Source organism: Quercus suber, unplaced genomic scaffold (genome assembly GCF_002906115.3).
Source record: "Quercus suber isolate HL8 unplaced genomic scaffold, Cork oak 2.0 scaffold_20, whole genome shotgun sequence".
Lineage (NCBI taxonomy): Eukaryota > Viridiplantae > Streptophyta > Magnoliopsida > Fagales > Fagaceae > Quercus > Quercus suber.
Window position 1 is genome coordinate 121932 of NW_027069485.1, and position 65046 is coordinate 186977.

Below are 65046 nucleotides of genomic sequence, written 5' to 3' on the forward strand. Positions count from 1 at the left end.
CTTTAATATTGAAATAAATGCATCGACCTCCATTCTTTGAGTTAGAAGTTGTAAGAATTAAGGATGTATGTTATTTAATAAATACAAATTGTATGTTAATTGAAGTCACTCTTAGATGTTTGTTGTATTATTCAAATGTACAAATTAAAGCCATATGGATCAATATCTGAAAAAGAACCAACTACAAAAGCTAGAATTTACTAGTACTTGGCAAGAAGGATAGAAAACAAAAAAAAATTTCTACAAGAAATTTTGTTTAAAAAAAAAAAAAAATCCAAAACCACCATATCAGCAAAAACCTTTCTCCTAAAAGGCACAAATATTTCATTTTAAAGCCCTTCTCATGAAAGGTATACATTTCTAATACTAAAAGCCATTCTTATGGAATGCATAAACTTATCATACAAAAAACCCTTCTAATAGAAGGCACAAATATCTCATACCAAAAAACTCATGGAAGGCAATACCACTCATATCTCACAAAGAATTAAAAGAGCATTATCAATTTAAGTGTAAAAACTTAACTAGTCTCTGCATACGGCTAGATATACTCTCTCTCTCTCCCTCTAGTTGCACCCATTTTTTCCCTTAAACCTCGAAATCATTATTAAATAACTCATCGTAACATACTCCACCTCTAGACTCATTTTATCATGTTATTGGAATGTTATCAGCCCATATATGCTATAGGCTAGAGTCATAAACATACAATAAGTCTTTCTTTCTTTGTCTCTGAAATTACATTATTTAGTATGTATTAACTCATTATTACTATATCGCTGGATACAAATTGCTTTAATATTATATTACTATTTAATAAACATAATTTCACTAATATTTCACTAATGAACATATACATTAATTAATTAATTGATCCCTCATTACTAGAGATATATTATTTAAACATAAATCACAGCTAGACAAACTATTTGACATATATTATTTGGATATAAACCACTACTAGACATATATTATTTAAACATAAACCACATATATACAAAAATTATTTGACATATATTATTTGGATATAAACCACTGCTGGACATATATTATTTGGATATAAACAGTTGTTGGAAATATCTTATTATATTGAACATGAATTATATCACAGCTAGACATGGACTATTTTGAACCCATCTCATTGGTTGGACATATCTTATTATATTGAACATGAAATATGCCAAAATGGACATGAACTATTTCAGACCATCCCATTGTTGTGCAAATAATAATTTATTATTATGATCTTCAACTCACCACTTAATCAAAGCTATTACACTAAACATATTATCTACTTATTTCAATCATCATCATGATTCTTAGATTTTGAGTTTTATTATTTTGTAGGCTTAAAAATGCACTACATGTCACTGGTATTTTTGGGCCCAATGTCAAATTACAAGCTCAATTCCCTAAAACAAACTCAGGTCTAGCAAGGTCACCCCTCTAGCGGATGACATGTGACTATGTGTAAAAACAACCCTTAACATGAAGAACATGTTCTTCAAAAACAATAATAAAAAGAAAAAAATTATTTAATTTAATTTTTTTAAAATCAAAAGTTTAGAAGTTTGTCTTTATTGTTTTTTATGTGGTTTTTTTTTTTAATAAATAAAATGTTGATGTGGCATTTTTAAATGTGAAATAAATTTATTATTATTATTTTATTAGCCACGTCAGTATCTAACATGTCAACAGTGCACTCCACTTGCTGCATAAGCAATTTCCGTTATTGAGATGATGGTAGGGACTAATTAAATGGTAACAATTTTCAATTTTCAGGGACCAATATAAATAGTCCAAAAAAATAGGGACGAAAATGAGAATTGACCAAAAATGTAGAAAAATAATGCTAGAGATACAAACTATTTTACAAACTGCTGATGTGGTGAGTAATTATTGGTAAATGAAAAAGTGATATTAATAGTGAGTTTAGATGAAAACCAATAAAAGGTTAACTACATCAATATTTTGTAAAAATGTTGTAAAATTTTTGTGACTGTAGCATTACTCCCAACCTAAGGGGAGTGTTAAGGAAAGCCAAATACTTATGGAAAGTCCACTAACGATAACAGCTAGTCCATCATCTTCGCTTCGCATGACAAGCTACACCAAACGTAAAAGTAAATAAAACATATATATTTTTAGGAACATGTGTTTTATTTTATTTTATATATTTATTATGCATAAATTGACTTTATCTCTTGAAAAATATATAAAAAAAAAATATTTAATTAAAAAAAAATTTTTTTGGTAAAGAGGAATTTAATTAAACAACACTGAAATTTACAGGAGTAATATTATAATCATAAACTATTTTACAACATTTTTACAAATTATTGATGTGACAAATTTTTATTGATTCTTATTTGATCCATCACTAATATTACTTTTTTATTTATCAATAATCACTCACCACATCTGTACTTTGTATAATAATTTGTGACTTTAGCATTTTTCAAGCTACAAAGTCTTGGGCACAAAGTACCCTAAGCATCTGATAATAAATGGTACAAATTGAAAAAAGGGGAGGGTGTGAATACAAAGTAAAGTTATCACTACTAGAAAAAGGATCCTTCCTTAGCCAAAAGGTCTGCACACTGATTCCCTTTGAGGAAAGATGTGGAGTGTGTGGGTTTTCTCAAAAAGCTGGAGGAGGGACTCGCAAATTTTGACATGTTTAGCCTAGCTATAACCTACACTATGTGCGAGTACCTTCTTTTTATTTTATTGGTAAACATTTAGTTATATATTTAACTTTCATTGTAATTAATTTCTATAAAAAAAATAATAATTATGGCTATATATTGAAAAGTATAAGTAAAAGATTATCTAATTCCATCAATAAAGTTTATATATTGAATTATAATTTTTCCATTTTTTATGTAGTAACAATATAAATTGTACTTACCAAAAATATATATATATATATATATATATAAACTAGTGACAACTATTGAGTTTTCAAGAGAGGATCAATCTAAAATTTATTTTTTAGTTACTTTTATACACTCGCAAATCAAACAAAATGCACATATTATTATCTGTTATTCGTAGAATCTGAATAATAGTATGTTTGAATTGTTATATTCACTGCATAACATGAATAAATGTAATCAATTCTATATTTCTTATTAACCAATTAAAATGCTCATGATATTTAAATTTAATTTTAATTAAAGTGATGGTTAAGAATTCGTACATTTAATTGTAATTGGGCAGATCTGCCATCACAAAACTTAAGAGTAAAAACAAAAGAAAAAGAGAAACAAACTATGACATTTCTTTTGCAAAAGGATTTACGTATAGTCACTATATCAAGAAAATTGTCACTAATTTTGAAGTCACTTTATCCTTTTAAAAAAATAGATTTGAATTTAATCTATGATGGAGGATGTTGTTTATAAAATGCATAACAACAATTTGGTATATATAATTAGAGAATGTGGTATACAATTCTGAATGTCTACTGTGAAACAAGATTGGCTTGTTAAGAATGAATTGGATCCGAATAGGTTAGCCTGCCCAAACCCAAAGGAAATTTTTTTTTTTCTTATTTATTTATTGTTTTGTTAGAGCACTCACATAGTCACATCAGCTGTAGTAAAATGACATAAGGGCTAAATTTTGCTATATCAATTCCAAAATTACCCACATCAACTTTCGCATTCATTGTACAAAATGCATTTTTGCTACCGTACTTGTGCAAATATACACAAGCAGTATTGTTGTGTATTTCAATTTTTTATTATTACTTCTTTTCATTTCTGGGGATTAAAGAGTAGAGTGGCTGACAGTTGTGATGTGTCAAGAGAGAGAAACATTTAAAAAATCAAGAAAAATTAATATTTTTAATAAAATATAGTTTAAAATAAATAATCTGATGTAAATGTTTTGAAAAGTACATAGTTTGGTTTAAAAAAAAAATTTATGCTAAAATAAATGAGAATTTTTGCACGTGTGAATCATGCAATATTGTCATTGTGTTAACGTGTTTGGTTTCTTTATTTCCTTCTTAAGGGCTTGGAAAAATAAAAACTTTCTCAGTTCTCACGGCTTAGTTTCATTTAAATATTTTCTCCAAAAAAAAAAAAAAATAGTTCATTTAAATATTAAAATATTTTATATGCTTTCTTTTATTTAATATTAAACAGTTCTCACATATTTTTTTATTCCTTTGTTTTCAATTCATATTAAATATTTAATTATTTTTCCTTAACTAATATGTTATGTCAACTTGTTAGCCTTTCGTGGTGTTTTCAATGGAAACATTCTAAGTTCAAATTCTCCCACCTCACTGAAACTATCATATTATCAACAAAAAAAAAAAAAAATGTTGTTTCTTATTTAAACTTTATGTATTTATTTTCTTTGTAGGTAATTCAAATTTATTATTATTTCACATTCAGCAGGTGGACCAAAGGAGGTTGATAACTTGATATAGTTCATAGCATCTAGTATTTTATTTTATTTGTTCTTTTGTAATTTAGATTAATGAACTTTAAATTATGTAAATTTAAGAATTTTTATGTATTATTTAACTTTTGTTTTTGAATATTTTATTATTTGATCTCTTATTTGTATTAAAAGCAAGATAAATGTAATAAATATGATCACATTTTAATTATATTATTATTATTTTCATGTGTAAAACTATGGGTCAACTTGATATTGACTCAACCTTGAAAAGTCCAAGTTAGGGTCACAGGTTTTGGCGTTTTGCAAACTATTTTTTACGCGGACTTGAGCTAACCCAAACCTAGCTAGGTCAAACTCGAATTTGATTGATCCCACCCATTTGCCAGGTCTAAAATATATCTACCAATTACCAAAAAGTGATGTTAAGAATATTACAAAATTTACTACATCTATACTACTATTTAAGAGGTTTCTCCTATTTGGGATCTTCATATTTTTTGTTAAAAAATGTCCATACACCCCTATGTTTAGAGACAAAACTAAAGGACAATCTAGTAAAAATACAACTCTAACTCCTACTAAAACGTTGCCTAAAAAATAGGGTCACTTTCCTGTTAATTTTCAAATACTTTATCTATTTATAAATTAGATTCTCAAAATAAATAAAAAAATATATAAAATAAAAATAGAGGTTTTTTTTTTTTTTTTTTTTTTAAAAAAATATATAAAATAAAAATAGAGGTTTTTTTTTTTTTTTTTTTTTGGCTACAAAATAAATGTGTAATATTTGTTCATTTTTTGAAGCTAGTCTCATGAGACTTCTGGTTGTATTAGTAGTTCCAAATGCGTAATATTAATGAGAAAATGTGTAAATCTCAAATTAGAATGAATGAAAAATTATGACATTATAAAAAAAATAAAATAAAATAAAAGCCTTATCGCATACGCAAAGCGCATGTGATGAGACTAGTAACTTTTACAAACTAATGTGTTACCAATAACAAAAAAAAGTTTTTCAAACATTTATTTATGAAAATTTTTAAAACTACTAAAAATTTTACTACAACAAGTTTACAATCTGAAAATCCTAGAGCAACTACAAAAATCTTACAAACTGATTTTGCAAGTCTATGATTGGTGTCACTTAAACAATACAATAAATTGATATTTAAATTACTATTTTGAGAGTGGTAACACGTCAATTTGTAAGATTTATGTAATAAAATTTGTAGTATCTCTAGTATCACTCTTTACAAACTAATGTGGCAATTAAAATGGTCGGTGGATCTTAACAACAGAATAAATGAATTTCAATTTTTTTGTTTTTGTTTTTGTTTTTGTTTTTTGTGATTGGTAAGAATGTTAATTTTTAAAGACTATGTAGTAAAATTTGTAGTATGCTTAATATTGAGAATATTTAGTTGACCTAACAACACAACCAAACTAGTTTTTGGAAAACAATTTGGACTTCGAAAGCCCAAATTCCATCAAAAGAAAGAAGAATTATTACTCGCCTTTTGGAAGCAACAATATAGAACATGGGAAAAATTAATAGATGTACCAAGGGTTTTAGTTTAGGAAATATTTTTTGAAATTTTTTATGAAAAAGAAAAAAGTAACTGACTTTTTTAACAATTGTTTATATTGAAATTAAATTCTATAAGGACTTTCTAATAAGGACATGTCACTATAGTATCTCATCAAATACCATATTTTAGGTTTTAAGTAAAAAACTAATATTGTATTATTAGATGTGGTAGGATATATTGAGTTTTCCAAAAAACTGATATGACAATCTATTATTGAATAGTGTAAAATATGGGTTTTAGAGCATCCGTATCAGTGAATGTAAAACTTTGCAAAATACAAAAAGCAACAAATTTTACACATTTTTCCCTTAAAATTTTCCACATCAGTCTTTCTAAAACTATGTATATTTACACATTTGCTACAGTATGTATACTATTATTTTATTAATTTCACATTTCGCACTTTTTTTTTCTCTCTCTTCTCTTTGCAAAATGAACTCAGTCTTAGACTTCTCCCCTCATCTTCTTTTTCCTCAGATACGCACAAACACACCCACACACAAACGAATCAACACAAAGATACACAAACACACTCACACACCCACACGAACAAACCAACAGAGAGACAGATAGGTGCTGGTGTTGGTCACTTGTGGATTAGTGGATTAGTGCTAGTGGCACTAGATCAGAGTTCATGGTTCGACGAAAATAGGTCTGAGTGCTTGTGGATCGGTGTTGGCGGCGGAGATTAGTGCTTGTGGGTCGACAGGAATGGGTTTTGATGCTTGTGGATTAGTGCTGGCGGCGAAGATTGGTGCTTGTGGGTCGACAAAGTCCGTGCTTGTGGGTTTTGATTCTTGTGGTGCTTATGGTGGAGATTGGTGCTTGTGGTGGATAAGTGATTTGATCATGAGAGGAAAAAGAAGAAGAAGATACTTGTGAAGGGAGCTTTTTGACTGTGACCTTGAAAGGAAGAAGGAGAAGTTACCGTAGAAGGAAGAAGAAGTAGAAGAGGGACAAAAGATTGGTGTGAGAGATGAGATAAGGACAAAGAAAAAAAATATTAATACAAAAGAAAAGATAAAAAGATAGGGACAAAATAAAATTAAAAAAATATTATTATTTAAATAAACGGGATTGTAAAATAGATGATCCGATGTAAGTACTTTGAAAAAGTGACGTGTAAAATAGAAAAAGTAAGTTTTTAGTGTAAAATAGATGGAAAAATTTGGCCTGATACAATTGCTTACACCTCACTCTTACCAAATTCAAACTCTTTTACATTTAATATGAAAGTGACTATCAAAACTTTTCTAGAATAATCCAATTAACAAATGTTTTAACTACACCCATTAATAGTACCCACTACCCATAAAACACTTAAAAATGAGAAGCAGGATATGGATATTTTTAATTTTGGGACTTTTCGGCTTGGTTGTGAGATGTGAATTATGATAATATCCAGCATTTGTTTTCTTATTTTCAGGAAAACAAAGCAACACTGTACCAGTAGAAAGTTAAGACATTATTTGTTAGAAAATAATTAAGATCATATGAATGTTCTTGTTCGACTTTTCCCTCTATGCACTCTATTCATTTCTTAGTTCCTAGTTTCAAAATTATGATTTGTAACTCCAATTCCCCTCTATCTCTCTCTTAATTGTCTTAAATGTCTATTCTAAGCTGTATGCATCCTCTTATTCCTTATAGCTTTTATTCAAATTCTTCAAAACTTGGCCAAGTTTTTTTGCTATAGAGAAATGTTCCAATTTTGAACTGGGTTTAGCTGGGAAAACCCGTGTCTGTTGCTCCAAGTCCTAGCTATAAAAGTCTAAGCTTGGATATGGTAGTCGGGTCAATAGGTTCTATATCAGAAAGAAAAGAAACTTGAGAGCAGAATTGATTGCCCTGCCTTTTCTCTTTCCCGTTTCATAGAATTGCTACCCTGTCGTTTCCATATTCCTTTGTTTTTTTTAGTAGGTCATGGAACATAATTCTGAAAGTTGTAAAGCTTTTAAGGATGGTGAATTCCCAGAACTTAGTTGCTCTATACGATCACAACTGTTCCATATAATGGGATTAGAAGTATTCAAACAATAAAGGGTGTATGTGATAGCTTTAAAATGGCTGGTGGTAGAAGAAAGAAGCTTCATTTCCACAGAATCCATGCCTTCACGTATGGGGACAATTATGATAGAAAGGACAAGATATAAGCTTGCAACGTTGTTTCCTAAATCATTGTTCGACCAAGTCAGGCGTGTTTCTCATTCAAAACTGTATCAATACTAGATATATATTGCAAATTCACCAATATGTTATGTGACACGCTTTTCCTTTCATATTTTTTTTGTTCTCATGTATAAACCTTCCCGGATCATTTTTTTAGTTTCACTCGGTTTCTGCCGTGTACGATATTTGAATGACAAATAAAAGCAGACCCAGCATGTGAAAGCCAATTACAATGCGTTTTTTCTTAGTTGTTTCCACTTTCCGTGAGTTTTGGGTTCTCTTACTCCTCGGAGCTTTTGTTGACCAGACTCTTTCTTGGAGTCGTTGCCAAAATGGGAATAGTTTATAGAGTTAAAATTTCACTTTTGTTTGATTTTTCAAAGATAGTTATTTTAGTTTTTAGCTGGGGAAACCTGTATGTTTCCTCGTAGCTATAAATATCATAAGCTTGGATGGTAGTCAGGTCTACAATAAAAACTGAGATACACTACAGCTCAAGAAAAAAAACCCTTCATATAACATTCTTTTTGGATTGGTTCATTACCTTATTTCTATATTAATTTTTATATTTTGTCATTGTGTTGAGCCTAAATTTTGAGGGGCAGGACTTGTTAATAGTAATTGGGAATTGAGTTTAGAAAGTTTGTTGGTGGATAAGCTTCCTTAGAAAGGTGAATTCCCAGAAATTATTTGCTCTATAGATTCACTATTGTTCTATGGTGTGGGAATAGAAGTATTTTAACAATTAGGGGTGGAGGTGATAGCTTAGAAAATGGCTGGTGGTATAAGAAAGAAGCTGCATTTACACAGATTCCGTCCCTTCAGACCTGGAAAAGAATCAATTCAACCTGAACACTCACTGATTGGAGGACCTGGCTTCTCAAGGGTAGTATATTGCAACAATACAGAAAGTCAAAAGGTCCTAACTTATGGCAACAATTATGTCAGAAGTACAAAATATACACTTGCATCGTTCTTCCCCAAATCATTGTTTGAGCAGTTCAGGCGGGCTTCCAACGTATATTTCCTTATTACCGCAATTTTGACTTTCACGCCATTGTCTCCTTCTTCACCAGTAAGTACTGTTCTTCCTCTTGCTCTGGTGATCGTAGCTGCAATGGTCAAGGAGGCTATAGAAGATTGGAGGCGGAAAATGCAGGTTAGTTTGTAATTATATACACTGCTTTAATTCTACTTTCTTGCTTTTAAGTTTAATATTTTCCTTAACTTACAGAATAAGTTATATATGGTAATGAACAAATGTCAAGGGAGCTTTGTAATACTATCTAAAATTTGTCACTGAAACAATTAAATAACTTTAGAATATATTGAGTAAACAGGAAATATGATATCTTCTACATAGTTAACTATAGCAAATAAAGGCATTGTTGGAATATGTTTTCTTTGCCCTTCCCCTATAGCATATTCTTCATAGAAATACTTCAACTTATTTGTTACTTTGGTAATGGTTCAGTTGTCATGATGGTTTAGTGGAAAATTGGAGCCAAAGGAGGTTCAATTAACTTGTCTTTGTTCAAATGCAGTGACTTGATCTGTCATAGAGAAATGCATTTAATTCCATTTTTAAAAATCAATTTACTACCAGCATCTTCAATAGAAAAACTTTGGTTTTTTAGAGATGGCCAATTTAAATATGTAAGAACTTGGTTTCATTTTTGGATCCTCCAATTTTAAACAAGGTGGACTTTTAAAGTGAGTATAGCTCACTTCTTACTAGATATTATTCTCCCACCCTTGGCTTGATTCCTGTTTTTAAAGTAAGCTATCAGAAACAAATGGAGAGAGTGCAGTATAAATATTCACACACACACACACACACACACATCTTACTAGGTGTTAAAGAACTTAAAAACTTCATCTATAATAAAGGATATAAAGTTGATATTATACCTACATATTTATGCATTCACCTTTTTTAATCCTATTACCCACAATGTTATTTTTAGTTATCTCTGAATCCTAGGTCCATAATCTTGTCTGTATTATTATTATCAGGATATTGAGGTGAACAATAGAAAGGTAAAAGTGCATCGTGGTGAAGGTGTATTTGATAATGCTAAATGGTTGAATTTACAAGTTGGAGATATAGTGAGGGTGGAAAAGGATGAATTTTTTCCTGCTGATCTCATCCTGCTTTCTTCAAGTTATGAGGAAGCAATTTGCTACGTTGAGACCATGAACCTAGATGGAGAAACCAATTTAAAACTAAAACAAGCAGTGGATGCAACTTCAAAGCTGCACGAAGACTCAGGCTTTCAAAATTTCGAGGCGGTAATAAAAAGTGAGGACCCAAATGCAAATTTGTACTCTTATATAGGCAGTTTGCAGCTTGAAGAACAACAGTACCCACTTACACCTCAGCAACTTCTGCTTAGGGAATCAAAACTAAGAAACACGGATTTTATTTATGGGGTGGTAATATTTACAGGTCATGACACAAAGGTTATGCAAAATTCAACAGCTCCTCCTTCCAAGAGAAGCAAAATTGAGAGAAGAATGGATAAGATTGTTTACTTGTTGTTTTTTATCCTTGTGTTGATATCTTTTATTGGATCAATTGTCTTTGGAATTTCAACTAGGGAGGACTTGGAAAATGGAACAATGAAAAGATGGTACCTTAGACCAGATGACACTACAATATACTATGATCCAAGCAGAGCACCAGTTGCAGCAATTTTGAACTTTCTGACTTTCCTTATGTTGTATAGTTATTTTATCCCTATTTCCTTGTATATTACACTAGAAATAGTTAAGGTTATTCAATGTACTTTCATAAATCAAGATCTGCACATGTATTATGAAGAAACTGACAAGCCAGCACAAACCCGTACCTCAAATTTGAATGAAGAACTGGGCCAAGTTGACACTATACTTTTGGATAAGACTGGAACTTTGACTTGCAACTCAATGGAATTTATTAAGTGTTCAATAGCAGGGACTGCCTATGGGCGTGGAGTGACAGAAGTTGAGAGAGCTCTGTCTAGGAGAGAAGGGTTGCCTTCAGCTAAAGAGGTGACAAATGGAGAGGGCCAGGTTGAGAATTCCACCAAAGCAGCCATTAAAGGATTTAACTTTTTTGATGAAAGAATCACACATGGTAATTGGGTTAATGAGCCTCATGCAGACGTAATCCGGAAATTTCTACTGTTACTGGCCATTTGCCATAGTGCAGTACCTGAAGTTGATGAAGAAACAGGAAGAATTTCTTATGAAGCTGAATCACCAGATGAGGCTGCTTTTGTGATTGCAGCCAGAGAACTGGGGTTCGAATTTTACGAGAGGACTCAATCAAGCATCTTACTGCATGAATTAGATCCCGTCTCTGGCTGGAAAGTTCAAAGGTTAGTGTCTTGCACTTAGATCCTCTTGCTTTTACATTTTCTGCTTTAAAAAATCCTGTACTTTGCTACAGAAAACATCGCAGTTCACTCATAGCATGGTGGTATTTTTGAGCTCTTCTGCTCAAGGTAATAATGTATATTTTTGAGAGATATATGGCTGAAGTGACATATTTTCATTTTACAGATCTTATAAACTTTTGAATATCTTGGAGTTTAGTAGCTCAAGAAAGCGGATGTCTGTGATTGTAAGAAACATGGAGGGAAAGCTGCTACTTCTTTGTAAAGGTGCTGACAGGTTTGTAAAACGAAACATCACTTGAAAACTTGTTAGATTACTTCAGTAAGTAATATTTTCCCACAAACTCTGTGACAACATGTTGTTAATCCTGCAGTAGCCTGCAAGAGGTTGGTCAGCAAAGTAATTCTTGTATTATGTTGGTCAGCGAATGTCTTTTTATCTTTTTGATAATAGTATAGATGGTTTACTATAACCAACCCCAACACCCCCCCCCCCCCCCCCCCCCCCCCCCCCTTTTCAAAACAAAAAGAATTCTAATTCTGACATGCATTTCACGACATAAATTAGGGAATGCAATCACATTTCAACTTCACGAGTCTACACATTTCTAAACGTTGTGCATGGCTAATTTACTTTTTCACTTGTTTCCTTGTTAACAAATTTATTTGAAATTCAATTATTTAATTAATTTTTAATTTATTCCTGAGCAGTGTCATGTTTGAAAGACTTAAAAAGAATGGAAGAGAGTTTGAGGAGCAGACTCAGGAGCATATTAATGACTATGCCAATGCTGGTTTGAGGACCTTGGTGCTTGCATATCGTGAACTTGATGAGGAAGAATATAATAAGTTTAATGAAGAATTTACTGGGGCCAAGAACTCTGTGAGTGCAGATCATGAGGAAATGATGGAGGAAGTGGCAGAGAAGATTGAGAAGGATTTGATTCTTCTTGGTGCTACTGCAGTTGAAGACAAACTTCAGAATGGGGTAAGTGGCTTAGTCAAATGCTTATCAATATTTCTATGCTGAACAAAATGAGTCTGAACGACATGTTCAAACAATTGTGAAATTAGATCTAATATTCATTTCTTTGTGCTGGATAGGTTCCTGAATGTATTGACAAGCTTGCACAGGCAGGAATCAAAATATGGGTTTTGACTGGAGATAAAATGGAGACAGCAATCAATATTGGGTATGATTAGTGGTTGGCTCCAGGAATCATTAGATATTGACCCCAATAAACAAAGATTTCTGACTTTTAATTAATTTTTATTTATCATTTATCTTTTATCTTTCAGCTTTGCCTGTTGTTTGCTTAGACAAGGAATGAAGCAAATAGTAATCAGCTCAGAGACACCAAAAATCAAAGCACTGGAGAAAGTTGGGGACAATTCTGCTGTAGCAGTGGTAAACCCTAATTTTATATTGTGTTAAGCCTTTTTATTTATTTATTTTATTTACTTTTTTTTTCTAATTAGAGGTAACTGCTTTCCATTTTCAACCACAAGAATAGCACAACCTAGAGATTAGTTTAGAGGTGGAAGTGTAGTAAACTCTGCTTTTCTAGGTGTGGTGCTTGTTTCCAAGAAAACCTGTTTCTTATAAGTAGTTCTTATGGTATAAAATCTCCAGAAACATAATGTTTTCTGATGTAATGCATGTACAGAAACTATAAATGGAAAGTTAGGTCCAACGAGTTGACAACATTTCAGTGCTAGTTTTTGATTTATATCCTTTTTTATTCTAATAAAACATTGAAGAAACACAATGAAACTTGGAATATTATGAAAATTTGAAGTTTCAGTAGTTATTTTAAGATCTTAAGTTCCATTTCTTACCAAGTCTGAATTATCAAATAGCTTACTTACTGTCCTAGCACTGAAAAAAGAGAGAGAGAGAGGATCTAATGATCTTTTTTGATACTATATCCAAGTTCATCAGCCAATTTAGTTGAACTTTATAGTATGTACTCATTTCATAATGTCAGACAGTTCCTATTCCTAACAGCTGGTGGAGCCACTCCTTTTCTTTCTTTCCACTACTTTTCAAACTTTTCTTCTAGTTGATGAGAGAGATCTTTCCAAGCTGAATTAATTGTGCTGTAGAGACACCAACAAATTTTCCATTCAACATATGTAACTGGGACACCCCTAAGTTGGTACTAATATGAAATTGATACAAAGTGTTTAGAAACAGATGCTGTGATGCATGATATGCAATGCGTCACATGTAATGCTGAAAATGGAGTATTACACAACCAATGATAAATAAGAATTCTAACTAAATAGTTGAACTTTTTCTTTTTCCTGATAAGTCCTCATAGTTGACAGCCATAGCAAATTCATGTTCATTTGTAAGTGAATTTAATATCACGGCCTGACTTGTAATTTGTGAGCTTGATGAGATCTTTCTTATTTTAGGCATTTAAGGCAAATGTCCTCCAACAGATTCTGGAGGCAAAAGAATCACTTACCACATTAAGAAAAAGCTCAGAGGCATTGGCTTTGATCATTGATGGGAAGTCACTCAGTTGTGCTTTGGAGGATGATGTCAAGGGCCTGTTTTTAGAGCTTGCCCTTGGCTGTGCATCTGTTATTTGCTGTCGTTGTTCTCCCAAACAAAAAGCCCTTGTAAGATTTTCCTTCTTTTTCTATGTTCTTTATATTTTCAGTTCAGGCATGTGTGTGAATCAACGTAGTTTACTTCTTTTCAACTTTTTTTATGTTTAGCACAAAGCTTTATATCTTATCCTGTGTCATAATTTCATTCCCATGATATCCTTAGGGTAGTCATAGGCTGTCAAACGTGCTTAATTTTTTGGTGTTCCCTATTTTAATTAATTGAAGTTGATAATGAAAATATTTTTGTATCAATCCAGTCCAAAGGACTCTATTTCTTATTCTTCAAGTTAAAAATAAAAATATATAGTCAAAATCATCCAAACTTTTTAGGTTTCTAGTAATTCAAGAAACTTTTAGCCTGAAAATGGGTGATGCTTGATAACGCAGGTTACAAGACTGGTCAAAATTAGAACAGGTAGAACAACTCTAGCAATTGGTGATGGAGCAAATGACGTTGGAATGCTACAAGAAGCTGATATAGGAATTGGCATTAGTGGTGTTGAGGGAATGCAGGTATTTTTTGAAAGGATTGCTCAAAAATTATATTCTACATATATTTTAAATTCCATCTGGAAATTTATTTCAGTTTGCGACTTTGTGTTTTCAGCTATCCATTTTGACAAGTATCTGTTTCCAAATTGCAGGCAGTTATGTCAAGTGACATTGCAATTGCTCAGTTCCGATATTTGGAGCGCTTGCTTCTTGTGCATGGACATTGGTGTTACAGAAGGATCTCAATAATGGTAACATATCATTTGGAAATGTCAGAGACCAATATGAATTTCACACCCTGTTTTAAATTAATAATATATATATATATATATATATATAAATGGCTATCCATTATAAGTAATCAGGTGTGAATGTCTAGAATCCTGAAAAATGGTCATTATTAATTGTTAATGGTGAACTCTAACACCAACATCAATCCAAACAAGTTTATATAGATGTTTATAAACTTTGAATCTTAATAGGCCCGCAAATTTGAATTTTCACTCATTATATATATAAAAAATTTATCCTGTTTCCTACTCTATTGCTCCTAGAAACTAATGTTTTTTCTTTTCTTTTATTTTTTATTTTCTTTCTATACCACAGAGAGCCACAACAAAGATTGTTAATTTAATGTTACACAAAAGTAGATTCCACAAACAAACACACACTCAAACACAAGAATGGGCAAACAAAAAAAGAAGTTTTCTATACCATAGATAGCCATACAAAGATTGTTAATTTAATGTCACTCACACAAAAGTCACACATACACACAAAAGAATGTGTAACCAGGGGGAAAAATGTTAAGCATGGATATATTGAAAAGCATGTGAATTCCTACCTCCTTTGTCACTTGCTTTTCTCTTTCTTTTTCTTTTTGTGTTCCTATTTTTTTTTTTTTTTTTTTTTTTGGGCACAAAAGCATAATAATAAATCAATGAGCCATGAGGCAATATTTGATAGAGACAAACTTGGGAGCTTGACTGTCGATGTTTTGAAGCAAAGGGTTATATATAATGACATAATCCTTTGTTATTTGACAGATATGCTACTTCTTTTACAAGAACATTGCATTGGGCTTCACTGTCTTCTTCTTTGAGGCGTATGCATCTTTCTCAGGCCAAACTGCCTACAACGATTGGTATTTGACATTCTATAATATCATCTTCACGTCACTTCCTGTGGCAGCCTTAGGAATTCTTGAGCAAGATGTCTCTGCAGAGCTTTGTCTAAAGGTAAATCCTGTGTTAGGATTCTTTTTCTTTTGTCAATTCAAATTTATAAAAAATTTACTCATTCCTTTTACCAAGCCACATTAATGGAAGTTTCAAAAAAATTTACGCTTTTGAATCCTAATAGTAAACAGCATTGGGCTAACTTCTCATTTGTAATCTTCACAGTTCCCTCTGTTGTACCAAGAAGGTGTACAAAACGTCCTATTCAGCTGGTTTCAATTCCTTGGCTGGGCGTTCAATGGGGTATTGAACGCAATTTTGATCTTCTTCTTTTGCTCCCATGCAATGGAGCATCCTGCCTTCCGTAAAGGTGGTGAAGTTGCAGAATTGGAAATCCTTGGAACTGTCATGTTCACCTGCATTGTATGGGTGGTGAATTGTCAAATTGCACTATCCACCAACTATTTCACTATAAAAAATCATCGCTACATCTGGGGTAGCATTATATCGTGGTACATATTTCTCTTGGCATATGGAGCAATGAATCCCAACATATCAACAACAGCGTATAAGGTCTTCATTGAAGCCTGTGCACCAGCCCCTTCTTATTGGCTTCTCACACTATTTGTGGTAATCACTTCTCTAATCCCATATTTCACTTACAAATCCATCCAACAGTGGTTTTTCCCCATGTATCATCAGATGATACAGTGGATAAGTAAAGATGGGCAATCAGATGACCCTGAGTACTGTCAGATGGTAAGACAGAGATCATTAAGGCATACAACAGTTGGATATACAGCCCATTTGGAGGCAACATCCAAACGCTTTCAAGAGATGCATGAACTCCATTTATAGTAGTAGTTTATGAAGGTTCTTAGCAGACATTGTGTAGTTTTGTGACAAGTTTGCATTAAACAGTACAGAAAAACTATTTGATTCAAATTGAATTTTCTTTTCCATGTGTAAGAATAATGGTCTAAATTGAATTTTCTTTTCCAAGTGTAAAATAATGGTCTCTTTGCAGCTTAATGTACTTTCACTATCAGAAAGTTGATGTTGAAATCTTAGTTAGGCTTTTTACCAAAGCTGTTACATATTAACTTGTTCTTTCTCTCTGCCTCCTCCCATTTGGGCAAATTCTTTGATATTGAAGTAAATGCATCGACCTCCATTCTTTGAGTTAGAACTTGTAAGTATTAAGGTAATATGTTATTTAATAAATACAAATAGGGCTATAGGTTTTGTCAAGACCTAGAGGTAAGTGTTCATCTCTATAGATAAGGCCATTGTCGCATGTTTAATCATTTTCATTGATTGGTATCGGAGCCATAAGACTCTTTCTTGAGGTTTCCAAGCCCATAGATGACCTTAGAGGCATGAACCCATTTTTTCTAAAATTGTTTAGAGGTAAGTGTTCATATCTCAACTGAATCCATCCTTAGAAACCCATCCCATTTCAATAGACCCTTGGCTGTTTTGAACTCGTTCAATCTCTATATGACCTTCAGCTTATTTTAGGCCATATATCTTGATAATGGTTTCCCAAATTTTACTCAGCACTTCTAGACACAAGATACAAACAATCCAAAGCAAATTACTCACTATTCGTCCAATCCAAGGACATAACTTAATAGTTGTTCTCATTTATGTTAACATTATAATCTTAATAGGAAACAATTTGGAGCAAATTAAGGAGCTCAAGAAATTCTTGGGAGAACAGTTCAAAGATAAATACCTTGGGAATCTAAAATATTTCTTGGGCATAGAGGTTGCTTGATTAAAGAAGGCAGTATTCTTCTCACAATGAAAATATCAAATGATTTTTTTTTTTTTTCTGATAATCAAAAGATCAAATTAATAATCGAAGTAGTTGGTTCTCTAAATCTTAAATTTTTGCAATAATTCAATAATAGTTGGTTTTTCATTGAAACTTTAAAATATGCAATTGAAAGGCACAGACTTAAAGGATATAGTTTCTTTTCGAGCAAATACATTCAACTTTCCAATGGAGTAGAATTTTTCTCTCATTGAATTTCATTAATAAGCTATTACAGATCTTTCATCATACTGTCAACTAGTTGGGAGACTAATCTACTTAACAATTACTAGACCAGACTTGTTAAAATGTTCATTTTCTGACTTTAACATGGAGGGTTATGTGATAGAAAAGCCTAATAGCCATTGCACTATGTTCATGTTTTCATGATTAACTCTGGGAGTATCATTTTGGCAGGTTTGGCCCTATTATAAGATCAAATATAATGCAAGGCTTTCCTTTCTAACCACATTATTGTTGCACTTAAGTTGTTTGATAAAATGCTTATTTGAGAATTTGTTCAGTTCTAAGACAATTTGATTTGTGTGTATGAGAAATAAAAATATTAGGACTTTCATTGATTTTTTTTTTTTTTTAAATTCAAAAAAAGGGTGAAATTGTTTGCTAGATAATCCCTTAAATTTGGGTTAATGCACGCAGCATTCATTATTATTGAATAAACCATGAAGACTTCTTAGTACATATAACTTAATTTTATCAATGAAGATAGTCAAAGTTCTTCAAATTACTTTTACACATGAAGATCTGCACATATATTATGAAGAAACTGACAAGCCAGCACGTGCCCATACCTCAAATTTGAATGAAGAACTTGGCCAATTTGACATAATACTTTCTGATAAGACAGGTACTTTAACATGCAGCTCAGTGGAATTTGTTAAGTGTTCTATGGCTGGGACTGCAAATGGGAGTGGAGCTACAGAAGTTGAGAGAGCTTGGAGAAAAGGGTCACCTTTAGCTCAGGAGGTGACAGATGAAGAGAGCCAGGTTGAGGATTACACTGGAGAACTGCCATCCATTAATGGTAATTGGGTTGACGAACCTCGTGCAGATGTAATCCAGAAATTCCTAAGGTTACTGGCCATCTGCCATACTGCAATACCTGAAGTTGATGAAGAAATGGGAAGAATTTCTTATGAACCTGAATCACTAGATGAGGCAGCTTTTGTGATTGCAGCAAGAGTACTGGGGTTTGAATTTTACAAGAGAACTCACGAGCATCTTACTGCGTGAATTAGATCCCATCTCTGGCAGGAAAGTTGAAGGGTAGTCTCTTACACTTAGATATCTTCTTGCTGTTTATATTTTATGTTGTAGACAATCCCGTCTTCGTTCCTGTGATGACATCTCTGATATCTTCTGATGAAGGTAATAGCTCAACTTTTGTGAGGTATATAGGGCTTAAAGAGAAACATGTCTAATACTCATTAAGTTATGCAGAGTACGTTATAAGATCCAATAGACTCCGCTATAAAATCTTGTTAGTCCTGCACTAGCTTGTGAAAGGTTGTTTTTCAGAGTGATTCTTTAGTATATGTTGTGCCACTATAATTTGCAGCATGTCTTCTTTTGATTTGATAATAGGTAGATGGTAAACTACAACCCCTCACCCCCCCCCCCCCCCAAAAAAAAAAAACAAAAAAAAAAAGCTAAGAGAATACGAGCACGTTTTGATTTCACAACTCTCCACACTTTCTTAAATCAATCTGAACATTGTGTATAATTTTAATCTATTTCCTGATCAGCATCGTGTTTGAAAGACTTTCAAAGAATGGAAGGAAATTTGAGGAGCAGACTAAGGGGCACATTAATGAGTATGCCAATGCTGGTTTGAGGACCTTGGTACTTGCATATCGTGGACTGGATAAGGAATTTACAAAGGCCAAGAACTCAGTGAGTGCAGATCGTGAGGAAATGATGGAGGAAGTGGAAGAAAAGATAGAGAGGGATTTGATTCTTCTCGGTGCTACTGTAGTTGAAGACAAACTTCAGAATGGGGTAGGTTTAATACATTAAAGCAAAGAACAGACTTGTAACTGGTGGAAATGTGTTATAAGTTATAACCCAGGTGCTGGATAAATATTTGAATTTAGTTTAGTGATAGAATAAAGCTTCCTAGATAGATTAGTATTGTTGTTTATTTTTATTCAAATTAATTCCCATGTTTTAGGATAGGATTGGTTCTTATGTTTTAGGATTTGTTGATGAGTTTATCTCATCATTGACTATTTATGTACGTTCATTCTTTGATAACAGCTATTTATGTAAGCTGAATGCATTAATAAGAATTAAGCAAAAAATTAACCAAAAATGTCTACTTTCTCTCTCAAGTTCAGGAAATTGGTCATCTCGAATTGGCTATACTATCTTGTTTACAACAAAATGTTCCAGCAAGTCTAGGCTTCTACTAACGATTATGAGGATATTTTAGTCTAAAAATAGGTGCTACTTGATAATCTAGGTTACAAGACTGGTCAAAGTTGGAATAGGAAACACAATTCAGCAATTGGTAATGAAGCAAACGATGTTGTAATTCTTCAAGAGGCAGATATTGGGGTTGGTATCAGTTGTGTTGAGGGAATGCAGGTATATGCAGAACAGATTTTCAGTATATTATTTCACTCCCATCTGGAAATTAATCTCACTTACATTTGTTTTCAGTTGTTCTTTCTGACAAATAATTCTCTCCAAAATTCCAGGCAGTCATGTCAAGTGACATTGCAATTGTTCAGTTCTGATATTTGGAGAGTTTGCTTCTTGTGCACGGGCATTAGTGTTATAGAAGGATCTCATTAATGGTAACATATGATCTTGGAAATGTAAGATTATATGCCTCTAAATTGTAGCTTTCTTATATTAACCCATAACTCAATTTTGAAAATATTTTCTCATGCAATGAATCTAAATCAGTGAACTTTGCCCCAATATAAAATTTGTAAGAATAATGATTAAGTCATTAAATTCCTCATTTCTTATTAGTTTAAACTTGTGGAATACGTTATAGTGTATCATTGTATCACTCTACCTCCCATTTGAAAGTTAAAAATTCCACATATTGACCCAACTATTGAGGGAGAGTTGAGCCCACACATGAAGGACATTGTCACTTTGTTAGAATGGTAGTTAAGTGATTAAATTCATGCTTTCCTATAATGAAAATTATACATGTAATGTAATATTCTACATATTGGCCCTATGACAGCGAAAAGCTCCAAGTGACTACATCGTTACTATTGTGTTCTTTTTTAGCTGAAGTTACTATTGTGTTCTTTATAGTTGATAGATGGTGTCAAGAAGTTATGGTTCTTGTTAATTGTTAATGGTGCACTCTTAACCCTAAAATTAACCCAAATAAGTTGATGGTTTACAACTTCACATTATCCTTTTGCTGATCAACAGATATGCTATTTCTTTTACAAGAATTGCTTTTGGCTTCACTCACTTCTTCTTTGAGGTGTATGCATCATTCTCAGGCCAACCTGACTAAAATGATTGGTATCTGACACTTCATGATGTCATCTTCACATTACTTCCTGTGATAGCTGTAGAAGTCTTTGACCAGGGTATCTCTGACAGGCTTTGTCTGAGGGCAAATCCTGTGTAGTGATGCTTATCTTTTGTCACTCTAAATTGATAAAAATTTAAGACTAAGATATACTGATGGAAAATTTGAAATTTTCGCAAAATTTGAAACCCAAAAGTAAATGGCATTGGTATAATATCTTGTTGCTAATCCTTGCAGTGCGTTCTGTTGCACCAAGAAGGTGTACAAAATGTCCTATTTAGCTGGTTTCAAATCCTTGGTTGGGTATTGAATGGGGGTACTGAGTGCTACTTCGATCTTCATCTTTTGAATGAGTGCAATGAAGCATCAAGCCTTCCTTAAAGGTGGAGAAGTTGTTGATTTGAAAATCCTTGAAACCACTATGTACACTTGCCTTTTGTGGATGGTGAACTGTCAATTGGAAATATCCATCAACTATTTCACATTTCTACTACACTTTTTCATCTGGACCGCCATTGTAGTCTGGTATATATTCCTCTTGGCATTTGGAGCAATGGACCCCAAAATATCAACAACTGCCTATAAGGTCTTTATTGAAGCCTGTGCACTAGCCCCTTCTTATTGGCTCCTCACGTTGTTTGTGCTAATCTCTTCTCTTATCCCATATTTCACTTATGCATCCATCCATCAGATGATACAGTGGATAAGAGCAGATGGGCAATAAGATCACTCTGAATACTGTCATATTGTGCAGCAGAGATCATTAGGGCCTAGGAGTTCGACTGTAAGATATACATCCCATTTTAAGGCAACATTCAAATTCTTGCAAGATAAGCGGCCATTGTTGACAGGTTCTTAGCACAAACTTTCTTTTTAGCATAAATTGTCATCATTGTGGTCCGAATCTAGGAATTAGTCTCTCCCAAAAAAGGGGAAAAAAATGTCAAAGCTGTTTACAAATCACCTCTATTAAACCTCACAAAAGTGGGTGTTTTGTACATTGAGTACGGCAGTTATATTGCAATGCAATAATATTAAGCACGTTTTATTTTGAAAAGTCTGTCTACTAAGAGCAGTTTAATTTTAGCCAAACTACTATTTTAGTCCTTAAACTAGAATTTTTAGCCCAGTTGACTTCAATTGAAAATAGAGACTAATTATCCAAGACTATAATTTTTAGCCCAGCTTCAAAAGCAACCATTTAATGGCCATGAAGGCAAAAGTTCATGGAAGTTGGTCAATGGATGGCGCTGTGACTATATCATAAAAAATTAATTCTTCCTAGGGTGAAATGCCAAGCAGCTTGAACATTAAGTAAATGGGAATCCCTAAAGCAATTGCATATATGAGATTCCTTAAATTAAACCGTACTGTGGGGAAACTCAAACTATTCTCGATTCTTTATTTTTAAGTTGGCTGTCTCACCTTGGTAGCTTCTCTGCAGCATAGCTTATTACGTAGCCCTCTATGCAGAGAGGTTGATCTGGAGACTGGACATACTGACTTTGACATCTTTGTCAATAGAGAGCTCTATCATGGAGCCCAAAATGTGCAGATGTATCATATATTCTTCTGTTTGGAAGCCTAGTTGGAAAGAACAGAAAGGCTGTAAGAGAATGCTTCTTTGATTCCATGCCATTCCTTTATAAGCTCCCAAACATAATAATAAAATGTGTGCAAACTGGGACAAAGTTACCAGATTCGGTAGCTCTTATGTAATGTTTGTATTGAATGGGTTTTCTGAGAGAAGAATCTGATCTCGAAAGTTTTAAACTAATGGTCCAGTCACGAATTATCAACCATCCCCAAAAAAAATGCATATTGTTTTGCTTTGATTTCTTTTCTAGGCACCCTTGCTAATCCATGTAATGATCTTCATGATTAAGTTTGATTTTGTTGTAGACAGTGCCCACAATGTTCTATATAGCTACATCAAGCCTTAATTGTTAATTCCATGTCATATAGATCATCTTAGTAAAACACAATTATGCAATACAATTTAATCGTGCACTTCATTTCCATGTTCTTAATCATTAATAAAGGACTATTGTTCAACCATGTACATTTAATTTCTACAACCAAATAATCAAAATCTACACGTAACAATCTACAATTACTCGAACAAAGACGATAAGTTTAACACCAATGAATGTATCAGCATGTTTTCAACAAAAACAATTAACATACCACCTAACATTAGTCACCACGAAGAGAGGCCTAGGAAATCTGAGGCAGATTTAGCCATTACAGCCGCAAATTCATTGAAGCTAATGACACCATCTCCATTGGTATCAGCCTCTTCGATCATCTCTGTCAGCTCCTTATACGTTAGTGGTTGACCCATTTTGGCCATAGAACCTGCTAACTCAGCCGCAGTAATGTAGCCATTGCCATCCCTATCAAAGGAACGAAAAACCTCCATAAGTTGCTCTTGGTTTATCAATACTTCTTCCTTCATGTCAGGCAATATGGCATTGACCAATTCATCAAATTCCACAGAGCCATTCCCATTGGAGTCCATGTTGGCTAATAGGACATGAATTTGGTCACCTGATGGCTTGAGTCCTAGGGACCTTAGGAGTGCTGCAAGCTCTAGGATGGTCAGGCTGCCATCTGAGTCCATGTCAAATCTTGCAAATATGGCTTTTAATTGATTAAGATGATCAAGTTGAGGTGCAGCCATTTTTGTAGTAATAACATAAATAAAAAAGCAACCTAATCTAGAAGAATGGAAGAACAAAAAGATTGATAGTAATGAATGATATGTGATAGTATAAGAGAATGTATAAATGGTGGTGGTGGTGTGGTTCTGGTCTTATTGGGCGGAGGTGTTATGTTATGGGGTTGATTGTTGGGAGGTTGAGTTTTTCTTTTTTCTTTTTTAAATTTGACTATTTGTGAACAGAAAGCGTGTCGGTGGATTTATTTGCTGTCACATCTATGGAAGGCTGAGATTCCTTGGATTTTTTTTTTTTTTTGGGGATGTTGGTTGTTTTTACTTTTTTATTGTTTTATTTAATGTGCTTTCAAATTTTATGCCTATTTCAAGTTATTTATAAATTATTTGGTATATGTGCTTAAACATATGTATTTAGTTTTAAACAATATTACATGTATTTATACATATTTTTTCACTCATAAGTATTTTTAAAAACTTAAAAATTATTATTTAAACACATATACCAAACGAACCATTATTAGTTCTTTTACAAAAATCATATCATATCAATAGATTTTGTCGTACTTTTCACCCATTTATGGATTTGGTGGAGGTTTGGAGAGGATAAAAGGGTTAGGTCTTAGTATAATGGTAAGTGTCTTCCATCAAAAAATTTAATAGACATGAAAAGTTTGTGCACTAATTGGATACAATATTTGGGTACAAAGAAAAATAAATGTGCACCAGGTACAAACTTTTGGTATACATAAAAAATTATAAAAAAAAAAAGAAAAAGAAAAAAAAAAGAGTAGGTTTATTATGGAAACCTTGTTATACAAACTTGTGTGTAAAATTTTTTTAAAAATTGAAATCGTATATAAATTGAAGTCACGATATCAGTGTAAAATGTTTTAAATTGAAATTTTTGGTTTAAAAAAATTTTACACACAAATTTGTTTGTAACAAGATGTGTGTAAGAGTATTTATCCTAAAAAAATATTAACAAACAAAAAAGAGATGAAAAATTATACGAGCCATTAATCGAATCCTATATAATACAGCAGTACATTGTAGAAATTACATGATGCTGTTACATGTAGATTATATGCTCTATAATTACTTTAGAGATCAAATTAATCTAGAAATTTCCATGCGTATGGTATAAAAATATAAATAATTTCTTTTATTTGTTCCAGGAAAATAGCTGAACATGATTTTATCAAGCTTGGTATTTTTGTTTTTTTTTTAACTTTGATTATATTAAAATTAATATTGATTTAGTGATTGGTGTGTGTATTATAAAAAAAAAAGTAAAAAATAATCCGTAATATTAAATAATTAAATCAAAACTATGGGAGGTGAAATATAATCAGTTTGATATGGCATTCTTTAGTGAAAAGATTGGTGATAAGCTCATGTAGCTTTGTATGCGACAAACTCTGCATTGCCTATGGCCCCATCACTGCTATATGATATATCCTAAGTCCTAACACACACTTACAAATATATATATATATATATATATATCAACCACGCTCCCTACAGCTCATTTGAGGTGGATACATATTCAGCCAAAAAAGAAAGAAAGAAAGAAGAAGATACATCATACATGTCCAAACTAAAAAAAAAAGTATTCACCCACACACACTCAAGTATTTCATTTTACGGGATTCAAGCTGGTATATAATTGCATATTTTGGATCCATGAACTAGGTTAGAAATTAGATAAGTGAGTTTCACTTAATTCAACTTATCTTAAGTCAAAAACTAATTGGTGTTATGATAAAAAAAATGATATTTTTACAATATTTTTTACAACAAATTTTAAATGACAAACTGTTACTAATAGATAAAAAAATAATTTTGATAATGAGTTTAAATTAATCGTGGAAAGTGAAAACATAATAAGTAGATCACAGATAGCAATATACTCAAAATAGTATAATATATATATATATATTATTTTTCTGCCTTCGATTATGCCTTCTTTGTAGCTCCTTTGTTTTGACCTAAGTTTGACCTTCATTATGTTTTTTACAAATTTAAAATACCCAAACAAAGCGCCAAAGAATGCGGATTGAAAGTAATAATGAAAGCGTAAGTGTTAATTTATTGCCGCTGCAGGTAGGAATTGGTCATAGCGGTAAAATTAAATAGTTGACTTAATGTTAAAACTATGGTCATTTTCTTTTTCTTTTTTTGGTTTAAAAATTTATTCATTAGCACCGCTCAAGCAATTAATAGGCTATTAATGAATCGATGAACGTGTCCGACCAAGCAACAAATAAGCGCTAACGCTAGCAGATAAGATTTGACCTATAGACTAGGTACCAAAGGAAGAAGAAGTTTGAGCTCCGTTGTTATAGAGGACTAATTCTACAGTGAAAGGTAGGGACTAGGGATTTGTAGCAGTCAAACTTTAATTGTCGCGATCAAAGTCAAACACACCAAAATAAGGCGTTCGCTTATTGTTGACTTTTTCAATTTCTTAGGATGAAAAAGTTTGTGGGATGGAAAAGGGTAGACAAAAGGATACTGTTGTGTGGTATTAATTAGGACAAATTGTAATGTTGGTCTTTCAAGTTTATCCTGAGAACAGAATTGGTCCTTTAAGTTTCAAGTGAATATAATTGGTGTCTCAAGTTTAAAAAATGAGTTGTGTTAGTCTTTTTATTAACTATTGTTAATTAGTGGTATTACTTATGTAGCTAACGAAACAATGATATATTTTTTTAATTAAAAAATTATAATAATTAGTACTAGCCTCTGAGCACGCGTGTATTCCAATATAATGAAGAAGCTTTTTTTAAAATAAATAATAATAATATAGTAGTACTGCCATAAAGAGCAAAAGACTTTTTGTTATTTGGTGCCATTCACTGTGATGTTGTGTGGAAGCAGAGAAACCGTTCCATTTTTTAGAAGCCCCAAGGGCACGCAGCAAGGGCCAAGGCCAAGGCATGTCGCCATGGGCACACTGCCAAGGCCAAGGCATGCAACAGCCAAGGCCAAGGCACGTCACCATGGGCATGCTGTCAAGCTAAAGGCATGCGTGGGGTGAGTTTTGTAGATTGAAGGAGTTTTAAAACTAATAAAAGAGCAATCTTATTTTGTAGGGAGTTAATGAGTAGAAATGTGAATTTAAATCAACGTAAGAATAGAAGTTTATTAAAAGCAGGAAAACATTTTAATGTAGAAGTAGGAATTTATTATTTTTGTCAATTTACTATTTTAACCACATTTTTAAGTTTTAGGTAGAAGTATTTTTTACAGTAAAAAAAAGTAATAACTAACTTTTTTTTTTCAGTTTACTATTTTAACCTCATTTTTAAGTTATTGGTTAATTAATTTATGAGTATTTTTGACAAAAAAAAAATAATAATAATAACTAACTTTCTGAATCCTCTTAATATATACAGATAAACAAAGGTCATCCAAGATCACCCAAACGAAGATCATCCAAGGTCACCCAAACGAAGAGGCAAAAGATTAGATTGTATATTTGTACACTACCTAACTAATTTTGACACATTCATAATTTCAAAATAAAAAATTGATATTTCATTCAGACGCAATACCAACTAAACCCGATCAAAGGTTTGACTGGTTCTTGAACTCTCCCTCATAGTCTTTAGTTTCTCTTCTCATCAAAGTTGCATCTCTCAGTCATTGGTGATGGGAGTCAAATCAAAAGGTGGAGCTAGAACTCAATATTAATATCGCAATCTAGAGAATTGTTGAAGAGAGGAAAATCAAAGAAACCTCCAGTACTGATTGCCTCGTCCAAGACGATGTCATCGATGACCAGCTTCTCTTCTCTAAATTGCTCTCTCAGGTTTAATTTGATTACTTCTTAAAATCTCTAAGATGGGTTGCACAGCCCCGAAGAGAGGAAAATAGCAATACCTAAGTTTGGTTGGCCGGAGAGGAGAAGGGAGGTGGAGGGTAGTGGCTAGCCAAAGAGGAGAAAGGAGGGTAGCTTCTCCTCTCTCTCTCTCTCTCTCTTACCCATTTTAGATTGTGGACTTGGAGATTCAAATTTGATTTGGATGATTCTAGTTACCAATTTGATTCATGATTCGGGATGGTTCTTACGTGTAAATTCAATTTTATAATTTTTAACAAAAAGAAATGCCACCTCATAAAAAATAAAAATAAAAAAGTCAGGTCATTATTTCTTTAGCCATGTAAATAACACCACTAACAGAAGTTAACAGAATGACTTAAATCACTCATTATAAAAACTTGAGAGACCAATTGCGCTCAGTTGAAACTTAAGGGACTAATTGTGCAAACATGGTAAACTTGAGGGACCAATAGTATAATTTCACCTATTAATTAAGAGTCTTGTATTTTAAATGACATTTTTTTTTTGTGTTTTTAAAGAAACGTCCAAAGTTTAGGTCTCTTATCTCTCAATTATCAAATTATTATTAAAAAAATTAATTAAAAAATAGAATACACGAGGAAAAAAAATTATAATTTATATCAAATAAGTTCAAAATCTAGTGAGAACAAAACATGGACATTTTTGGCTACTGGTCATGCAAGAACTCTTTACATTAAGTGAGCTACAAAGTTGTGTATATATATATATATAAGTATAAACTTATAATTGTGTGATGCATAGATTAATTAAAAAAAAAAATTGAATTATCAAAAGAAATTGAAAAAATAAAACTAGATAATACAAATTAAAGAACAGAAAATATTTATAATTATATGACAAAAACACATCATGTAAAACTAAGTTATTATCAAAACAAAAAATACAATAGTTTATTAAAATAACTTAAAAATAAATAGTGAAACTTAATTTGATGAAATCTTCATTTGTAGCATGTGTTATCATTCATTGCAAAAATTTAAATCTCGTGATAATGTCTTAGCAAAACTCAGTTACTTATTATTGGAAGATGATGACATTCGTTATCATTCTTAGAATTTTTTCGGTAAGTAAATATTGCCTTTAGCAAATAAGTTGTAAGAAACTATTATAATAAACAAATTCATATGTTAAATAGTTACTTTAAATTTAAGTACATCGTTTTAGACTTTTTCAAACAGAAGTTATATCTTAATTTTCTCACTCAAGAGGAATCACGTGACTTGCACATACCACCCAAACTAGTATATATAAAACCAATCAAACATTTTATTGCCCAACACAATCAATATACAAATTTACGTAGTAAGGACACTCCACTCTGTTCATCTCATAGAAACCATCTTGAAAAGAGCAAACAAATTTACATGCCCCTAATGACAAACCTTGGAAACAGTTAAGTTCAACACCACAAAATTAACCCCTTCACAAGACTAGCAAAACTGCATAGAAAGAACAGGGCACATTCAAACCAAGAACAGATGTTGAAATACCCCGAACAACAAAACAGAGTTCTGTCACTTTCCACCTGACTTCTTGATGCATACCTTCCTCTTTGGACAAAAATTTGGTAAACCGAAAAACCCCCACGCCAACTTACATTTTATGGCTTTGTGGCTCTTCTCTTTCCAGTTTTTCAGATTCCACAAGCTTATTCCAATCAGAATTTGGATTGAAAATCAGACACATGTCCATAATCCTCCACCAAACTCGTTCACTAAATACAAGTTGTCTCCCCTTTGTGGCTAATCTATTCAACATAGCTGTTAACCAGAGAATGGAAGCAATAACTAATCCATTTAATTAGTTGCTTTTAACTCTAATTTATTTTGATCAAAATATAAGTGTCAAGGTTCAAAAAAAAAAAAAAAAAAAAAAACCAAAGGTCTCTTCCAACTCCAATTCAAAAGCCATTTCTCAAGGGATACTATATATGCTATGTTACAACTTACTTCTTGTTCCTCCCACTTTAGATCATCACCTTTATGATTTAAAGAAAATTTTATTTTATATATATGTGTGTGTGTGTATACACTATATTGTACATTATATAACTTTATATTGCACAACTCCAAGCAAACATTATATTTCACACGCAACCCAATCAATATACAAATTTACAAAGTAAGGACACTCCACTCTGTACACAACATAGCCCTACTGCAGAAAAACACAAGTTGTCTCCCCTTTATGGCTAATCGATTTAACATAGCTAACCAGAGTAGGGAAGCAATTAATCTAATTACTTTAGTTGCTTTTGACACTATTATTGATCAAAAAGAGTCAAGGTTCAAAACAAAAACCGAAAGTCTCTTACAATTTCCATTCAAAAGCCATTTCTCAAGGGATACTAATATACAATGTTACATCTTACAACTTGTGCTGAGACCAAATCCAGTGTAAACTACCAGGTATCTAGCCAAGTTTGCATGAGCCCACCTTCAATTAAGGTTGTGGAAGTTGTTGAACCTCTCCATCTTTAACGTTACAATCATTTCTTCCTTTGCCAAAAGCCATCATCTTCATTCCAACTTTAACATCACAAGACATACACTGCCTGCACTTTCGCTTCACCCACCCGAGGCAGCCTCTATCCTTGATACTCTCTAATGGAGTAACAGCCTCTTTGGTGCACATCCTGCCAAATAAGCACGAAAGAATTGCGAGAACAGTTAGGACAGACATCACTGCAAAGAAAGGACCTATAGATCCAGAAGAACTCCAAGCAGCATTATTGTTTTGTACAGCTACAGGGTTATAAGTCAAGGTTTCCCCTGCTGGCTGTTGCTGCATAGGCAGTGATGGTGATGCCATAGCTGTTGTTGAAGAAGTAGAATTAACATCTCTATTGTGAAATGGAAATATATATATATATATATATTTGCAGCTGTTGTGATAAAAGTTTTACTGTTGCTTCTTTAGCCGGCCGGCCGTAAGTGCATGAATGTGTGGAATACAACATGGAAAGGGTTAAAGTAAACACTTCTTTTGTTTTTTTTATTCTGTTTTACTTTGAATATAGTTTTGCATGCTTGCATTTTGCAAGCCTCGCAGAAAGTGGCCTTTTCCTTCGTAAAGAAGGTAGAGATTCCTTTGCTAAAGTTAAAGTGAATCCCATGTGGTTAGTTTGATCATGATTATCTAAATCCTTTCTTTGTTAATTCAATAATGCTACGCAAATAACTTTTTTTCCCAAAAAAATTTCACAATTGTTGAATTGTTAGACGGTGAGTAATAGACACAATGATACTCACGGAGCCATCACTTTTTCGCCACTACCCTGAGTCGGCCAATTTAGCAATTGAGAGATTTGTTGTAAAAAAAACTTTTGTCGAAAAATGGAGAAAAAAAATTCTTAAAATTAATAACACAACTAATTATGGGACTGAGCACACATCCCTATATAAGTAAGTACCCAAAAAAAAAAAGCTTAATCAAGAGTTCAAGATCTAGCTAATAAATATAATTCCTAAATTTTTTTTTGGCGTCCTATCAAATAGACAAATATTAATTTTTTATTTAAATAAAATAAATAAATCACATTTTAAACCCTATATTAGATGAATATTTTCAAATTAAACCTTATAGTTTCAAATTAAATCTTAAAATTTAAGGTTATTATAAATTAAACCTTAAAGTTTTGTTAGTTTCAAATCAAAGCATATATTATTATAATAGAATCAATTTAAATTCCAAATCAAACTTGAATAGTCTAGAATTTAAATCGATGGGATTTTAAAGGTTCATGGCTCAATTCAAAATTAGTCAAAGTATAAGATTTAATTTGTAACAATCTTAAACTCGTGATTTTTTTTTTTGGTAAATCAAAAATGATTAGTGGGGGGCAGCCAATGTGGTATATCTAGACGTGACCATAGTAGCTAGCACCATAACCACTCTCAAACTAAAATTATTGCAATATGATTTCTTATTTGTTTTTTAACCGTTCTCAGGCTAAGACTATTGGAATATAGTTTTTTTTTTTTAAAAAAAAAAAAAAGAAATTAAGGGAAAAATTAGCTGTGAAAAACCTGAATATTATATCAAAGACTTGAGATAAAACCTAATTCCCATTAGAGGAGTTAAGAGAGAAAAAGTTATTCTAATTTGTAACCAAGCATTTAGGCTAGAGTAAAAAATTCTACTCATTAAGGTTGCGTTTAGAAAAACAACTGCAAATAAATTTTTAATTATGGTAGAATCATTCTTCTAAGAAATAATTTTTGGTATCATGCTAAAATTCTTACTAAAAGATAATTATGTTAAATTAAATGGAATTTTATTTGATTATGTCTCTAGAGAGTGATTTTTTTTCTCCCAAAAATAATGATTTAATTTTAAAATATTACTCAATTAACAATTTTAAAAAATAATTACTCGGTAAAAAAAATGTTTAAATACTGAAGCAGATATAATAAAATCATTAGCTTATTTTAAAAATTCATAACCTGATTTTTTTCACAATTATTGTAGTCACAACTGGCCAAACCACCACCATGAAATATTATTAATCAACCCGTGCAGCCTACAATCTAGAAGACTAGAACAAGTGCAGCCTATCAGGGTTGGCTCTAGGCCTACGACAGCCCTCCATGGCCCCATTACAAACAAGACAAAGTATAATAATTGATTTCACAAAAAAACAAAATAAATAAATAAATAAAAGTGATTAAGTTGTACACGCTTTCCCCAATTTTAAGAAGACCCTCAAACTATTTGGTCAATAAAAATCCAACTCAATTGAAATCTTAAATTAATTGTATTTTACCCAAAAATCAAAATTACATTTTAAACCTCATAGTTTAAGGGTGTTATCTTGAAACTTAAGGTATCAAAAAGTAACAAGACATTTCATTCCATTCCGATCCAAAACAAAGGAAAAGGCTAAAACCTTTTTCTCTTATTTTGATGATCTTCAATAGGAGTGTCCATGGGTTAGGTTGGCTCAGGTTTGGGTTCAACCCGAAACCAACACGACTCTATCAGGTTGAAGAATGGCAGACTCGCCGCCGACCGCGAAAAACTATGGGTTGAGTCAGATTAGGCTTGGGTGGACGGCGGTTGAACCCAACTCGACCAAAAGATTGAAAACAAAAACGAAACTTGGTGCAAATTTCACAAATCTTAAGAACAAATCTACAAACTCAAATATTAGTAACCACAAATCCGAAGAACCCAAACAGAAATAGAGAGAAATAATAGCAGATCTGAACTTGCATGAGACTAAAACGAAGAAATAAAGACTGTTACTTGTAGATTGACAATGGTGCAATAAAGGAGATTCATAGCTTAGCGATGGTGCGATGAAGGAGAATCGTAGCTCAGCGATGGTGGAGGTCCAAAGATCTAAAGATTCAGATCGGCAATGGTGTTGGCTAGCAATGATGTTGGCTGTTGAGCGTGAGAGAGATCGAAAGCGTGAGACTCTAAGGGGAGACTGGGAGAGGGAGTGGACAAAGAAATTGAGGGTGAGTGAGCTGGTGATGGTCTGAACTCTAAACTGTAATGGAGAATACAAAATGACTAAGAACTGGGTTATATACACCATCGAGTCGGGTGGATCAGGTTTTGGAAGGGAAGACCCACCATCCAACCCACTGGAATCGGTTTGGGATGGCAGGGACCCGCCACCGACCGCTAGGTAGTCAGGTTGAGCAGGGCAGTTTTCGGTTCAGGTCCGGTAGGTTTGGCTGGGTGGGTCAAGTCGGCGGTTTTGTTGGACAGGCCTAATCTTCAATATAAAAGAAAGAATATAGACATTAAAAAAATATAGGACTACATGGGTGCATTCAATCCTCAAAAAAGAGAATTTGATTGAGTACCAAGGAGTCAAAGAATTTAAGCCAAAATACCAAATAAAAATAGGTCAATTTTTTTATTCCAGTGGAACTAGTACATATTTTACCCGAATCTTCTTCCATAATATAGTCTCATTGGACTAGATACATCATACACGACTCACTTTAAATGCAAGAAGCCGAGCAGGCAGACCAAAAATCTTCAAAATTTTCAAAAACTAGCAAAATTAGGGATTATCATTAGAAAAAAAAAATGATGTTAGCAAAAACCTATGTACAAAAACTTTATTAATTATTTTGCATTTTGAAGAATATTTTTTTAAATAACAAAATTATAATATAGAAATTAAATAAATATTATTTAATTGGTATTTGAATATTTTAAAAAAAAATGCCTCACTTAAATTCTTTGTCTAACCTATGAGTCTATGACTATGTAGAATAATGGTATGTAGAAACTAGAACTTGAAGAACATAGACGTAAACATTATTTACATATTAAAAGAAAAATTAAATGTTGCATGACAACAATATAACCTAATTAATTACTTAATTATACAAATTTTCTTGGAAATGAAGAAGGAACTAATAATGGTAGCATGTCGAATTGAACTAATACATATAATTAGTCATTCTATGAACACATCATTTATCACAACTTGATGATTCAATTGATTATGAGTGGTGCATATATAAACACTTCCATATTGACCCATCACTTTTTACAATCATTCACATTAGAGTGATGGCACGAAAGTTGTATCCCTTGACTTTCTCAATACATATTGATCCTGAATTTCGCTTCCACATCAATCGGTTTTTTCTTCTCTCCTAGCTTTGTTAATGGGTGACATTGGAGAAGGTAGGGGGTCATAGCTCTGCTAGCTTTTAAAAAAAAGAACTAGTAAGTTACTCGTGCGATGTACGAATAATGTTGTAATGTTTTACGTGAAATGGTTTTGGAGAATGTTATATATGTATTATAACATAATTAGTATAAATCAATTCATCATAAAAAGCAAAAATTATAAAGTGCACATATATATCCATTACAATTATTCAATTGAAGTACTGAGAAATTTTTTATTAAAAAAAAAAAAACCAACTTTGAAGGTTTATTATAAAATAAAAGTTGATATAAAATATGTCTTTCTCTTTCTCCTACATTTTGGGTCAATTTTTATTTTGGTCCCTAAATTGATTTCTTTGCAAATTTCATTCCTAAAATTTGAAAATCGTTTTTAAAATGGTCCCTGCTGTGTTCCAACAGACGGAACCGTCCTACGTGGCAAACGGAGTGCCCTTATTGCTAACATGTTGCTGACGTGGCCATTAAAATAGTGTTAAAAATCATTATTTGGCATTTTTAAATACACATCAGCATTTTAATTAATAAAAAAATAAAAATAAAAAGCTAGGTCAGAAAATAAATAAAAAATTTAAAATAAACATTAATCTAATTAAATTATCTTTCTTTTTACTTTTCAAATTTTATTATTATTTTTTATTTTATTTTTTTTACTTTTCATTCTAATTAAATTAGTTTTCATATATTAATTGTTTAAAACATTTTTCTCATGAGAGAATTTTTGGAATATTTTCTTCTCCAAATCTATTCTTTTTCTTCCTCTCTCTTCACACAGACTCTCTCTCTTCCTTCCACCCAGAGCCCCTCCATGAACAACCACTTTAAGCTGTAGGAATTTGTTGATTCTCACTCTCCCTCTCTTTGATCTTTCTCTCTCCTAACCGATTGATTGCTCTAGAATGGGATTGGTCTAAATCGGGTTCTCAAGCTCGACCATGGAGCTTTTATGGATGAGTGAAGGCGGTGGGATCAATTTGGATGGTGGGTTGGTTGGATTCGTGGGTTATGTATTGGTTGGTGGTGGCTATTGTGTTTTGTTGTGAAGCCCCAGATCTGTGGTGGTTATGGATTGGTTTGGATTCGTGGGTTGCGATCGGTTGGTGGAGGGTATTGTGAAACACAGATCAGTTGGTGGGTGTTGTGAAACACAGGTAGGTGGTTGGTAGCTAGGTGAATCATGGAAGCGAGAGAATTAGAGAGAGAGGTGTTAATGAACGACGACCTGTATTGCTTTGGTTGTTGTCACGGCATGGCTGGTGGCGGTCGAGTTCTGGGTTTGTGTTCATTATCTGGGTTTTTGCTGTGTTTTCACTTTTTGGGTTTATGTTCATAGAGGGATGGAGAGTTTAATAACATTGGGATTTTGGTTGCAACGTTTGTTGTCAATTTTTTTTTCTGGTCAATCTGGGTTTTTGCTATCATCTCAGGCTAAGATTTTGATACCGCTAGGTCTGTGTTTGTGTTTGATCTCTGTTTCTTTCTTTTTCGTTTTTCTTTTTTTTCATTTTTGTTGTTGTGATCTGGGTTTGAGTTATTGGTTGTTGGGTTTGTGTTCTTGTAATCTGGGTTGAGTTCTTCCTTGCTGGGTTTGATTGGGAAGAACACGAAGAACAAGTGTAATGTTCTTATGAAATGAAAATTAATAATAATAAGTAATATTTTTTTTAATTAAATTAGATTTAAGGTTTTTTTTTTAATTTTAATTTCTTTTTTATATAAATTTTCTGACGTGGATTGAGTAAAAAAATTAAAAAGCTGATGTGTATTTAAAAATGCCAAATAATTATTTTTAACAATATTTTAATGGCCACGTCAGCAACATGTCAGCAATAAGGGCACTCCGTCTGCCACGTAGGAGGGTTCCGTCTGTTGGTTCACAGTAGGGACCATTTTAAAAACGATTTTCAAATTTTAGGGATGAAATTTGCAAAGAAATCAATTTAGGGACCAAAATAAAAATTGACCCAAAATGTAGGGACGAAAAATGCATTTTCGCCTAATAATAATTGTAGGGACATTGGGCCCCGGAGCCCATTATTTATGCATATAATGGACCTAAGGCTCATGCCGAGGACTGAAGGCATCTGAGGGGGAGTAAACGCTATCGAAAGAACCCATGTTGGCAAACAGAGAAGTTAGTTAGATCACAACGACCCAGAGGGTTGTGTCAAGGATAAGAGACTCCTCAACTAACCGAAGCTGAGGTCCATAGAGGTGATCTGCCATCCGAGGGAACATTGCAAAAACACTCGGTTGATACGGATAAGCACTATGGGAGCTCAAGACAAGGAAGTGTCTTAAAATATCTAAGGAGAAAGTTGCTACCTCCGCATTAAATGCACTGCAGCTAACTCCCCGACCGCATTAATGTGGAGGTGATATCTGAACAGTGGATTTCAGTCTTACAACTATCACATGAAGACTTATGGGAGATGCTAATAGGGCAAGTATCAACACCAACCATCTGGCATACACGTGTAAGATAAGGATGAAAAGGAAAGATAGTATAAAAGAAGGAAAGGGCAAGGAGACTGGGGGATCGGGAAATTAATGACGAAATACTGTAGCAATCTACAACCAAACTTGTAACCACATTTAAGAGCATTATATAAGAACCAGTCAACTTGAACATTGCCGAGGACATTTTTTCTTCAGTTTAAACTTGTCTATCTTCACTCTTTCATCACCAACCTACTTAACTTGTTGTTCGATTAACTAAAACCCAGTTTTCTAACTCATTTCTCTACAAATTCATTGTTTTGGGCTTTTTGGGCCGAAGTCCATTTACATTTTTTACTAGGAATTCAAATCTGGTCCTTACAATTGGCACCATCTGTGGGAATTATTGGTGTTATAGTGAATTCAACTTTCAACGATGGTAGGTTCAGGTTCACACCAGGCAAAATCTATGGGTTCTCAGTGTCAAGATCACTTCCATGATCTTGAATGAAAGAAAGACTAGGAGGGAAGTGTACATACTACCCATACCAGCAAGAGCCAGTCTCGAGGTAAAAGCCACGTCTTCCATAAGGAGGATGCCAGAAACATGCAGAAGGAGATCGATCACTTTAAGAGAAGCTTGCGCCATGAACGGCGAAAGCGAGCTCCACCAACTTTAACTTCTCTTTTGATGGTGAAGAAGATGGTAGCTATAGGCTCAGGTCAAGGACTTCTCCTAGCGAGTCTTTCTCAGATGATAATGATTATCATCATGAGCGTAGAAACAGAAATTCGTCCTTGGTAGGCCTGGGAAACAATGCCATGAGTAAAGCTCTTAATCAAATTTCTAGGTCTCCTTTCACGCGTTGGATTGAAGGAGGGAGACTTCCTCGGTGATTTATGCAGCCTACGTTCACCATGTACAATAGTAGAATAGACCCTATGGAGCATGTTAACCACTCAACCAAAGGATGGCCGTACACTCTAAGAACGAGCCCTTGATGTGCAAGGTGTTCCCATCCAGTTTAGGGCCTATGGCAATGAGGTGGTTTGATAGTCTGAGGGCAGGTTCCATTGATTCCTTCAAGGAACTTACTCAAGCATTTGGATCCCACTTTATTACATGCAGCAAGGTCCCTCGGCCTTTAGCTTCCTTGTTGTCTTTGTCCGTGAGGGAAGGAGAAACCCTGAAAACATATTCTGACTGATATTGGGAGATGTTCAAGGAAATAGATGGTGATTTTGACGATGTAGCCATTAGTACTTTCAAGCTCGGCCTACCTGTTGAGCATGACTTAAGGAAATCTTTGACAAGGAAACCTGTTACCAGTATACGTTAACTCATGCATCAGATTGACAAGTATAAGAGGGTTGAGGAAGACTAGCAGCAAGATAAGGGAAAGGGCAAGGTTATCCCTCAGGAGAAGAAGGATTTCAAGTCAGAGGGCTACAACAATAACAGACCTCGGAGAGATTTTGCCGGACAATCTGGGCCTGCAGCCTCTCAAGTGGTAAATACTGTGTTCCAAGAATCGATGCATCAAAGCTTTCATTGCCAGTACCACCAAGAGCAGAGACATACCACTGAGGACTGCCGAACATTGTGGAACCATCTTGAGCAACTGGTCAAAAAAGGGAGGTTGCAACAATTTCTGTACCGACCTAACAAACAAGAAGACCAGTCACGGTCAGGGGCTCAGTGGAATGCTCCTTCAAGGCCCCCGCTAGGTACAATCAATGTCATTTTTTCTGCATCTGGGAGAACTGGATCTCATCCTTTTAGGGTGATGTTTGTAGCTAGATCACCAGCCGAGAACTCCAACTCCAAGCCGAAGAGAGCTAGAATGGAAATCCGACCTTCATTGAGTTTCTTGGACGAAGACAAGATTAGAACTATCCAACCACATGATGACGCTTTTGGCAATTACCCTTAGAATAAAGGGGTATAATGTGAGAGAGTAATGGTGGACCAGGGCAGTTGTACAAAGACCATGTACTCTGATTTATATAGAGGGCTTAAAGCCTGAAGATCTTACCGCCTATGATTCACCCCTGGTACGTTTTAATAGGACGCTTATTATCCCAAAGGGCCATACTAAGTTGCCTGTACAGGCAGGCTCAAAGGTAGTAGAAGTGGACTTCATAGTGGTTGATGCATACTCCCCCTATACGGCCATTGTGGCCAAGCCCTAGTTTCATACCCTAGGGGCTGTTTATTCAACTCTGCATTAAAAGGTGAAGTATCCTTCAGGTGACTGAATTGAGGAACTAGTAGGAGACCAATCCATGGCTAGGTAGTGCTTATGTTTACAATCTTGCATCAGCCAACAGCTGAGTCCTCGGCCTCAGTTAAAGAAGGCTTATAGCAATCAAAGTCTCCGGAATTACTTACGAAGGGGCCAGCCAAGGAGGTCAAATAGTAGTGGTAAAGAAGAAGACGGGGAAGTGGCGTGTATGTGTAGATTTTACATACTTGAACAAAGCCTCCCTAAAGGACCCTTTCCCTATGCCTCGAATTGACCAGCTGGTGGATGCAACTATAAGCCATCCTCAGATGTGCTTTTTGGATGCCTTTCAAGGGTACCATCAGATACCTTTAACTTTGGACGACCAAGAGATGACAACTTTTTTCACTTTTATAGGAAATTACTGTTATAAAGCGATGCCCTTTGGTTTGAAGAATGCAGGAGCTACCTACTAGAGGATGATGACCAGGATGTTTGAATCACAGTTAGGAAAAAACATTGAAATTTATATCGATGATATTGTGGTAAAGAGAAAGGCAGAGTCCGAGCATGTTAATGACCTTAGGAATATTTTTACTATCTTGAGAAAACATAAGTTATGACTTAATGCTTCCAAGTGTTCTTTTGGTGTTGGATCAGGCAAGTTCTTAGGTTACATGGTCACACACCGCAGAATTGAAGTCAATCCCGACCAGATTAAGGCGATCAACAATCTGCAACCACCTTAAAATCCTAAAGAGGTCTAGAAGCTTACAAGGATAACTGCTACTCTAAACCGATTCATCTCTCATTTAGCAGATAGGTGTAGACCCTTCTTTCAATTGTTGAACAAGTGAAAGGGGTTTGAATGGACCGATGAGTGTGTCTTGGTTTTCCAGTAGTTGAAAGATTATCTGTCTCGACCACCCATCATGTCCAAACTTGAGATGGATGAGGTTTTGTTTGCCTACATCGCAGTGGCCTCCCACGCGGTGAGTCTGGTGCTAATACACATTGATAGCGGTGTACAGAGGCCGGTTTATTATGTGAACAAGTCACCACACGAGGCCGAGGTTCGTTACTTACCACTGAAGAGGGCCGTTCTGGACGTGGTGCATGCTATACGCAAGTTTCCCCATTATTTTCAGTCACACATAGTTGTCGTACTAACCCATCTCCTGCTCGAATCTCTTCTTTGGAGTGCTGATTACACAGGAAGAATTACAAAGTGGGGCACAATTCTAGGGGCTTTTGATATTAAATACATGTCTTGCACCTCTGTCAAAAGTCAAGTTCTTGCCGACCTGGTTGCTGAGTTTGTTGAATCCCCGGTAGAAGAGAAGGTAGAGGAGCAAGACATGGATAGAAAATTGGTTGGAGTGATCTCCATACAAGAACCTTTGTCCTGGAAGGTTTACGTTGATGACGTAGCAAACCACAGGAAATCTGGAGTGGGGCTGGTCCTGATATCTCCAGAAAGGGTCACGATTAAGAAATACTTAAGATTAGACTTCTCAGCTACAAACAACGAGGCTGAATATGAAGCTCTGTTGGTAGGAATGATCATGGTTCAGAAAATTGAGGGAAATGCAGTAGAGGTATTCTTTGATTCAAGGCTGATAATGGGCTAAGTCCAAGGAGAGTTGGAAGCCAAAGATCCCAAAATGCAAGAATACTTGAACCAGGTTGACATTTATAGTCTGGATTTGAGTCTTTTTTTTTTTTTTTTTTGAGGAAGAAGTAAGTGAGTTTTATTGGCTAATTTCAGGATGGAATACATCATCCATATCACTGGTAGCTCTTCTACCCAAACATCAGTATCTGCAGTTAGAACTGCTCTTCTAGCTAGGGCATGGGCTATTTTATTACCCCCCCCTACGAGTGTGTACAAAACAACTACTAACTAAAGAAGAACTAAGACAACGAATCTCATCTATAATATCGCCAAACAAAGTGTGGCATGCTCCCGTTGAGTTTATGGTTGCAATTACCTTTTGGCAATCTCCTTCAAAAACCATCTGAGACAGACACAACTCCCTAGCCAATGTAACGGCTTGGCTTGCTGCTAAAGCTTCAGTGTGCTCTACTAATTGTGGCAGTGAGGTTCTTTGGCTCAAAGCTCCTATCACAACACCATTATAGTCCCTTACCACCACTCCAAGTCCGACACAGTTGCAATGCTCAAACAACGCCGCGTCAAAATTTGCTTTGTAAACACCCACTGGTTGTGGGGACCAGCCAACCCAAGTTGGTCGTGAAACTGGACTAGGGGCCTATTGTTGGACGTCAAAAAACTCCATCACCATCTCCTTCACTCGTTTTTTGATCTCATGAAGGGGCCACGTTAGCTGTTGCTCGCGAAGTCTATTCCAACGTTGCCATAGACTCCATGCGGTTGTGGCGAAAACAGCCACGTTAAAGACAAACCCAAGCTCCAAAACAGCCTCAAAGAGATCCAAGAAAGATCTAAAAACCCTCTAATACAGTTTGGCGAAGCAGAAACTCGATTTCCAAACCGCCTTCGCATGGTCGCATAGCCATAGCACATGTAAAATCGTTTCCTGGTGTTCTTCACAAAGTGAACAAGTCTTGTCCACTGGGATTTGCCGACGTACCAGGTTTTGCTTTGTGGGTAGTCAGTCCTTTACCGCTCTCCAAATGAAGTTCTTGATTTTTTGGGGAGTTTTGATCTTCCAAATTCTTTTCCACACATTCCCAGCCATCCCACCAGGGGAAGAAGGAGAAGAGTTAAGCACCTCAGATGCAAGCATGTGGTAAGCTGTTTTGACCGTGTAGCTTCCATCAGGCGACAAAGGCCATACAAGACAGTTCACTTGATGCAACTTGCTCATGTAAATCCTCCTTATTGTCTCCACTTCCCACGGATAAAAGGAGCTCTCCAGCAGCTCAATATTCCACTCCATAGTATTAGGATAGAAAAGATCAGAGACTTTCTCTACACTTGCATCCAACCTTGGTGAAACTATCTTGCCTCTTCTAGGTTCAGGAAGCCATTTATGCTCCCAAACACTAATAGAACGCCCATCCCCAACCTTCCAAACAACACCTTTTAGAATCACCTCTCTAGATTGTAAGATACTTTTCCACACATAGGACCCATTCAAAGAGATAGGGGCCTCCCAAATGCTACCCTCCGGAAAGTATTTAGCACTTAGGACTTTTTATATAAAGTATCCCTTTTGTGTTACAACCGCTAAACCTGCTTTGCAAGCATTGCCTTATTAAAATTTTGTATAAATCTCGAAAGCCCATACCACCAACAGATTTGGATGAACACAAAGTACTTCATTTCACCTAATGAATTTTCTTTTTCTCCCCTTGTCCCCACCAAAACTTCCAGATCATTGTCTCAATGTCTTTACATAGACTTACCGGAAGCTTAAATACACTCATTGAGTATGCCATAATTGATTGGATAACGGCCTTTATCATAATCTCCCTACTGGCTTGTGAAAGTAACTTTTCTTTCCATCCTTGCATTTTTTACCAAACGCGTTCTTTAATTTGTGTGAAGCATTCCTTCTTATTCCTTCCCACAAAAGAAGGTAATCCCATATACTTCTCATAATGCTGAATTGCTAGAAGGCCTAAAGATTCCTTAATTGCTTCTTGGGTAGCATCACCTGTGTTTTTGCTGAAGAAAAGAGTAGTCTTTCCCTTATTCACTACTTGACCTGATGCTGCTTCATAGGTGGCTAGGAGTTCTTTTATTTTCTCACATTCCTCCAAGGTGGACCTACAAAATAAAACCAATCATCTGCAAAAAAGAGACGGGTTAGCTTCGGTCCCCTTCTACAAATTGAGAAGCCATAAATCTCCCCATTATCTGCGGCTCTTCTTAATATAGAGTTTAGACCTTCTGCACAAAAAAGAAATATATAAGGAGACAAAAGGTCCCTTTGTCTAATTCCTCGAGTTGGTGAAATCATTCCTTGTGGCTTCTCATTCACCAAGATGGAAGAGGATACAGTAGAGATGCACTCCATAATTAGCGACACCCAAGATCTATGAAAACCCATCTTCAACAGAATTTTCTCCAAGAAAACCCATTCCACCCTGTCATACGCTTTGCTCATGTCAAGGTTTAGAGCTATGAAACCTATTTTTCCTGTACAACTTGTCTTCATATGATGTAATGATTCATAAGCAATCAAAATGTTATCAATAATCAACCTTTCAGCAATGAAAGCACTTTGAGTTTCTGAGATGATGTTATTTAACATAGGTTTTAACCTATTTGCAATAATTTTACTAACAATTTTGTAAATCACATTGCATAAACTTATAGGTCTAAACTCTGACACTATTTCTGGATTTTTTACTTTTGGAATCAAAGCAATAAAAGTATGATTAATTGATTTTAAGATAGATCCAGAATTAAGGCAAGATAACACATCTTGAGTACTATCAATTCCCACATCTGACCAATAAGTTTGATAAAAGAGTGGAGGCATACCATTCGGTCCAGGGGCTTTTAAGGCAGCCATTTCTTTTATGGCACATTCCACTTCTTCTCCTGTGTATGGGGTTGTAAGCTTGGCATTCATCTCCCATGTTACCACTTCTTGGACACCTTCTAAAATGCTCTCTAAATTATGCAGATTGGATGTTGTGAATAAACCCGCATATGAGTCAACAAGCATCTTTGAAATCACTTCTTCCTCTGTTTGCCAAACTCCACTATTGGCCCTGAGTCCCTTGATCAAATTCCTTCATTTTCTTTGAGTGGTTGTTCCATAGAAGAACTTGGTGTTCCTATCTCCACTCTTAATCCATTGAACTCTAGACCTTTGATGCCACATCTGTTCTTCTTTGTCATAAAGCTTGTTTAGTTCTGCCTTCAGTGTTACCCCTTCCTAATAGTTCCCATCTTTGACCGAATTAGCTTCTGCCTGCCACAAAAGTTCTTTTGTTTCCTTTACTGTTTCTTCACATTACTAAAGTGGGGTCGACTCCACTTTTTCAACTTCTTCTTGTAACTTTTGAGCTTCATAGCAGCTATATGCATAGGAGTGCCATCCACATGAGTTGCCCATGCTCTAGCCACCGTGTTCCTGCACCCCGAGTCTGCCGTCCACATCGCTTCAAACCTAAACGGCTTACACTTCCATTTTTTACTCTCCCCATTTGGATCAAGGGTAGGTAGCAAAGGTCTGTGATCAGACGTGAAGCAATGGAGGAGTTCAACTCTGCCCATGGGAGACCGATCTAACCATTCGTAGTTGGCAACACCTCTATCCAGCTACTTCCATACCAACTCACCCCTCTATCTTCCATGCCACGTAAAATTCGGTCCTATGTGCCCTAAGTCAACGAAATAACCTTCATCTAACACTTCGCAAAAGGAATGCATGAGATTATGTTTTGAGCAAAGCATGCATAACATATCCCACCCTTTACTTCTTCTAGATGTCTCAGGCTCCCCATAAAATCCTGTCAAGTGCCATGCATTCTCTGTATGCCTATGCATAATGCCGTCAATGTGATAATTTGAGAAGCTATCAACCCATACTAAATCTTCATCCCTCTATAACATAGCCAATCCTTCCCCTTTTCCACCCCTAGGAACTGTAAAACACCCATCAAACTTTAATTGACACTGAACCCATTCCATATGTTTTTTATCCAACCATGTCTCTGATAAAAACATGATCGTGGGACCTTTTGCTTGCACTAAGTCTACAAGCTCACCAACTACTCAGTGGTTCCCAAGCTCCCGGCAATTCCATGCTAAAAGAATCATTGGCATCGGTGGGGCTGGGAACTAGCCTCCACCGTTGTCATTGTATTTTCCTTGGCCACCTTCTTTTTACTCACCTCCAGTACACTGTCTTCCTCTTCCTCGTCTCTGTGTGTTCTTTTTGTTAACAGAGATAAACTTTGCACTCTAGGCACACTAATAATTCTATCTCTGCAGACCCAGCCTCTAGATTTTATTTTTCCTTCATCTTGGGCCATAACCGCACTTAAGTCCAAGCCCAATGACTTAAGCCCGCTTAAAGTCTGCTTCGTTGACTGCCCCGAGCCTTCCTCTAAAGTGTTCGCTACCTATGATCCATTAAATCCCTCTACGTGATCATATTTCTTCAACTCATCATCAATGCCCTTTAACTGCTCCTGAAAATCTGCTTCCTACACGTTGTCGACCAAATTTGAAACCGTCGAACTGTTCAAATTTGTTTCCATATCTGTATTAGTCCCATTGCTGCCCTCCGGATATTGTGGAATCACATTAATGATAGGGAGGTCACCCATCAGACCAGCAACGGACTCCATTCCCTATTCCATATCATCATCTCCGTTTCTCCCCAGCACCAATTCCATCCCTTTGTTGTCTCCCTTAAGATCACCACCCTCACTGCGTTCATCATCCTCTATCCTTGCCACTCGAATCACTGTTCATCGCGATAGGTTTGGAGTTGAAGCACGTAGCCACGCCCCAAACTGCTGGTCCCTTCCTCTTAAAGTACCTCTGCTTTGTTCCCACAGTGGACAATCTCTGTCACCGCATCAACTTGCCGCATCAATAACATATATTAGGTAGCCTCTCATACTTGAAGCTTACCCATCCTTCCTTGCCATTTGCCATTGCAATCTTGTGACCTCGGCAAAAGGGTTTGGACTTATCCACTGCAACCCTAAGCTGTATGAAATTAAAGGCATTCCTACACCCTTCCTCCAATGCTCTCGAATCTACATTACCAGCTATTGAAACGATCTCCTTCGCTATTGTCAATGAAAAGCTTCGTAAGAGTAAATCATGAATTTGTACCTAGAAGCGAGTCACCCAGAACCATGTGATCCCCCATATCCCTAATTTCAAACCCCTTTTTGGTCTTCCATAACAAGGTGAAAGTCTTTGCTATGGCCTCCATGTTCAGAACTTGCTTGGTATAAAATTTCGCTGCCAACAAGAATTCACCTACTCTTAGCTCATCTCGAACTACAAACTTACTCCCCTCAGATTCCGAGAGCGACAGCTTCTATGAACCTAACAACTTCTCCATCACCCTCGAAAGAAAACTAGCACTCACTCTCCTCATTGCTCACAAAAGCACGATAAGAATAACTAGAAACAAAATCCCTCCTGAGTAGGCACTAAAACATTCTACTGAAAGCAAGGGTTTTGGCATACCATGCCCTTACCTCTATAGAGACTTCTTATGTTGGACCTTAATCTTACTATTTGATTCACTTCAGTCCATTCAACTACGCTCAAGCTAAACTTACCGTCTGGATTTGAGTCTTTTAATTTATCACAAGTCCCTAGAAGTAAAAATATACATGCGGACTCTCTGGCCACATTGGCGACATCCTTGGCACAGAGTCTACCTCGGGTAATCCTTGTAGAGGACTTATGTAAACCCACCGAGGCAAAAGGAACTATAGTTCATGTTCATCAAGTAAGGGTGAGTCCTAGCTGGATGGACTCTATTGTATTATTCCTCAAGGAAGATGTTTTGCCCGAGAATAAGTTCGAGGCTGACAAGGTGCGAAGGAAAGCTCCTTGGTTTTGGCTGTTCGAGGACCAGAAATTGTATAAGAGATCTTTTTCTGGCTCGTATCTGTTGTGCGTACACCCTGAAGCAATTGAGCTACTCCTGGAAGAATTACATGAAGCAATTTGTGGAAGCCACATGGGGGGAAGATCTTTGTCTCATAAGTCTCTCACACAAGGCTATTGGTGGCCAAATATGCAAAAAGAAGTACAAGACTATGTGAAGAAGTATGACCAATGCCAAAGATTTGCACCAAACATTCACCAACCTGGAGGGGTCCTTAATCACTTGTCCAGTCCTTGGCCTTTCGCTCAATAGAGCTTGGATATTATAGGGCCTTTCCTTAAGGCAGTAGGGAATAAGAGGTATTTGTTGGTCGGCACAGATTACTTTACCAAATGGGTCGAAACTGAACCATTGGCAAATATCAGGGATGTGGATGCCAAAAAAAAAATTGTTTGGAAGAATATTGTCACTCGGTTTGGAATTCCTCATACCCTCATCTCGGACAATAGACTACAATTTGATAGTAAAGCCTTTAGGAGGTACTGTTGCGATCTGGGAATAAAGAATAGGTATTCCACTACAGCCTATCCACAAGGAAATGGGCAGGCCGAGACTGTCAACAAGGTCATAGTGGGTGGACTCAAAAGGAGACTAGATGACATAAAGGGGAAGTGGGTGGAAGAACTGCCACACGTCCTTTGGACTTACTGGACTACACCTCGTAGATCTACTAGGGAGACGCTTTTCTCAATGACCTATAAAGCTGAAGCTATCATTCCTTTGGAAATTGGGTTCCCTACGCTGAGAACAAGTTTTTTTCGCTCTGAGCGGCAGCAATGGGCTGTTGGAAAAGAGCCTAGATTTTATTGAAGAGCGGAGAGAAAATGCCATGGTCCAATTGGCCTGTTATCAACACAAGCTCAAACAAGAATATGATGCCAACGTGAAGCTAAGACCATTGGCACTAGGAGACTTGGTTGTAAGAAAAGTTATGGGAACTGCTAGAACCCAGCATGGGGGAAGTTGGGACCCAATTAGGAGGGGCCCTATCGTATCACATCAATGGCCAAAATAGGTGCGTATTACCTTAAAGATCTAGAGGAAAAAGTTGTACCATGCCCCTGGAATGTATATAACCTTAGAAGATATTATTATTAATGGAGGTTTTCTTCATCCTATTTGGGTTTGTTATATTATGCGTCATGTGTTCTTGCTATCTATCTAAGTATCAAACAAAACCTTGGTCATGTCTAACTCCTCGGACCACATGCCTTGGGAAAATTGATAACTTTCAATCATTGTTTTAAGTATTAAACAGAACTTTAGCTATGTCTGGCTCCTCGGACCACCAGTTTTGGGAAAATTAATACTTCTTGACATCTATCTAAGTATCAAACAGAACCTTGGGCATGCCTGGCTCTTCAGACCACATGCCTTGGGAAAATTGATAACTTTCAATCATTGTTCTAAGTATCAAATAGAACCTTAGCTATGCTTGGCTCCTCGGACCACCTACTTTGGAAAAATTGATAACTTTCAATCATTGTTCTAAGTATTGAACTGGATCTTAGCTGTTCCTAGATCCCTGGACCACATACTTTGGGTAAATCAATACTTTCTATCAAATTACTAAGAGTCAGGGCAAAGCCTTAGTTATTGCCGGCTTTTTGGATTACAAATTTAAGGTAAGTTACTATTCCTTATTGATGACTTCAATGTCAGGTAAAACCACTTCAAATGGCAATGATTTTCACTACAACTAGAGTCCTAATTAGATGCTCATGAGCATCACTTAAAGCATTTATAGGCTTACTTATGTTTGTTCAAGAGGTGATTATCCCTTTGCTCCTTTAAACTTACCAATAAATAAGGAACAGAGTAAATTTAAACCTATAAGCAAGTTATATTACTGTGTATGTTCTTAAAGTTGAAATTATCCCTTGCCGAGATGGTGGACTAAGTAAATTTCACCTATTTTTGCTACTAATCATATGAAATGGGAGAATTTTTCTATTACTCAAGTAGACTAGTGAGAGAAGTTCTATTTCATTACTACTTTCGTTAAGTATTAGATAAAAAAAAATCATATTAACTTCAATATGTAAGTCACAGGAAAGAAAAAAGAAAATGCCCATAATTTTCATTAATAAAAGCCTTAAAACAAGGAAGATCAAATACAAAAAAGAAAAGTTGATTACAAATTGTGAAAAAAATAAAATAAAATAAAAAATAACAACCTATTACTTCATTTTTATTACAAGTTTTTCTTTCGGATTCTTGGAAGGTTGGGTATCTACTGCTGTGGTGGACATTTGGGCTTTGTCCATGGGATCCTCTTTTGGGGGTATGGCAAGAGTTGCCAACACCAGCTCCATGTTTTGAGAGGTTCCTTTTTCCTTGGAGAGATCATTTGGAGCCATTGGAGGTAGGTCAGAACCTAGGACTACTTTTTTATTAACATCCCATCTTCGTAGTATCCTTAGCCTGCTATGCCCCCTCTGAAGAAGTGTTGGCTGCAGGAGGAGCTTTGGGAGGGCTGCCTTGAATTTCACCTACCTTCGAGGACAATGGGTCAGCCTTAGAGTCCGAAGCGCTTGAAGAGTGTATGGTTAGGGGGTAGTAGACACTTTCTACTTTCCTAAGCACGGAAGAGGCCTTAACCCTGGCTTGGTTGAGGGCTTCATCCCATACCAGAGCACAGTAAATTCTACACACAGCAGGGACCTCAGCCTTAAGGGTGTCCTCGGTCTCGGCCACCCTAACATCGTATCCATGCTGCTCCACTTCATCCTTGGCCTTCTCTGCCTCATCCTTGGCCTTCTTGGCTAAAGCCTTGGCCTTCTCAATCTCCTCCAATTTCTTTTTCAGTGCAGCAATTTGAGTTTTGGAGGTAGCTAACTGGTCCTCAGTATTGCACAGTAGCAACCTTTGGCTCTCAGCTTATTTCTCAGTGTTCTCAAGAGTAGTAGCTGCATATTTTCTCTTTTTCTCCTCCTCTTACAGTTTCTTCTTGAGCGCTTAGATGCTCCTCTCGGCTACCTAAAAAGCCTCCACGGCGGCGTTACATCTTCCTTCTTCCTCCTTCATTTGCCGATGGCAGTAGTTGGTCATCTCCTCTACCCTGAAAGAGGCTTGAACAACCTGCCAAAGAAAGAAACAAGGATTAGAAAAAAAGAAAGTAAAGAAAGCAAATTAAAAAGAAAAAGAAAGGAAGAGGACATACCATGGCAAGGTATCTTTTTAGACTGAGGAAAACCTCATGTCTTCTCATATCTCGTAGCTCGGCCATGTTCTCAAGGAACAGCAAAGCCTACTCCACCGTGTCAGCCACATAGCCGGCTACTCCTCCTTAGAAATTGTGGATGGAGGCGTTGGCTAGAAAAGGTTCCCCATTCAACATTGGGGCAAGAAGCCAGGTTGGAGGTCCAACTTGCGGATCGCTTCTCTTCTCGGCACCCCTCTGCCCCGTTTTGGCTTATTTAGCTGCCCTCTGAGCCTTATCCTTGCAAAGGGGGAAGGTTTGTCCAGCTCCTACTACCTCCTTCCCTTTTAGCTCTCTTTTCCTTTTTAAGTCGGTTGTTTAGGAGGGTAGGGCAGGTGGAGGAGTTGGAGGCTTAGTCTGGGCTGCCTTCCTAGGTGCGTCTCTCCCTGGTTGGGACTCTATTAAATCCAACAGACTGGACTTTGGCTTACGTTAAATCCTCATCTCGTTGAGTATTGGTGAGAATGGTGGGCCAAGATCAGGAGTTGAAGTTTCTGGGGACAAGGCTTGGTTGAAAACCTCAAACTCGTCCTCAGAATCAAGTACTTCTACCACGTCTTCTTCCTTTGTGTTGGTGGGGCGAGTCAAAGTGGCTATTCCATTTCTCTATTGTAGTGGCGAGGCTACCTGGGGTATGCCTTCAAATACGGGCTCTTTGGTAAGCGTGCTCTCTGGTTTTGGGCCAAGAAAAAGAATGGGCTATGTGGTGAGCATGCCCTCTGGTTTTGGACCAAGAAGGAGGAAACCTAGCATAGCTACACTAATCCTTTGTAGGCGCGGGTTGTTCACCTTAATAACGCACGTAGGCGCTAGGAAGCTCTTGGAGATTGGGGTATAGTCCAATATTAAGTGGGCTGCCCTAAGTTGACCGTCAAAGTGGATAAAGACCTCGGCCTTCAAGATATTGTCCAAGCTCTCCTTGTTTACAAAACTGTGGTTAGGCATGGTAACGTGTGGGTTTGCAGGACCATCAAGAAAGATAGGAAGATAACATTAGCAAAATGCAATTCAAATGAAGTTTTAGGTATAGACAAAAGTTAAAGAAAAAGAAAAGGGGAACAACTATAAGATTATGAATCTAAGCCTAGAACCCCACCTGGTTTGCCCTCCCTTGTTAGACAAGGGAGGCCATCGTGCCATTCTCCTGATATAATCAGGAAGTTTTTCTTCAAGCCTTTATTGGATTCAGGGAGGCATTGAATAAGCTTGACCTCGAGGTATCTAGACTTAAGGTAATACCCCTGCCCAGTGAGGTGGTGGAGATTGTAGATCTAAGTGACATCATGGTGAGCAAATCCTAAGCCCATTTTTTTGTTGAGGGCATCTACACACCCTAGTATTTTGAACATATTTGGGGCGCACTGGGTAGGAGCTAACCTATGAGCTCTAAGGTAGTCTCTCGCGACAATACCCATAGGGATTCTCATCCCTCCCTTTATGAAGGTAATCATTGGGATTACTACTTTTCCCTCTTGCCTATCTATGTGCCATTGTCCCTCTTTACAGTAACTAGTGCTCACCTCTGAAGGGATCCTATACTTAGCCCTAAAGTTTGCCATACCCTCTTCAGAATCTACTAAGCTCTTAAACCTACCTATTTCTAAGAAGAGTTGAAAGAACTAAAGAGATTGAGAAGAAAGAGTGAAGCTGAGGAGAAAAAGAAAGAATGCGAAGTGAAGAAGAATGTATAGAAAAGTAAAGAGCAAAAGTTCAAGAAGACTTACAAAAAGAGTAAAGGTGCCCTCGGACAAGCCTTTGGTATTTGTAAGGGCTCATGTGAGTTGAAAAGGTGTGCAAGTTCAAGGTATGTGCGCTAGAATAGAATGAATGCTAAAGTGAAAGGAGTAGTTGATTTGAAAGGTATTTATATCAAGGAGGAAGCTAAAAGTGGGAAAATTCCTGCTCGATACCCAACAAAAACATTAGCCGTTGGATTTGCATCACGTTGTTGAATGTGGGGAACAAGAAACTGCAAGAATTTAATGAGGGCGCATCTTGAATGATGAAGCACCAGAAATGGGCCTTGGGCAGTTAAAAAAACGTCTTCACTAGCAGAGGTAGGATGTTGAGAGCACAGGACAGCTACAGTGGTGTCGAAATCCTCCTTTCTTCCCGAGGATCCAGAAAGAAGAATCTCGAGGGGCTATTGTATGGACCTTGGGCCCCGGAGCCCATTAATTATGCATATAATGGACCTAAGGCCCAAGTCGAGGACTGAAGGCATCTGAGAGGGAGTAAACGCTGTCGAAAGAACCCATGTTGGCAAACAGAGAAGTTAACTAGATCACAATGGCCTAGGGGGTTGTGCCAAGGATAAGAGACTCCTCGGCTAACCGAAGCCGAGGTCCGTAGAGGTGATCTGCCGTTCAGGGGAACGTTGCAGAAATACTCAGTTGATATGGATAAGCACTATGGGAGCTCAAGACTAGGGCTGGCAATTTGTGTTCACGTGTCGGGTTCGTGTCGTATCAAGTCATGAGTATTCGACTACATAGGTCAACACTAACCCGACATGTTTATTAAATGGGTCAAGATTCCTTAACCCTAACATGACTCATTTATTAAATGGGCCAATCGTGTCAACTTGTTTATCAGATTTTATCAAAATGAAAAGAAAAAAAAATTATGAAAACACAAACAAATAAATATTTTTAATATAAAATGCAGAATTAACGAGTAGCTACATCACAAATAATCATTCAAAATTAAAGCATATCTAAATATCACAAATAATCAATCACAATATGTCAAAGAAAATAAATCATAACAACTAATAAGTTTATATACCTAGAGTTTAAAGGGTATATTAGTAAAATGTCATTTAATTAAACGAGTTAGACAGGTCAAACAGGTTCTATGTGTTCAACCCTAACCTAACCCGTTTATTAAACGGGTCAGCCGTGTTAACCCGAATATGACACGAACCCGTTAAGACCCATAACCTATTAATTTCGTGTCGTGTCATGTTGGGTTTGCGGGTCGTGTCAAATTTTGCCACCCCTACTCAAAACAGGAAAATGTCCTAAAATATCTAAAGAGAAAGTTGCTACCTTTGCATTAAATGTACTGTAGCTAACTCTCTAACCACATTAATGTGGAGGTGATACCTGAACAGTGGATTTCAGCCTTACAGCTACTACATGAAAACTTATGAGAGGTGCTAATGAGAAAAGTATCAACACCAACCATCTAGCATGCACATGTAAGATAGGGATGAAAATGAAAGACAGTATAAAAGAAGGAGGGGACAACGAGACTAGGAGATCAAAAAATTAAGGAAGAAACACTGTAGCAATCTAGAACCAAACTTGTAACTACATTTAAAAGCATTATATAAGAACCAGTCTCCTCGGACATTGCCGAGGACATTTTTTCTTCAGTTTAAACTTGTCTATCTTCACTCTTTCGTCACCAACCTACTTAACTTGTTATTCGACTAACTAAAACCCAGTTTTCTAACCCATTTCTCTACAAATTATTTATTTTAGGTTTTTTGGGCCTAAGTCCATTTATGTTTTTTACTAGGAATTCAAATCTAGTCCTTACAATAATAATAATAATAATAATAATAATAATAATAAGGCTAAATTGCAAACTACACTCCTAAAGTTTAGGAGTTTTTGAATTTTACACCTTGAAATTTTAGAATTTAGATTTTACTCCCTGAAATTTGGAGATGATGTTTGAATTTTACACCCCAAAGTTTCAAAATCCAAACACTCCCAAACTTCAGGAGGTAAAATCTAAATTCTGAAATTTTAGAGTATAAAATCTAAACACCCCAAACTTTAATTCTATGTTTGAAAGTTTGGAGAGAGAGAAGAGTAGAGGAGATGAGAGTAGTGGAGAGGAGAGTAGAGAGAAATAGTTATCCTCCACCTCATTTGGATGTTTTTAAAATTAAGTAAGGGGAAGGGGAATAATTAGTCATTCCTCTTATTTGAATGTTTTAAAAATTAAGATGGGAAGAAGAGGAAATGATTAAATATATTTAAATAGACAAATTTACTCTTATTTGAAAATGGACTTGCAACATTGGCCTATGATAAATGTAGGGATGAAAGGTCCAGGTAAGGATATTAGGCCGTGGGCCGTACCCGAGGACGTCAAAGAGCTCAAGGACAAATAAGTACTAGTGAAGGCAAGTAGATTATTGGGCCGAGGAAGAGGCCTGGTCTTAATAAATAGGTGACGTTGTCCGAGGAGCCACCCTTCCTTGGCCAACAAAGTGAAAGCCTGAAGCCCGACCACCCATCAAGTACTGGGCAGTAGGCAACTGTGCTTGGAAGGATAAACTTCAGAGAGAGGTGAATCAACAAGAAATTGATAAATATCTAGGAAGAAAGCTACTACCACCGCATTGAATGCTCTGCATCTAACCAACTAACCGCATTAATGTGGAAGTGATACTTGAACAATAACATCTAGCCTTATAACTACCCACAAAGACTTCATGAAGGTGCTGATGGGACAAGTATTAAGGAGATTAGCAATCTGATTTACACGTGTAAGGCTAAGATGAAAGAAGGGGAGGGAGTCTAAAAGGGGAAGGATTCCATTACAGAAGGGATCATAAAAAAAACCAGAAAAGAAACCATTGTGTAATCAAGAATTTGAATATTTGTATAAGTCTGAGAAATATCTATAAGAACATACCATCCTCGGGCATAACCAAGGAGTCTTTTTCTTTTCAACTTGTTCATTCTAGCTATTCCAGCACTAATTAATCTACTGTGGCTTATATCTAACTCATTGAATGTTTAGTGACAAACTCACTCTCTAACAAATCTATTGTTGTGGGCCTATTGGGCCATTATTCAAATCTTTTAGGCTGTGAACCAAATTGGGTCCTTACAATTAATATGATTAATTTGTTAGATTAAATAATTATATGCCTTAGCATAGTTTTATTATTACTATTTATTTTTTCATTGCTGCTCCTTATTGACCAAAAAAGGTTCAAGAAATAGTTGATTAATTATAGAATATATATATATATATATTTCTTTAAAAAAAATTAATGCAAATTGAAACCGGTCAATTTTTTGAAATATAATTTGTAACATTAAAAATTGTTTTGTAAAAGGGTCTATATATTACTTCCGTGTTTATATATTCTAATAAGTATTACTGTTTTCTCAAAAAAAGAAAAAAATTAACGTTACAAATTTTAATTTTTAAAGTTAATTTTTTGGTGCATGTCATTGGTGCAGCATTAAAAAAAAAAAAGTTGGTGCATGTCACTAATTTTTAACATTAAAATTTTTTTTGTAAAATTATAATTTGTAATGTTACAAACAATTTATACTTAGTGAATAAGTTTTTGGTGCATGTCATTGGTGCAGCATTAAAAAAAATGTTTACATTACAAACTACCCTTCACTAATGCTCTATAAATTAATTTAATATCAGTTTGTAATTTTGTTAATATGATAAGGGTAAATTGATCAATTTCTTTGGTTAAAAATTTCTATATTCTATTTTCCTACCAAATCTCTCTAATTTGGGGAATTAAAAATGAGAGATTAAAAGTAGTTAGAATCCTTCCAAATCCCTCCTCTTCCCCCCTTAAAAAAAATATTCAAATAAGGTAATTTAACTTACTCTCCTTCCATTTACAATACTCCCTTCTATTCCCTTTCAATCTAAACAAAACATAAGTGTGTAGTTTGCAATTCAACCTAATAACAATATTTGGGTTGAAGTTAACTTAACTTGTTAAATCTATTGTTAATAAAAATGAAAAAAGACATTAAGGTTACGTTTGGATTGGGCTGAAAAACTCAGCGCGTTTGTGCCTGGCGTTTTTTTTTTTTTTTTTTGGCACGCATTTGTGAGACTTACAGCTATTGTTCATGCACTGTTTATATTTTTTTTTTTTTTTTTTTGGCACGCATTTGTGAGACTTACAGCTATTGTTCATGCACTGTTTATGAACAGTAGCCGCAAAGTTTGACTTTTCTCACAATTTTCAGCAAATTAGTAGATCCCGTGCACTATTCATGAGATCCACAAATCTCACTTTTTAACAAATTTTTCATTAAAAATGTGTCCCACAGTACTATTTACATATTTAAAAATTATTTTGCTACTGTGTTTTTCAGTTTTCAATTTTCAACTATATCCAAACGGACCTTAAAAGTTTCAAATCTTATCCTCTGTCTCTCTCTCTCTCTCTAACACATGACAATTAAATAATGATTAGTGATCACATCATCAAAGTAATAATGCAATATATGTCATTACCATCTTAATCATCTTCTTTTGTTACTCAATGTTATTTTTACTTAATTACCATATTGACCATCCAAACCATCATGTGAGGTTATTTTTGTATAGCTCTAGAAGGCAAAAGAATCTATAAAAATCCAATTGCAACTTACAATGGTATTTTCTATTTGCAACAAAAAGAAGTGACAAGAAGTAGTTTATTAAAAATTAAAGTACTAAAATGATTAAGATTATTGACTTTTCTTCTCCTTCCTCTAATAATTAACTTAAAAAAAGTTAAAATAAAAAACAGTTGAAATGAATACATCAAGGATAATTGTTTAAATTCATCATGTGCTTCATGACTTTACCGACTGATTGGTCCTGCCAAAGTAAGAGGCATTGTCACCAAACACGTGTACAGTACACCAGTTCTTTTGTACGTGAACCAGAGTTAAAAACAAACACAAAAACAAATAGGGCAACAAATAAGTAAAAGCACAGTACAGTAAAATAATAATAATAATAGAGATAACGTCAGCTCAATCAGTAAAAAATTTGTTATCAATGAGAGATTTGAGAATAAAAGATATGAGGTTGGAACTTGTGTATATCTAGGTCTCGCTTTGTACACCAATTTAAACACATATTTTTAATTTTTAAATAATATTACTAATATTTTTATATATTTTTTACTCACACATATTTTTATATATATTTTCAAATAACAAAATATATATTTTTAAGTGCATGTATCAAACACTTCCTAAATTCTATAGAGTTTGAACTATTCACAAATAATGAATTAGTGTTTTAACTTGATTATAAGGATAATTATTATGGAGTAAATATTATAGATGAAATTCTACTATAAGTCTGTTTGAGATTCACTTATTTTGTTGAAACTGAAAATTTTTTGTTGAAAGTATTATAAATAAAGGTAAAAGTTAACTAAAATAATATAGTGGAATGCATAAATAATATCAAAAAGTGTAGTAGAGCTCATGAATAGTAGCAAAAATAAGTTAAATAGTAAAATAAGTCGGCTTTTTAATTTGGAGCCAAATATATTTATATGAATCCGATTAATGCATGTTTTTAGAGTATACATTAATCATTTATTTTAGAAAATTTTTTAATGAAAATTTGAAAAAATTATCAAATTTTTTTACAACTTTTTCAATTTTTCATAATTTTTTTTTAAAAAAAAAGGTTTACGAATTCATATCCTAAGAGCATATGTTAGTAACATCTTATTTATATAAATCAAATAGACGAGCACTACATTTACAATATTTTCATAATAAATCCAGGTTTTTTTTTTTTTTTTAAAAGAAAGTTCAAACTTATGACATCCACTCCTGATAATTGCTCTTTATCATCAAATCAAGACACCAAACGGTTTTTAGTGTAGGCAGAAATTAAATCTTAGATCTCTTATTTACCAATCAGATATTTTATTAGTTGAACTAACTAAAACCTACTAATAAATCTTAGGTAGTAAGTTGTTAATGGTTCTAATTTGAATTCACCCTTTAAATTATTTTTTTAACCATCAATAATAATCCGTAACAACATGCAACTTAACATTTGTTGTGAATAATATTGTGAATATAACATTTTTTCAATAAATAAAAAGGCTATGCCTATAACATTTTCAAAATAAATTGTTATAATTCTAATTTAAATTCACCACTTAAGATTTTTTTTTTTTCACCGTATATGGTGCCTTAAAATTTGTGGAGAAAGTGTTGTGTTCTGTTTTTCTTAAATATTAAAAAAGAAAAAAAAAAGAAAAAAAAAAGAGGCGTACTATATATATATATAAGTTTCCAACAAAAAGAAGAAAGAAAGAGAGAGAGAGAGAGAGAGAGAGAGAGAGATGATGGGGGTGGGGGGGGAGAGAGAGAGAGAGAGAGAGAGATAGAGGAGTGTGTGAGTGAGAGAGATTGTACGGTAATGGTGACTCTTCAGATTCCTCAGTTTAATCGGTTTTTCTCTCTCTTAAACTAACTTTATCTCTTTATAAATAAACTAGTACTATATTATGCTATATATGATTATCATTGTAAAAATGACATTTTTTTTCCTTCTACTCTTCTCTGTGTAATCAGTTTTTAGTGTTCAGATCTGTGTTGTTTGATACCATTTGGTTATTGGGTTTTGTAAAAATTTGTACTTGAATACATGTTTGATCTAGCAATTTTACTCATTTCATGAATGTTTTTGTAGTTTTTCAAGTTTTTTTTTTTTTGGTTTTTTTTTTTACTTTGTTGCCAGAAAAAATAAAAGGCAAAAGAGATATTTTTTTTTCCTCTGTTGGGTTAGTTAAGCGCATGGGGGTAGTTGTGGTAGTTGAGGGTGAAGTCACTGGAGGCAGCGGTTCATCGATCTCTTCCTGGGAATTTGTTGTGACACTAAAACAAACATGAATCGGTCGATAAACCTCTGCATCCAGCGCTCACCTCTCTCTTTCTTCTTTGTGTCATCTTTTGGCATTTATGGAATCATGATTTTTAGTGTTTTGTTGCTGAAAAATTTGAAGTGAGGCAATAGAAAATGATATAGTTTGGTCTTTTTTACTAGCTGGGATGCAAATGAAGAAAGATAAAAAGGGAATCTTTGCTTAATTGAGCCTCTTAGTCTGGATTTTTTTTTTTTTTTTTTTTTTCATTTCACTTGGGAATTTTAAAGATCACCAAAACACTAAATGGGTACCTTCTCTCTTTTGTAAAAAGCAAGGGAAGGTTGAATTTTGTTGATGGGGCTCAAGACCCACCTGCTGCATGTATTACTTACTAAGAAAAAAGAAGAGTATAAAACATTTGGGTTCAAATACTAATTTACTGGAATATGCCACTAGTTTTTGCCTTTTCTTTTAATTTTTGCACCACTAGTACTTGTTAGTGCATTGTTATGTGTTATGAGCTTAGGATATATTGTTGAGTAATTTGCAGGTTATGAGATGAATAAATTTTGAACCGGCCGGTTTTGAGGTCAGGAAAGTTGCCTTTGCCTTCAAAGATTGTATGTGCCTTTTTTTTTTCTGCTCTTTTGGTGGAAACAGACTATATATGTCATGAAAATCGTTAACATTATGATGATGATGACTACGGTGATGATATGATGAACACTATTTTTAACATCATAATGATGAATACTATGATGCTGATGACAGTGGTGATGATATGATAAACACAAAGATACATTTAGCTGAATGATTCTTATTAATCTAGCATTCCTTTTTAAGTACATCTGCATGTAATGTGTGGCCAAATTCATTTCACAAAATTAATGAATCTGTGAATTTCTTATCGTTGGTTCTTTTCAATTGACTCTTCTCTTTTTTTTCCTCATCAAGTTTAACTTATTACTGTGGATAGATCCCTCCCATTGAATTCTCCAATTCTCAGTAATTTTTATTTAGACGTAAGACGTGTCATTTAAAAAACAAATAAATGCCATGTGTCTCACATCTAGCTAAAAAAATGAAGGGAATTGGAGAATTCAATGGGAGATCTGAATCATTTCCCGGGTAATTCTTGTTTGATGCTGACTGGTTTGGAAACTTCAAATTTTTCTTGTTTTACATATTTTGTTATCCTCAAGTCCTGTACTCGATGCGCAGTCAACTTGTTAAGCTCTCTAAAAAATGGCTATTTCTTTTTTCTTTGTGTTTCACCTTGTGTGAAATAGCGTTTCTGGGTTTNTATATATATATGGGATCTTTACCTCCACATGTACACTGAGCTATGGACCACAATCATAAGATGACACGCTACCTCGTCCATCTCCTTGCAACGCGCCGAAAAAAAACAACAATATAGTCAATTCGGATTTAGTTTAAACAGGGGCAATAAGGTAATTTCATAATACATAAAATAGTAGTAAGTAATACTAAAAATATCGTAAATGCAAAAACTAACCTTAAAAAGTCACTCACTTGTGTGAAATAGCGTTTCTGGGTTTTGTTTTTTTTTTTTTTTTTTTTTTAATTATTATTATTTTATTCTGCTGAATACTGTTCTTAGATAAGGTGAAAAGTCGTCATGGCTATTTCAATGTCACTGGTGTTTTGTTTCTTTTGTGCTGAAGTTATATCTTATTTGACAGTTTGCTGTGTTTCCAAACTCAATAATATATGCCTATTGCATCTGCATTACATTTTCACTGTGGAGTCAACTTGGTGTCTCATGTAGTCATGTTTTCCATTATTCACCTAGAGCGTTTTCTGTGATCAATCATTCTCTTGTTTTTGGCTCGTAGTAAATTAATGAAGCAAAGATGGGTAGAAAGTACATCAGCATTTTTTTTTTGTAAAAGTTGGTACACATTTATTTTGCCTATTCAAATTAGTGTGGCATTATGTCAGTGGTTTAGAATCTTTCCAGAAGTTTCATTATTCACTGTATTCCTTAGACGATAGTTTGAGACTCATGGTGCCAACTTCCTTAAGAGCCCCTTTTGGTTTGTCTAGGTAGATGTGAAGACTGTTGAATGAATTTATATATATATATATATATAAACTCTGATAAATAAGGTGATATTTACAGCTTCTTCTTCTCCTCCTTCTAATAATAAAAAAAAAAAAGTATTTTACTATCGTTGTCTCAATTTTTTCATGATATTTACTAGAATTAGCCAATAAGTGGATCAAATGGCCCCCTCCATATTGTTAGAGCAAAGTTTAACTTACCAATAAAAATAAAAAGAGAATTATCGGAATGAATTTTATGCCAATTATGTGTCATTTTCTTGAGCAGGTGGTTGTAAAGGTACTACTTGTTTCTTTCTTTCTCTGATAAGGTGAAAGGTATCTTTGAAATAAAGTTTGAAGTGGGAGACATAATTTCGTCATTGCTATGTGAGAGTGTGGGAAAATCACAATCGAGTACAAGTTGGCAGAGTATCCTCTATGCAGATGCTCACTAGTAGAATCTGGTATCAAATTCCTTGTACCAAGCTTAGAATGGAAATCAATAAAAGTAGAAATGACTCTACCATACAAAGCAAAACTCTTTTTAAGTTTTTGGTTCAAGTAACACATGTATCAGCTAGAAAAGTAGAGGGAGGAAATGAAACTAACGCGAGCTGTCAATATTCCATCATTTTGGTTCTTTTGTGCTGATTCATTTTGTTGAAAAACCTGCCATAGTGTAATCATTCTAATATCATAACATTAGAAAGAAAAAAAAATTTCATTTTCATTCATTCTCTTCTTCCATATTTTTCTTTTGGGCCAAAGGATCTATCCTTATCCAATGTTTAAATTGAGTGAGATGGATGGAGAAGGGAGGGATATAATACGGAAGTGACAAGAATGTACTAAATTTTAGTAATATTTCGGCCAACTCTCTCGATTCTCTATTCTCGAGAGAGCGAGATTTGTAAATCAAAGCATATAAACAAATTTAAGGTCATGGATGTAAATCAAAGCATATTGTAAATATAGTTTTAGGATATGAGAACAACTGGATATCGTTTGATTGTTTAGTGAACAAAAAAAATACATCAGCGGATTCCCTGTTTCAAAGGTATGGGTCCCAAAACAGAATGTGGAGCATATAATTTGTGCTTCTTTCTAGTTCTAGTTTGACTGATCTGCCACAAAAATTGAGATATTCTTAGTTTTAAACTCTTCCCAAATAGTTGAAAGGCAAATTCATTAAGAGACTTGCCCAAGAAAAAAGATCTACTGAGGGTGATCATGAATCACCTAGTCCCTATCAAAAAATATTGGAATAGGCCAATAATTCTGCAGATAATGAGAATGACACTGATAATGGCAATGAAATCATGATGATAGCGGTGGTAGTGGCAGCGTGGACTAGTGTTCTGCCTATGAAAATGACCACCACGACATGTTACATGTGAGGACAATGGCCATCTTGTCATGTACAGGATGGTGATAATTGGGCGCTTAAATTGCACTATTTTGGCTCTACGGACTGTTGGGCTTTCTCCCCACAAAATGGTCCTATAAACCCAAAAAAAAAAAAAAATCTCTCCTCATCAAGTGATCAAATCTATTTGTAAGCACTCATTTGATTTTTTTATTTTTCTCTTTTTCTTTTTATTATGCCGCTAAGAGTAGATTGGTGGACCAGGAAAAAATAAAATTCAGCACTGCTAAAAGCCAAAAAAATAATATCTATGATCTTTTGGGATTCCTCACTCCTCATTCCTCAAGGTAAGTTAAACATAGATGTCAGTTCAAGAGGAAATTTTGGTCCACTAGAAGCAAGTGCGATCTTCGGCAATCATAGTGGTAGTTGGATAGTAGGTTTATTATTGTTTTTTTTCTTTTTTTTAATAATTCTTACCACGGAGAGAATATTTGAACCTTGGACATCTCTATTAAAAATATTAGAAAGTATTAATTGAGATACAATGTAAGATGTATAAATAGATATCTTGCTTGAACCTTGAACATCTTTATTAAAAATATTAAAAAGTATTAATTGAGATACAATATAAGATGTATAAATAAATGCTAAATAATGGATGGTTAGAGAAGGGTTTAGTTTGAATATTGGACTTTTTAGATGTTATCTTGATAGTTGATTCTATCACCGTTTATTTAATTTTATCATGCTTAACATTTTGATTCCTCCTGGATTGCAATATGTTGCTCTTTTGAATTTTGGGGACTTCTGTATGACATATATGCGATTCTAAAATTAAAAAAGAAAACTTTACTTGTGGATGGTTGCCAACAACTTTTTTGTGTGTTTTGCTCTTGCTTGTTATGATGTGATATGATATATATAATCTTTTGTGAGATGTTATCTTGGCGTAATTTTTTTTGTTAATAGACAATTCAATAACTTTTTATTATGAGATCTGATCTTGGTGTAATTTTTTTGTTAATATACAATTCAATAACTTTTTATTGGCTTAATATTTTAAAACTTCTACTAATAGATTATATATAATCAATTCTTCATAACATGCACACCAAATTTTGTTTAACTTTGATGTTATTTATTATTTGATCCATAAATTAATGTTTTGTGTATAATTTTTTTTTTTTTAAACTTGATTTTTAAATATTTTATGGATGAAATAATTATTGATCTCTAATTATTTTGATATTTTGTAAGCATGAAGAGTATAAAGAGACAATGTGATCAAATAGTAGATTTGTCAAAATACATATATAATAAAAAATTATTGAATGGTTGATGTATGGGCCTGAAAATACACTAAGCCCACTTAGGATGATGGAGTTAGCTTATTAGGCCCAATACCATTAATTTGTTTAGAGCAATGGATTTCCAAGGTCACTTTTAATGCAAACTTATGATCTAAATGCTATGTTTGAAATAAAAATAACTCAATAAATCATTTGTATAAGACCAAATTGGGAATTAACACTTCCTCGAATTTGGCTGAGGAGCCAATATTGGTATTGAGTCCAAGTTTTTCAGATATAGGGTTTCCCTACAAAGTTTTTTTTTTTTTTTTCCTTACAATTTCTTGTCCCCCAATTTGGAGGGGTTTCTTTTCTTTATATAGTCATTTGGATTGCATCCTAGCCCTCCACTTATATAGCTAGGGGCCCTTCTTTGGATACTTGTCCCATCAGAGCTGTGCTGGAGGTAGTAAACTATGCTACAGGTTGTTAGGCTATTGTTTAGGGGTCATTCCTTTATTAATGTGGTTATCTAAGTAGGTACAGTGCATTAAATGCGGAAGTGATGGCTACTTTATCAAGATATTTTCTTTCTTCTTTACTCACATGTTTCTTCCACCTTCCTCGGTTTCTTGTCTTCAGGTACTATTGACTTGCTTGGTAATTCTTGAGGAATGCTTACTACTCGGCCTCCTCGGGAGGTCGGCCTCTTCATCTTTCCTCTTCAGGCTCTAAATCACGGATTAGGCTAGGATTGATGCGCGGGTGGGCCTTTTTCCCTCCTTAGGTTAGTCCCACAGTTTCTATTCCGTACTCAGCCTCATCTCTCTTACAGTTAAAAATGGTTAAAAGTTATATAATGTACAACTTGAACCCAACCTCTATATCTATCTGTCTGTTTGGGGGGGGGGGGGTTTATCTTCCTTTTTTTTTTCCTTGGTATGTGGGTATTATGCGTACTTCAAGTTGGACTCTAAATAATTCAAGTTAGCTTAATTGGTAATGTTTTTTTTATGATTGAATAAGATATTTGAGATTCAATCCCCATCTACACCAACAACCAATTGGTGTCTTAATTTGATGATAAAGAGTATAATCAACAAAAGCATACCCCATAGATTGAAACTCTATATATTTTTAAATTAAAAAAGAAAAAAAAAAAGGTCAAGTTTCGTTTAATGGGTCACCTAAATAGATCAAGTTGGACGCTACCAAGTTTCATTTTGATAAGGCAAATCTTAAGTACAACTCTTTAAGTGTAGTACATTAGGTTTATGCAATTAATTTCATATACATGTTTGCATTAACCAATGAAGAACAATCAATGTTCTTTTCCAATCATATATATATATATATATATATATGTATGTATGTATATAGCCAAAATTAAGAGAAAATTCAATTAAATTCTAAATGGATCTCAATTGAAGTATAATTTACCACCATGTGTCAAATCGAGGAGATTGGTAGTTTTATGTGACACTACTTTCAATACAAATGATTTCTTTTTAAAATATAATAATTCTATAGAAAATTAAATTTTTAGTTTTAAAAAATTTCATTTATTTAAAAAAAATTATTTCTTTTTTTAAATATAAGAATTTTACAGCAAATATAATTGAATAAGATAATTCAAGAATATAATTTTTCTAAAGCTGTAATTAAAAAACTTAAATTATAATTATAATTAACATAATCGATATTTTAAGGAAATAAAATAAACTTTAAAAATATAATTTGAATGTAAAATAATATTTAGCCTCTAAAAATTGAAATCTTATTTATTATTATTTTTTCAATGATCCTACCAAGAATAAAATTTTCATTAAATTATAATATAACAA

At 34.6% G+C, this 65046-nt stretch overlaps 3 protein-coding genes, 1 long non-coding RNA gene and 1 pseudogene across 7 annotated transcripts; 3 read left to right on the forward strand and 2 right to left on the reverse strand.

The window, feature by feature from the left end:
- Positions 1 to 7577: 7577 nt before the first annotated feature.
- LOC111987285 (putative phospholipid-transporting ATPase 9) lies at positions 7578 to 18696 on the forward strand. 4 transcript variants are annotated; one of them, XM_024018982.2, is made up of 12 exons: positions 7578 to 8124; positions 9003 to 9336; positions 10194 to 11539; positions 11724 to 11834; positions 12269 to 12545; positions 12662 to 12750; positions 12857 to 12965; positions 13979 to 14188; positions 14567 to 14692; positions 14824 to 14922; positions 15718 to 15909; positions 16075 to 17031. In XM_024018982.2, the coding sequence occupies exons 1-12, from the start codon at positions 8072 to 8074 to the stop codon at positions 16705 to 16707; spliced, it is 3579 nt and encodes a 1192-aa protein (XP_023874750.2). In that variant the 5' UTR covers positions 7578 to 8071; the 3' UTR covers positions 16708 to 17031. The 4 variants fall into 4 exon arrangements, with proteins under 4 accessions (XP_023874750.2, XP_065618617.1, XP_065618613.1 ...); XM_065762545.1 differs by lacking the exon at positions 7578 to 8124 and adding an exon at positions 18537 to 18696 and having other exon boundaries at positions 8186 to 9336; positions 16075 to 16479; XM_065762541.1 differs by lacking the exon at positions 7578 to 8124 and adding an exon at positions 18553 to 18696 and having other exon boundaries at positions 8186 to 9336; positions 16075 to 16479.
- A 1700-nt stretch (positions 18697 to 20396) lies between these two features.
- Positions 20397 to 22053, forward strand: LOC111987274 (phospholipid-transporting ATPase 10-like; annotated as a pseudogene).
- Positions 22054 to 22623: 570 nt separating this feature from the next.
- LOC111987267 (probable calcium-binding protein CML15) lies at positions 22624 to 24288 on the reverse strand. Its single transcript, XM_024018964.2, has 2 exons — positions 23382 to 24288; positions 22624 to 22778 (listed from the first exon to the last, which is right to left on the reverse strand). Exon 1 carries the CDS (start codon positions 23875 to 23877, stop codon positions 23395 to 23397), a length of 483 nt encoding a protein of 160 aa, XP_023874732.1. The 5' UTR covers positions 23878 to 24288; the 3' UTR covers positions 22624 to 22778; positions 23382 to 23394.
- Positions 24289 to 30184: 5896 nt separating this feature from the next.
- Positions 30185 to 30553, reverse strand: LOC111987268 (uncharacterized). Its single transcript, XM_024018965.2, has one exon. It carries the CDS (start codon positions 30551 to 30553, stop codon positions 30185 to 30187), a length of 369 nt encoding a protein of 122 aa, XP_023874733.1.
- Positions 30554 to 57899: 27346 nt separating this feature from the next.
- LOC111987283 (uncharacterized) lies at positions 57900 to 61278 on the forward strand. The gene is made up of 2 exons (XR_002880266.2): positions 57900 to 59094; positions 60831 to 61278. It is a non-coding gene; the product is annotated as an uncharacterized LOC111987283 (long non-coding RNA).
- Positions 61279 to 65046: the final 3768 nt, after the last annotated feature.

Excerpts from the sequence above, each read along its gene's own strand:
- LOC111987285 (XM_024018982.2), top strand. The coding sequence starts at position 8,072 with ATGGCTGGTGGTAGAAGAAAGAAGCTTCATTTCCACAGAATCCATGCC. Across the intron at positions 8,125-9,002 it reads CACAGAATCCATGCCTTCAC|ACCTGGAAAAGAATCAATTC; the intron begins GTATGGGGACAA and ends CCGTCCCTTCAG. Across the intron at positions 14,189-14,566 it reads CTCCCAAACAAAAAGCCCTT|GTTACAAGACTGGTCAAAAT; the intron begins GTAAGATTTTCC and ends TTGATAACGCAG.
- LOC111987267 (XM_024018964.2), bottom strand. The coding sequence starts at position 23,877 with ATGGCTGCACCTCAACTTGATCATCTTAATCAATTAAAAGCCATATTT.
- LOC111987268 (XM_024018965.2), bottom strand. The coding sequence starts at position 30,553 with ATGGCATCACCATCACTGCCTATGCAGCAACAGCCAGCAGGGGAAACC.